The 72,089-nt window shown below is 37.2% G+C and overlaps 1 protein-coding gene, 1 non-coding gene and 1 pseudogene across 2 annotated transcripts; 1 reads left to right on the top strand and 2 right to left on the bottom strand.

Annotated features, from left to right (window-relative positions):
- Positions 1-8,103: 8,103 nt before the first annotated feature.
- LOC129780760 (U4 spliceosomal RNA) lies at positions 8,104-8,239 on the bottom strand. The gene has a single exon (XR_008744022.1). It is a non-coding gene; the product is annotated as a U4 spliceosomal RNA (small nuclear RNA).
- A 17,571-nt stretch (positions 8,240-25,810) lies between these two features.
- Positions 25,811-26,299, top strand: LOC129780302 (uncharacterized; annotated as a pseudogene).
- A 20,696-nt stretch (positions 26,300-46,995) lies between these two features.
- On the bottom strand, positions 46,996-48,152 carry LOC129777458 (uncharacterized). The gene is made up of 4 exons (XM_055783727.1): positions 48,019-48,152; positions 47,851-47,961; positions 47,510-47,790; positions 46,996-47,450 (listed from the first exon to the last, which is right to left on the bottom strand). Exons 3-4 carry the CDS (start codon positions 47,664-47,666, stop codon positions 47,032-47,034), a joined length of 576 nt encoding a protein of 191 aa, XP_055639702.1. The 5' UTR covers positions 47,667-47,790; positions 47,851-47,961; positions 48,019-48,152; the 3' UTR covers positions 46,996-47,031.
- Positions 48,153-72,089: the final 23,937 nt, after the last annotated feature.

Raw genomic sequence — 72,089 nt, 5'->3', positions numbered from 1 at the left:
TTAAGTAGATGAATCGTTATCAGAAAAAAAAACCCTGTAGTGTCTTCTAGTTTGTAGACCCGTATTTTTATTTTTTTTATTAGGATTCCCATTTCCTTTTCATGGTGGTCCGAAAAATCATTTTTTTCCAGTTTTCCCGAAAATGACTTTTATCAAAACTCATAACTTTTGAACCATTGAACCGATTCAGATGATCGACATATCACATTGAACCCAATAAGATTGACTTTTGTTAAACAATATTGAACTTGCGATTTTAAATTGCGATAAAAATTGATTTTATTTTCGTAATCATTGATTGTAGTGGTTTTTTATTGTTTTCATGGCTTTGGACTAGAAAGCGCTATATTTTTTTATATTTTTTCTTGAAAGTCGATGATTTTTTACATAGCATATCTCAATATCAAAGATGCATTTTTTTTCATTCTTGAGATATGAGATATAATAGAAATATATTTCAATAAAATAGCTCAATGCCTTCATTCTATTATGTAGACCATCTAAATCGACTTAGTGGTTCAGAAGTTATTAATTTTTGAAGAAAAATATTTTTGGAAAAAGAGGAAAAAGTTTATTTTTTGGACCACCCTAAAATGGAAATGGTCACCCTAACCAAAAAATTAAAAAATACGGGTCTAATGTTTCACGATAAAGAACAAAATGACCACTTTTGACGAAAATCTAAGAACCACTATATCGGTTTGGCATGGAAAGGCTGCGTACATACATACATACATACTATATCTTAAGGGGGTATTCTAGTGCAGAGACACAAATTTCGGACGTTTTTTTCGAGTTCCGTGAAAATAAAACAAAGGATATTGTTACTATCCATTATATCATTATTTGTTTATCTATCTTTTAACAATAAATCGAAAATTGAACGGAGTAAAAATGTTGATAACTAGAATAGTTAAGAGCTGATGAAGTGAGAGGGTTCAAAAAAAAAGTTATGCCATGGCGTACACCATTCCATTCGTTTTCATGAAATAAAGCTAACATTAATAACTATTTGCACTGTGAACGATTTTCCATGATTTGCATACCAATCGAATCGGAAATTCTCTAAGATTTGTTTGATTTGCTATACATTACATATCGCTGATCTCTAAACGGTTTAAATTCATGAAAACTGGAAGAACTTCCTTTTTTCCCATACATTTGTTCTGCAGAACATTTCTCAACAAATCGGAAAGATGTTTGCATCAATTGATAGGAAATATTTCCACGCGTCTATCACAATTAATAAAATATTATTCTTCATGAGATGAACAATTGAATTACTGTGAAATGTCAAGTTTTATCTAAACGCCCTAACTGCCAGGTTTTGATTGGCCCGATTTACGGTTTCCCCAACACAGACTTCAAAATCGATGTACTTGTGGGAATCCGCTTTGCAAATATACATGCGAGTCAGAGATATTTTTGTTCCCTCCGAGCTGTGTTCCCCTAACACGCATTTCAAAATCAATGTGCCTGGGGGAATCCACTTTTCAAATACATGCAAGTCATGGGTATTTTTTGGTGTTAAGTACTTTTGTACTCGCTTGTCGTTGTGCAGACCGGAATATGTTTCCCTAAAACGTACTTTTAAACTGAGATACCTGGGAAAATCGTTCATTTCAAATACCAAAGGGGAATGAATTTCGCGGTTCGAGAACTACGTAAACATGAGATGTGCAATAAATTCAGAGGAAAATGTAAAATACAATGATCGTTTGACAATTTTTTCGTTCACATATTTTGATAGTCCTAGGCATCATATCAAACTTAAAAGGACGTTCATCAATTACAAAAATCTATTACAAATCTATTACAAAAAATTCGATGCATTCTAAAATATTATTCGAAGTGGTAAACAAGTAGATTGCATAATATAATTGCGCAGTTCTACGTCGAAAATGTGCGGTCGTGTGCTAGATACATACAATTGTTTCAAATTCGATTAGTTCAAAAATTGCTTGTGGGGCAAAGATGCGCAGTGGCTGTGGGGCAAAAGTTCTGCACCAAAGTTCTGCTCTGAAAAAATATATAAAATGTTTTCAACCAAATTTTTAACGGGACCCACAAGAAGAAAACTGTTTTGAAGAAATTCACACCAGAAATGCTCAAATGGCCCGACAGAGGCTTCGGAAGGGAGGCTCGAAGCGTCGGATTGAGGCAGACCTCGATATTTTTGAATCAGCTCTAAGGAAGAGGCTCATATCAGTGAGTGATTTATGATTTGAATCCTTTTTTGTAGACATTTCTACTTCTGCTGGGATGTGCCAGCAAGCATCTAGGGCGGTTCAGACAAGTATTTACGAGTAAGCAGTCTGAGGATCTGGCGGACCACTGCAGAGCACTGGACAAAGCTTTCTATGGTATCATCCTCAAAGATTTACGGCACATGGCGTTCGATTTTTCGGAAACCAACAACCTCCAGCACGAATTCAACCAAGTTGCAAAACTGGCAGGAAGAGATTGGGATTCTAGCATCATGAGGAACCATCGTCTGTTTCTTCGAACCCCACAACAGCGCAACGAAGCAACAGCGCTCCAAGGTAAAGCGTCGAATCCTCAGAACCGGCATCCAAGATGAGGAAGAAAATTAAACAATTGCTTAAAAATAATTCTAAATGAATTACAAATCAAAAATGTTTTTATTTTCACCATGCATTCAATTCAATAACGGTTATGTTTCGTTCAAGTTTATGTTTTCACAATGAACATCAAATAAATATTGTTTTTTTTCCAACAATAAGTTTCAAATAATTCAAGTGAACTATGTATTTATGAACTTAATCAATATTAATAAAAATGATTTGGTGTCCGTTCCTCGCGATTTAACTCAAGAACGGAGCAACGGATTTAAACAGTCAGTATCAGGATTGGTGCGTCTTAGTCTGAAAATAATACCGCGAGTATAGATTATGTACATTAAAATAATTTCTTTGAAAACTTGAGTGTTCGAAATGATTTATGTCAATATATCAATTGTGGGTGGGACGAAGTTCGCCGGGTCTGCTAATTTGTTAAGAAAAAAAATTCTGTTTCAAATGTCGGACATTTTCAGATATCTTATATCGTCAGTCTCCTCCCTTCCAAAAATATCCACGTGGTATGTGCGACCATAACACCCACTCATCTCCACGCATATCACATCATACAGCACCCCCCTCCTCCCCACTAGATGGTGCCTACACATTCTGCTTCTTCCGCTGGTATTGATAAAGCATTTATTTTTGTTACAAGTTACCTCAGAAGTACAATAACCCACTATGGAGCAAAAGTACGCATTGGCCATTTAGTATTAAAAAAGGTTTTTGTCTAACTACAAACAAAACTCGAGAAATTCTTGTACTACGTTTCGAAGGTAATATATATAGTTACAATTTGGTAAGCTGAATTTGGTAAGCAAACTGGATTTTATTTGCTTTTATTTCAAGAGTTATTGGACGACAACAGTTAGGTGCGCACCTTTGCCCCGCACTACTCTACAGGTTTAAGACTGGGTAGGAAAGCTGGCTCAACAGATGATCCAGTTGGCCACCTAGTAGGGCCAAATCAGAAAAAAAGTTGGAATGTGAAGACGCAAAAATTCTATCGACATTCATAAACACTTATAAATTTCAGTTTTTATTAAAATTTTCCGCTTTTGACAACTTTTTTCTGTTATATGGCGGTTCAAATATTTTAGAATAACAGTAACAAATTCACTTCAAGAGAAGTGAGTTTTTCTTTGCCAGTAGAACCGAAGGTCTATAATAAACTTATTATGGAATTTCCTTCAAAATGATAACAGACTATTGAACAAAACTATGCATATTTGATCAAAACTTGATCATGTAAGAATTACGTATCTCTTTTTTCCCTTCCTAAAGTACATCCTCATTGAGAATCGGTTTAAAATTATAGTTTGCCCTCTAACAAATCCCGAGCGTATCACAGTTGGGCTAATCTAAGCATTTAAGGTACCATAAATCCATAAGTTCATCCCTGCGAACGCAAAACCATGGTAAAAGCCCATCACGACTGTCCCCGGTAGAACCTCGAGTCTCCGCATTCAATCACACATTCCTGTGGCGCTGGCTGATCGAGTGAGAAAGGATGCGAGTGAACCCGCGCTACCTCGAAGGCGTTGGTTGGTGGAGACGCAACAATCGCCCTGAGATTGTCGTTTACGTGAAGTGATTTTCTGACGAGCTTCTTGAGTCATAAAGGGCGATAATGGAAGGTAATTAATGTGTGTGCTGCTCGGGTCCCCAGCAATGCGGTTCGTCATTAGAGGGATCAGTGGGGCTTATAAACTCATCATTAAATCAATTATAATTGCGCTCGGTCTGCGCTAGCCTAGGGATTCCATTGCGCACTGCGAATCCCCAGTGGCCCAGTGGACTTTTCCTCTTGGGAGGCAACGGTCTCCGATCCAGCCAACTGCTGGAAGCTGCTGGCGATTGTTGATAATGACCATATATTATATCATTATCGTGATTGATAATTGCGAAAATATCTCTCTTTCCTGTTCTCTGGTCCGGGGTAATTTTGTTCGTCTCGAGCGGTTTGGAATGAAATGATTACGGAAATTTCCCCTAGAGTCAGTTTCCACATTTAGAGTCTAGATCATCAACTTGATTGACAACCAAATTCGCGTAATTCAGCAAATGGCGGCAAGGCCAAATTAAAGGGTGTTTGTACGGATGTGCTATGCCAATATGGCATCCGAACAGCACCTTCTAATCAAGCCGTGGAAAACCGCATGCATTTCACGAATTTAATTCCGTGAAATGAAAACAAACAAAAATGGCTCTCGGAACTGTCGGCTTCGTAATTAGAAGGCTTGTCTTCAAAGGCTTAAATCCACATCGGTAGAATTCAACTTTGATCATTTCAATTTAATACCCATTATTTTAGGAAGAATTGAATTTTTTCCACCCTTTTCAAAGAGCTGAAAAAGCATCAGGATTTCCGTTTACTTTCGTTCACATCATCGCCATGATCGGTACCTTACGCTATAAAGTACATCGATCATAATTAACAAGCCTCGCCAGGCTCAACCCATTTGAAATGCAGCGTTTATCAGGTATGAAAATGCAGCGTCTTGTCGCTTCCAAAGTTTACGACACAAATTTTTTTTCCCCACTGGTAGCAGGTTCCAAACTGCAACTGTTTTCGGGAAACACCATTTTTACCGCTTGCGGTTAATAAATATTCATCGAAAGTGTTTTGGGACGAAACGAGAGAAAAAAAAGTGGCAATATAGAAAACCGAAAATTGAACCTGTCAGGCAAATTTATTTCCTCCGGCGAAGTGAGAACTCGTCCGCCACATGGGCCTCAATGCCACCTTTCGATCCTCGACCATTGCTAATTGCCATTGTTTGGGCCCCGGGCGGGAAGTGTTTGGCTGTGACCTTTTCTTTCTCTGCCTCCAATTTATTATCCTTCGAATGTATGTCTTCCCGAACCGGTTGCTCTTCCAGGCGATTGCAAAATCTCCGAGGAAGAAATGCGACAAGCATGAAATCCTGAAATTGGGAGTCAGTCACTGGCCAGGGCCGAGAGAGAAGGTCGAGCCGTTAAATCCTTCTTCCTTCTTTGGATTTGGCTTTCCTTTTTTGTTTTGGATTTTGTCTCGGATGGATGGCTTTCCTTTCCGTCTATCAGTCTCAGTCGGCCTCAGTCACTTGTTATCCAATTTGGACGTATCCGTTTCGGATCATTTAGGTGGAATTTTCAGTGCCGTGTATGGGTCTCGAGTTTTCGGTTCAATCTGTTACGCCCAGGATCATGGACCGTTCTTGAGACACACTCTCCGGTGTGAAGGAGGTTGGTAAAAAGTGTAAATATTTTCCATGGAATCGATTCCTTCGTTTCGTCACGGCGGCTGGCAGGGTGCGTCTGTTGCCAAAACAAGACAATATTTTGACTTTTTAATCGGATTCGGACCGGCTTCGAAGCCAGGGACGAGGGTAAATAATTTCTCTTGTAAGGTGCAAAGATTTCGATTCTGTTCGTTGCCTGACATGAAGTCCGTCCGTAGGTAATGCGATGAAGCGATTTTGGTCATTTTACTAGCACAAAACCTAGCCATTAGTAGGGATTGAAAAGTTAATTCTCCGGAAACCATTTAAAATCTTGACCAGTCTTGGAAAAAGGAAATATGTTTACATATTTTCATAATCCAATTGCAACAATGTTAACGTTGGTTTCTTACTCCATGTTTCATTACTCCTTACTCCATGGTTGGTTTCTTACACATCCATGGAATGAGCCAAGGTGGTAATGCAAGAAAAGTTGATTAGCATCAGCACAGATGAGGCAGGAGTACAACCAAGGTTGTCATATGTTCTAGTTATAACGAAACATTGGAAAACACTATCCTGCGATGTGAGACATTGCTTCTCGTTTTCCATCATCATACTTTGTCGAAAATGGCTTCATTATGGTTACAAACAACGCGAAACCGAAGGAACCAATTGAAAATCAACGAACGCGGAGATTCAAGGCTTTTACTAATCAATATTGAACCGTATTTTGATATTTTGGTAGTTGTGGATAGATTGGATTACGATTTGAATGTTTTTATAGGTTGTAAGTAATTTGTATTGATAATCATTTATACACTTGATATTTACTAAATTTTATCTCTATTTATTTTGTTGCATTGATGAGAAAATAATTTTTCTTCTGTATTATAGTGACTTTCAATACTTTTGACTGTACATATTGCCTTTTCTCGGGCATTTTCAAGGTGAACAGCACTAAACGCAGAGAAACTTTATTTCTGGTACGCGTGAAGGACACCATGAACAAACTGCAGCGCGCCAAGCGGTTGCCATAGTAATCATTTGTGCAAACCAACTTCCGAATTTTTTTTTATTTTTATATTGAATACTTTTTCGAAGAATTTAATTGAGTTAATATAACCGAGAATAGATTTAATTATTCAAACATTCTTAAATGCACCCGCTTTGCTCTCTATAACGAAGTAATATTTAGATCCTGAAGAGACTTTGCGAAGAAGGTTATGATCATTTGAAATTTTATCATAAAACACTCAAAATACAGTACAAATTGATAAAAAGACGGGACAATAAAGAATGCTCGAAAAAACGGTACTGTCCCGTTCAAAACGGTACGTTTGATCAGCCTAGTTATAATCCAATAAAAGGTCTGAATACGTACAGCGATGCTTCTGAATCCGGACATCATTACATTCAATATCATGCCAAAACCATAACATTTTTTGCATGCTGAATTAATGTAACTGATAGTTAGTATTGTGTCAATTTAGATTAGTGTCAAACATTGTATCTAGCTGTTAACAAAAAATTATCAAAAATCAAAAATCAACGTGAATTTCACAAACTCATGTCCGGAATAAAAAGAACATTCAGAAAATGATTTTAAATCCGGAAAGTCAAAAGTTGACGATTCAATTTTTCATTGAAGGAGTTGCATAAGAGTATGTTAGAAGCCTTAGTATGGAGTAAGTAGTGTGGAGCAAAGACTTTCGATCCAGGAAACCGCAAAACTCTTCGGTATACAAGATGGGGTCGATTATATTACCCGTTTGTATGTGCGAGGGTATTTGCAAAATTGTTATTAAAATTGAATCATTATCAACTCATACCATCAACGTTTCATTCAGCTTCATCGCTTTCGTTTCGTTTTACAAATGTTGAAATAAGCAATAAGCTGTTATTCTCAGAAGATTCGTCTCAAGATATTTTTGTATGATGATTTTTGTCTGTCTGATTACGTTTCGAGAACACCTAAATGGTCTGACCTGAATCTCGAGTCTAAAAAGTTTGCATTCAGATAATTTTGATTTTCTTCTAAGTAGTTAAAACGACCTCTCCAGCGGTATCGTCATTATCCAGTTACTTTTTTGATGCAGCCATATGCGAAAATACCTCGAACATATAAAAGCCCAACGAACTTCTCCACCAAGCTTAACAGTTGTTGAGTCTCAAAATTAGTGAATGTGTCGCCGATCATAATAACTTCGATTTGTGGTGAAGTATGTGTACCCCCTCTCAGACTAGAATCCCTAAAGACAATTCTAAATTTGTTCTCAATCTCCATGAAAATAAATGATTACTGACTGCATGTAACTCTTACTCTTACTCGGACTCGGAACCTTCCAAATTCCTCGTAGAAAACATGATACACTATTAAAAAGGATTTTTTTCAACTAACAATAATTGCACCTCGGTAAAACCTCATTGGTTACGATATCGCCACTGCGCAAATCTAAATAGGATATTTATTTCAAACGATAAAATTTAATAATCGTCCGAAACGATTTCATTTCAGTCTCATCAATGCCCTAGAGTAATGAAGAAAGAGGTTTGATGACTAGTAAATACTACTTGTCTGATAATTTTCTAGCTTTTAGTACAACATCTGTATTATTATTATGATTAATCCCAATGAAGAAGTTGAACCTTAAATGTGTGTTTTACTTATTTTATTTTTTTTAGTTTTTAGTACATTATCTGTATCGTTAGTATATTTCTCTACAATAAAACCATCGAACAATTTCTTTAAAATTTTAGATTTGCCTTTTTCATAAATAACCGTGTTCTACTAGTCAATCTCTTTCGTTTGGCACCCATATTGATGAGGTTTCGAAAAAAATGTCGCCATTTTGTAGTAGCGGTCATTTTGGATTTCCATTTTTCATGAATAGCTACTACTAGTCAATCCCTGTCGTTTGATACCCATATTGATAGGATTAAAAATATATATATATTTGGCGCCATCTTGTAGTGGTATCTTGTGAAAATACAATAAATAATTTAATTAATAAAACAACTTTTGCACCAAACGCGTTTCCATTTAGTCCCGCTACTTATGACGCACCCCTTAAGAGGTTCTACAATAATTAATAAATTATTTCTCTCGAAGAATTGCAACGAAAATACGTGTCTTAAGGGTCCGGATTTCGTTGCATTACTATACCAATTGATTATCTGGTGATTGATTAGAAGATAGCTCAAATGAGGGACGCGTTGACACCAATGGAATGTGGATTTTTCAATCCTTGAAAATATGTTAATCTTTAAAAATATCCTATAAAACTACTGTAAATCATGAAATAGAATTTTATTTTTGAAATATGAAATATGAAATGTTTTGAAACATTTGAATACCCGATTTGACATAGGTGCGCTAAACTAGAGCATTAAAAAAGTGGACAAACCAAGATCGTATTTTCGACTGGACAAATCAACATCATTTACTTTATCACGACTTGGAAGAAGAGATAAAACAAAGGTGACATTTACAGGGATCCGTATTGTACCAGTACTGATCTCAGCAACTCGTATAGTTCCACACTCTCTCACGCAGTCTTTGGAGGAGCAGCTTGTGATTCTACAGAAAGCGGCGATTCTTGGAACATGTAAAATAGTGCGCAGATTCTTGAATCCCCACAATTGGAATACGACGATTATATGGACAGTAGTATAAACAAAAAAAAAAGAAATTATACCACAGAGCCTAATCTACCTTTGGCATCCAAGATTACCGGGGGGAGGTGAAAATTACAGCCCAATACTGAGAAGTGCCATAACTGTATAATAATAATAATTGTTTCAATCAACAGAAGCGCTAAATAGTCTTCTACAGTGTGTTAGCGACTTTAGTTCCGATGTGCGGATGGAACTCGGAATCGAAAAGTGTAAGGCAGTACAGCTCGACCGTGGACGGTTGGTGGAGACTGGAGGATTCCGCATTAACGAGAGTGAAGTGATTCAAGATTTGGTGGAAGGCGAATCCTATAAGTAACTGGGATTTCTGCAACTGAAAGGGATTTGTCACACAAAAATCAAGAAGGAACTCTCAATTCTTGATCAGAATCAATCAGGTTTTGAAAACAAACTGCGGCGGCAAAAAAAATCAAAGCCGCCAATACGTTTGCCGTTACTTTACTCACGTACAGTTTCGGGGTGCTGAAGTGGACGAAAACTGATTTAGAAACAATAGAAAGAACAATGAGAGTGACATTCACAAAGCACCGCATGTACCATCCAAAGTCGTCCATAGAAAGATTCACCTTGCCAAGTATTGAAGGAGGAAGAGGTGTCACTAACATTAGAGCATTTTGCAGTTCCCAGATCCAGCAATTGCGGAGTTACTTCGTGGAAAGACAGAACCGTCAAGGTATCTATCGCGCTGTCTGTGAAGCGGACCGTGGATTCAGTTCTCTGCATCTGGCGCAGGAACAGTACGAACTTAGCTGCAATTTGCAGACCATAGAAGAAAAACAGGAAGTGGGTTATATCTATGGTATAACCGCAAGGGTGACGTAGGACTATCGTTGATTTAGAGATCATTTGTTTGAAATTGAATATGAATTCATTCTGAATGAATGAATATTTGGAGAACTTCGAAAACGAGAGCGTTACGTTGGAGGCACAAGGTTTTATGCATCCAATATTGAATACGGAAATATCCTACTGATGGGGAAGAATAATCTTCAGAAGCTATCCTGTTAATTGCGATTGATTGAAAAATCACAAAACCAAATGTATTTGGTCACAGTGTTACATGGATAGAAAACATTAAAATAAACTCTTTCACATGAATGTATTTTTAAATTCCCAGAGGAACTGGCAGATTATTTTCAGTAACGATTAGATATTTCCACATTTTCCTCGATGCTGGAAGCCCACCAGTGGTTTATGCTAACTCGATAACCATCTGTTAATAGCAGTTGATTGAAACATATTTGGTCACAGTGTTACATGGATAGAAAACATTCAAATAAACTCTTTCACATGAATGTATTTTTAAATTCCCAGAGGAACTGGCAGATTATTTTCCGGATCTTTCTCGATGCTGAATGGCATCCAAACGGAAAGAATTCCGCGCGTGTATGTGTGTGTGTGTGTAGCGGCTGCTTCGAGATCTTCCCGGGGAACCGTTTGTGGCATCACTCTCCTCCTGATGGATTCCCTTCTGGCCTAAGGTGCACAAACAGGCTCTTGGTGACACCGTTTATCCGCGCTTTCATGATAAACGAAGAGCTTCACCACAACAGCGACAACATGCTCCAATCGCTGTTTAATTAGAACTGAGTGGATTTCCGAGCGGCGCTCGCTTATATACCGATTGGTGATTTCAATAGCCTGTTTTGAAAGCAAATTTAAGACTATTGAAACATGTTTTTGGATCAGAAAGTAACAAGTATAGAACGCGTAGACATTTTATCTTTCGAATGAAGTGTTTATCATACCATTTCGTTCAGTTGTTTAGGAGCTATTAACACTCAAAATCTCGGTCTCCGGCGTAACGCTTTTGTTTTCGAAACTTTGATTTTACACCCCGGTATAGAAATAAAAGACGTAGTCCTACGTCTAAAATAACATCATGGAAGCAAAAGGAACTTCATGGGACGCACCCCCATCGCTTAGAGCAAGCGCAAATCAACAAAACATTATCGAACACGTGGCTGGTGCGAGGTGAACTCTTTCCTGAGACAGAAGGGTTTATGGTAGCTAGCCAGGACCGGATAATAGCGAACAAAAACTACCGGAAGAACATCTTGCACGAAAACGAAACGCAATAAAGTAGGAGAGACGATTGAACACGTCATAGCCGGCTGTGGAGCACTAGCCGAATCAGCTTATCTCAATCGTCACAACTCGGTTGCCAAGATTGTTCATAAACAGCTAGCATCAAACGCAACTTGGTAAATCAGTTGGTACCCTACTACAAGTATATTCCGGATCCGGTTTTGGAAAATAGCTGCTATAAGTTGTACTGGGAGCATTACGGATGTCCGAATACCAGCTAATCGACCTGATATTGTGGTCTACGATAAAAATAAGAAAGAAGTGCTGATAATAGACATTACAGTACCGTTAGACCACAATCTACAATCTACGTTTGCTGCCAAGATAACCAAGTATCACGACTTGGCAGAAGAACTAAAACAAATGTGGCATTTGAAAGGCATCCGTATTATACCAGTAGTGATCTCTGCTACTGGTTTAGTTTCCCACTCTCTCACGCAGTCATTGGAGGAGCTGCAAGTAACAGAGCAGCTTGCGGTTATGCAGAGAGCGGTGATTCTTGGAACATTTAACATAGTGCGACGGTTCCTGAATCACCACAATTAGAACACGATGATTGTGCAGACACTATTATAAAGAAAAAAAATAGAAAAAAATGATACCACAGAGCCTAATCTCCCTTTGGCATTCAAGAAGCCCGGGGGTAGGTGAATATTCCAGCTCAATACTGAGAAGTGCCATAACTCTATAATAATAATAATAATAATAATCAGTTGGTACCCGGCTACAAGTATATTCCGGATCCGGTTTTGGAAAATAGCTGCTACAAGTTGTACTGGGATCGCGAGATCATTACGGATGTCCGAATACCAGCTAATCGACCTGATATTGTGGTCTACGATAAAAATAAGAAGGAAGTGTTGATAATAGACATTGCAATACCGTTAGACCACAATCTACAATCTACGTTTGCCAAGATAACCAAGTATCACGACTTGGCAGAAAAACTAAGACAAATGTGGCGTTTACCGGGCATCCGCATTATACCAGTGGTAATCTCAGCAACTGGTTTAGTTCCCCACTCTCTCACGCAGTTTTTGGAGGAGCTGCAAGTAGCAGAGCAGTTTGCGGTTCTGCAGAAAGCGGTGATTCTTGGAACTAGTAATATAGTGCGATGGTTCCTGAATCACCTGGCAGTTTTTGTCTAGAGAATATAGATCTTCCACAAAGTTGTTTTTGGCCCTTTCAGTCTAAATTGCATTAGGGTGACCATGGAAAAACGTTTTTTTGTGCTCTAACTTCGATATTTCAAATTGTACATCACCATTGTCTTCGAACGACTTTTAGAGCATACCAAGACAAACATTTTGCGATACAGAATTTGTCAATACCCTAGTTCTACTTAAAGTTATTGATATTTATTTAACCAAAAACTCATGATTTCAAATTTAATTTACTCAAATACAAAAAATAACACAGTTTTGAAAATTTCACATTGCGTAGAGTCAAATATACCCTTTCAAATGGCGCCAATAAACATTCTTCATGTTTGCCCCAGCAAGAAAGGCAAATAAATTAAGAGGGCGTATTTTTGAGGAAGAAATATTAGATATGGTTAAGTTAAGATATGGATAAAATATGCATCGCAAAATGTTTGTTTTAGTAAGCTCTAAAAATCTTCTGAAGAGAGATTGTATGTAGAATTTAAAATTTAAATTTATATTGACCCAAACGCAACTTAGAAAAAAATGCTTTATCGGTTATTTCAAGAGATAGAAAAAAAAATTGTTCCACAAAGTTGCTTAAAATAACTGGTACTACGATATTATAGAACTATATTTACCTCTATCTATACAGATAAGAAAGTTATATTTTCTATTTCATTGAAAATTTTGGTCACCCCATTATTGACAACATAAAAATGAACGCTCTATCATATGTAACAACTTTGTAGAAGACAGTTCCTGTTTAGAGAATAATTGACGAGCATGAGATGCAAATTTCCACTTTAGTGCGCTTCCTGGACCATTGTGCAAAGGTTCGAGGGAAGAAAAAAAGCTACTTTGGAAATTTTCCATATTTCAGATATATGTGCTTATAAAAAGCCCCAGTCTTAATTCAATTTATGTACATGCAAACTGAAAATTAAAAAATCTTTCTCTAAACGCGTGATATATGAACAGCCCATAGCTTATGTTCGTATGATGATAGCAAAACATGCGAAGGAAATATATTAGAAATCAGTTTTGAAAGTATTGTCAGTAGCTTGTAATAAATTCAATTGAAGCCAATAACGCATATATGACATATATTTCATATATTTCAAACTATCTAGGGGTAGTGGGGGCAAATTGGTCACTGGAGGCATAGTGGTCACATGCTTGTTTAATAGTATAACTATCGACTATAGATGTCGTATTGATAGTCACCTTCACCTTATGTTTGAAGAATTTAATGACTTTTGAGTTACCCTGTATTTAAGTGGAGCTGTTGTATGTCAAAATATAAATAAAAACAGAAATTTCTCTCTCGATAGCCATTCGGCCGTAGTTCTTTGCGCATGGTATCTAAGGAATTTCCCATGAAATTTAGTTTATTCTATCTGAAGCGGTATGTGGACGCTGGACCACCCCCCCCCCCCTACTATCTTCCCCACTATGCGCACACTTCCCCAAATTGCGCTTCAAAGGGTGTGTCACATCAAATTGCATCACGGAAAAAACGCTGTACAAATTCGCCCAGTAGACCGATCCTTTTGAAAATTTTAGACAGTAAAATAAAAACTATTATACAACTTTTGGCATTTTCTTTTTATTCATACTTCGAGCCCAAGCCTGTATGCTCGCACCTTCCTCTTTACCCCGTCCATAAGGTTCTGTACAACGTCAGGTTGTAGTTTTTTTGAACAGAAATCCATTTTCTCTTGAAGTCCGCCTCCGATTTGACAACTTTTGGGTTCTTCCGGAGGGCCTGCTTCATAATCGCCCAATATTTCTCTATTGGGCGAAGCTCCGGCGCGTTGGGCGGGTTCATTTCCTTTGGCACGAAGGTGACCCCGTTGGCTTCGTTCCACTCCAACACGTCCTTTGAATAGTGGCACGAAGCGAGATCCGGCCAGAAGATGGTCGGGCCCTCGTGCCCTCGTGCACTATTGAAGGTAGTAAGCGCTTCTATAGGCACTCCTTAAGGTAAACCTGCCCGTTTACCGTGCCGGTCATCACGAAGGGGGCGCTCCACTTTCCGCAAGAGCAGATCGCTTGCCACACCATGTACTTTTTGGCAAACTTGGATAGTTTCTGCTTGCGAATCTCCTCCGGAACGCTGAATTTGTCCTCTGCGGAGAAGAACAACAGGCCCGGCAGCTGACGAAAGTCCGCTTTGACGTAGGTTTCTTCGTCCATTATCAGGCAATGCGGCTTCGTCAGCATTTCGGTGTACAGCTTCCGGGCTCGCGTCTTCCCCACCATGTTTTGCCTTTCGTCGCGGTTAGGAGCCTTCTGAACCTTGTATGTACGCAGGTCCTCCCGCTGCTTGGTCCGCTGGACGAATGAACTTGACAAATTCAGCTTATTGGCGACATCCCGGACCGAACTTCTCGGATCACGTCTAAACTGCTTAACTACGCGCTTGTGATCTTTTTCACTGATGGAGCATCCATTTTGTTCTTCACCTTCCGGTCGATGGTTCTCGAAGTATCGTTTTAGTACTCTGCTGACCGTGGATTGGACGATTCCCAGCATCTTACCGATGTCCCGATGAGACAAATCCGGATTCTCGGAATGAGTGCACAGGATTAATTCACGACGCTCTTTTTCGTTCGACGACATTTTTCCAAATTTACGAAAAATTGACAGTGAAGCATGGCCAACGTGATCTATACACTCTTATCTGATTATAAGCGAAAGCTGAAGATATAATTCCTAAAAATTAAATTTCTACAGCGTTTTCTCCGTGATGCAATTTGATGTGACACACCCTTTACTGACTGATTGATTGATTGATTGATTCGACCAGAACTCACGTAATATAAATTTTCAGGCAGAGTGGTGTAATGGAGTGATAAGGTTCATGTATATTAGAAATCAACTTGATCTGACCAGCTGAAAAAATCTAATATAATTATCTTTCACGATCTAGATATCAAGAGACAACATTATATCCTCCAGCAGCACTCTCTCAATATGTTAAACGGACGAGATTAACTGCCACATAAATCACACTTTGTCTATTGGCCAGAATGACATACACTCCCAAATATTATTAGCAAATAAAACTTTATTTAATGTTACACTAGCAAACCAAGTAGACATACAACACCTTTTTAACCCTTTGAATACGGAGGAGCGCGATAGCACTCCTCTTGTTCTATGTTATTTTTTTTTGACTTAGCACCTCTTAACGTAGGATTTCGTCTTTCGGGGACAATTTCAAAGAGGACTCCACGCGCTTTGTGCAGTAAACCATAATTTTGAATGAAATTGTTGAAATATTATTTTTCATTATTTAAAAAAAAAATTGATGTATAGATAAGGAAGTTTATGTTAGTGAATTTTATAAACCTCACTATTTATGTGTTTTTTTTTCCTAATAATACAAGTGCCAATTCCCGAGATCCAAGAGGTGATCGGTTTTGGGCCACCGGTCGGCAACCTTCCCCTACCACCCGATGAATAATTTTGGCGAATAGGAATAATTTATCTCCAAATGCTAGTAACACCACATACCATAACCATAACATTGTCAAACTCGGTTGCCCCCGTTGTCACTCAGTCTGTAATTGTTTATTTTATCAATCCATTTATAATTTTCTACGGTGGAAGAAAATAAACATTCCGATAGAAAGCTGGCTTCCCGGAGGCAATTATTGGCATCGAATGACCACCATTCATCGCCATAAGTTGACCGTGATAAATCTCAATTTCACTCGTTGCAGAAAAACCGATCAGCAAAAACTGAGTACCTCTCTCCGCCAGGTTTTCTTCGTGACCCTCGCGTCTCGGCAATGTATATCACTATCAGTTTACTTTAATACCTCCATTATTTTAATCTCCCGGCTCATTAGCATTATCTTGGTTCCCTCGTTTCTTCAGTCGTGGCTCGCTGTATCTTTTTCCCATATCAATTCAACAGAGAGAGAGAGAAAAAAAATGAACTGGATGAAAAGAGGTCCCGGCGGATCACGATCGCTATTAAAACGCATACGGAGTGCCATCATCCCGAGAGTAGCTCGATTAATGCTTTATGCTCGGGTCCTAGAAATGTAACACCGCCTCCTTAAGAAGTAGAACGAAAATAAAAACGCAGTCGAAAGTCGAAAGCCGCGGCGCAGATCGGTTGCGAGATCGTCTCGAATTGGGTGATGGCGGACGCGGAGAAGATCCGTACAAGACAAAAAGCATGCCTTTTATTTCTCCAAATAACAAGTTATCTTGTTAGTTGTCATTATACGCAGCGAAATAAAATATAATAAATTGTTCTCTTAATTCAATTTATGTATAAATATATTTTTCATCCCTCTCTTCTCCTTCGGCACTAGGAACGAACGATCCAAGGGGATGTGAAGGATGGCGATGGTGATCATATGTACAACTTCTTTTGCCCACCGTTTGGAGCGGGCAATAAAGCTCCTCGGATCCTGCGCAAACGCACTTGCGCGTTGCAAGCGTTGAGAAATCGGTCGCAATAAAAAATAAAACGGAGCATAACGATGGGGCCCAAAGCGTCCTCGGAGTTGGGTTGGGGAATCCGGACAGAAGTCCGCGAGTATACATCGCCATTCGAAGCTATGAACGAGACAGCCGTCGCAGTAGACCATGTAGTGGCCCTGTAAATATCGAGAAGTGGGTGATATGTGGCTTGCTTGGATGCTTTATTGCCGAGGCTCGAGCAAAGCAAAGCGATCGCACAACGCTTTCCGCAGTCGGATTACCGCGCGCGCGATCACATTTCGGATGACTTTGTTTTGCCCTGCAAGCTGCAAGCGGTTTTTCGCGAGGGAGAGACCAGCGCAGAATAGCTCGGGTCAGCAATGGTTCCGAAGGCGACAAGACAACAAGCAGTGATCGTTGGTGCTGTTGTTGCTCTCTTATTAAAATGGCAATGACAAAACAAAACATACATTAGTACACGCATTTATCCGGCAGCGAGCGAGTCAGCCTCGCGCGGTCGTAAATTGTCATGTTACGGATCGCGGAAAGAGCTTCTCCCATGTCGACTCAGGTACCGCACGGGAAGCTGGGAACACGGGGATATTATTTAATTATGTCTATTCGCTTGTGCCCCAGCTTAACGGACCAATTGGAGTTTATTATTTATTTCGCTGAACAGTATATCAGATTGCGCTAACTTTTTTGTTATTTCAATTTAAATTTGTTTCTAAGAAACCTCTGGAATATATCAAAATGAATATAAAATAATTTGATATATCTAGGGATACAATCTGTCCTGATTTAGAGGTCCTCTTGAGGCGTCCTGATTTATTTTTCGCTAGCTGATGCATACTTTCAAACATTCACGTTTTCTTAATAAACGAACTTTGAACGTTCTAATTGACTCTTTACAATTTCCTTTTACTAAAAAATTCCTAGTACTTCTACCAAAACTCGTCATTATAATTTTCTCGTACAATATTCACAATTCTCGTTCAAGATTCTTCAATTACTTGCAAATAACATGTGTCTCCGTTACATGGAATACATGTTTGTTATAAAAATATAATAAAATAAAGGCAGCTCAAATCGGACGATTCCTTTCTCGAGTTTTGTGCTTACCAACACATTTGGCGATCCATTTTTATGTATATAGACATCGAACATCAAAAGAACTAACAACGCTTATCACGATGTTATTGTAGAACATATGTGAATTCAATTTTCCAAATTTACCCTTCAGTGTTTCCGGAAATTTTCAATTGTCATGTTTGATTCGAATATGTTTGGTTGAAATATGTGTGATATGTTTATGGGACCCAGCTCCTTCCAAAGAAGGAACGGGTGTCATACCATCATAGGAACATTTATTGCACTATATAATCCACACATTCCAATTTTGGTTCCATTTGCTCTATTATTTCTCAAGTTATGCAGAAATTTGTGTTTTGTTTGTATGGGAGTTCCCCCCTTCCAGAGGAGGAAGGTTAAATCCATCATAAAAACCCTAAAATCTTCACATGCCAAATTTGGCTCCATTTGTCTGATTAGTTATCGAGTTATGTAGAATTTTGAGTTTCATTTGTTCGGCAGCCTCCCCCTTCGACATGAGTGTCGAATCACCATAGAAATATTTACTGTCCCCTAAAACTCTAACATACGAAATATTGTTCTATTTGCTTGATTAGTTCTCGAGCTATGCCAAATTTGGTTCCGTTTACTTGAGTTATTCTTGAGTTATACACCCCCCCCCCCTCCTTTGAGAGCGGTGGAGTGTCACATCACCATAGAAACTTTTATTGCCTCCTATCCCCTCCATATGCCAAATTTGGTTGCATCAGCTTGATTTTTTCTGCCTTCTTTTAGAGAGGGGGAGGAGTATCGAACCACTATGAAAAGGTTTCGTGGCCCCTAAAACCTGCCCATGCCAAATTTGGCTGCATTTGCCTCATTAGTTCACGAGTAATGCAGAAATTCGTGTTTCATTTGTATGGCAGACCCCCCTTAGCGAGATGGGAGGAGTGTTAAATTACCCTAGGAACGTTTCTTGCCTCCTAAAACCTCCACATTCCAAATTTGGTTCCGGTTGCTTGATTAGTTCTTGGATTATACATAAATTTGTGAAATTTTTATGGCAGCCCCACCTCAGAAAGAGTTTCGAATTATCAGAAGAGCCCCAAAAGCCCCTACATACAAATTTTCACGTGGATCGGTTCAGTAATTTCCGAGTCCACAACAATCAGAAAGACAAAAAGAAATCCATTTTTTTTATAAAGATTTCTAAAAGTGTGCCTACATAAGGTATGATCCACTCGGAATCCGGAATCACTGTTCATTTGATAGTAACGATCGTAGTAGACGTATCTGAAATATTTTGACAGTAGATTGTTTGGAAAACATGCATTGAAAATTTATGCAAGTCGGTGGCATTTTTGTATGGCAAGTAAGTTGAGTGATACGATTAATTCTAGCAAATGAAATCTTAATTTAGAACTTTAATGTTAGTTGCTTCATGAAATTTAATATCAATGACCAATCGTGTATTGTGAAAAATTTAGCACAAGTGTAAGTATAAAATTGTATATGGTAGCAGTTGTGTTAAAATGACTTAATATATTAAACGATTTATTCCAATTTTCATAAATAAAAACCAAAGTGTGTTCCCGCTCGAGAACGGGTCGTTTAGTTCGAGCTGTCTGTTTTGTTGTGTTCATTTACACCCAAGAAAAGTTTATACGGCGAAAAAAATTGGAAAAGTGAAGAAATATTGGAAAAAATAATTTCCCATATCCTCTACATATAGTATTAGGTGTTGTTAGTCCAATTAAAATTCGCATTGGGTTGAATAAACACTCAGAAAGTTAAAATTATAAAAGAAAATAACCTTTACCATTTCAAATATGTTTCCTCCATACTAAAGTAAACCCGGACTACGACATATACGATTTTGATGAAATAGGACGAAGTACGTACGTGGAGATAGATTTTGAATAGGTCCCAGGCCTGAATTTTCTTCAAAACCACTGCCATAGGAGATGTATCCAGGAAATTTGAGTTCGTTTTCACTGATAAATGTGTCAGGAAGTTCTTGATTTAGCAAGGAAATAGCACCTGTGGACAATAACCAAGGTTCTCGTCACAAACACGATAGTGGCCTCGATAATGTATAGGGAAGAGTGCCTGCAGAAATATCTTCTTTCGTTTATTAACCCTTGACAAGGCCGTGGAAACCAGACAACGAATCGACTCCAACTTCAAAGAACATAATCCTTACATGAAGAATAACACAAAAAACAATTGAAACAGTTGAAAAAATTAGTGGCAATATAGTTACCAGGATCTGTTAACCCCAAAAGCACTGCCTTGTAAATTCAATTTATCACCATTTGTTTTTATTGAAAAAACTGCATGAACTTACACAGTAGATCCTAAATAGTACGTTTACATTGAAAACCTTTCCTCTTGTTGCATTTTCAACGAATTTAAACAGAATTTTCTGCCGGCGCTCTCAAATTGTGGTTTTGTTACATAAATAAGACTCCCAAATTTATATCGTACAATTTTAGCAGCCCAAAAATCGTTAAGGCTCACAAATGTCCGGTGAAGTATTGGCCAAATTTGGCATGACAATGACAACTACGACAATGGAGTCGCACAGTCGAAAAATATTGAACATTTGTCAAGTGGAAATTGAAGAAGAGTACTCAGGTGACTCGGGATGCTGCTGCGAAAATGCAATTAAAAAAAAAGATATCATAACTTTGGAACCGATTCAGATGATAAATATATCCAATTAGCTAGTCTTTAGCTTAGTCTTTGGAGGGAATATTTTATGCTTGCAAAAAAATTTAATTTTGTTTTCGTAATTATTGATTGTATTTTTAGTAATTTTGTATTAGTTTTATTTTTATAGTTTACATGGTTTCGGGACCAATGTATATATCTTTTATATTTTTTCTTGAAAGCTGAGTTTTGTTTACTTAAGATATTTAAAAATTATCGTTTTTGATGATTTTCTAAATTTAAGATGTTTTGTTTGCTGTAGCTAATTGGACAGAATATAGGAACATGGAAATCCAACATTTTTTGTGTAATTTTTCAAAGAAGATTTATTGGCTTTAATTTGATATGTCGATCATCTGAATCTATTTATATAAAAATGGATTTCTGTCTGTCTGTCTGTCTGATTGTTATGGACTCGAAAACTACTGAACCGATCGACATGAAAATTGGTATGTAGGGGTTTTTGGGGCCGGGGAAGCTTCTCGTGATAGTTTGAGACCCCCCCCCCCTCTCTGAGGGGGGGCTGCCATACAAATGAAACACAAATTTCTGCATTGCTCGAGAATTAATCAAGCAAATGAAACCAAATTAGGCATATGGAAGTTTTAGGGTGCAATAAATGTTTTTACGGTGATCAGACACTCCATCCCTCTCTTCAAGGGGGAACTGCCATACAAATGAAAAACTAATTTCTAACACTGAAACTAATCAAGTAAATGGACCCAAATTTAGCATGCGAAGGTTTTAGGGGACACGAAACGTTTCTATGGTGAAAAGAAACTCCTCCCCTCTCTCTGAGGGGAGGTAGGAGACTGCCATACAAATGAAGCATACATTTCTGCATAATTCAAGAACTAATTAAGCAAACGGATCCAAATTTGGCATGTGGATGTTCTAGAGGGCAAGAAACATTTCTAAGTTGGTTCAACACTCTTTCTAAAAAAAAAAAGGGGGGGGGGTTTGTCATAGAAATGAAACACAAATTTCTGCATAACTCGAGAATTTATCAAAAAAGGGGGTCAAATTTGGCAAGTGAAGGTTTTAGGGGGCACGAAACATTTCTATGATGAATACACTCCTCCCCTCTCTCTAAGGGGGACGAACTCATCAAGCACAATTTGGGATGTGAGGGTTTTTTGGTACAAGAGATGTTTCTATGATGGTATGACACCCCGCCCTTCTCTGGAATGAAGAGGGGGTCCCATAAAAATGTTACACATATTTCAACCAAAAATATTCTAATCAAACATGACAATTGAAAATTTTCGGAAAAGTCTGAAGGAAAAAGGGAAAATTCGGAACAATAAATTCCCTTATGTTCTACAATTACATTGTGACAAGCGTTGTTAGTCCATTTGATGTTTGCGCTAACGAAATATCTTTCCCTGCTTCCATCTATAGCAATAAAAATGGATTGCCGAATATGTTGATAAGAGCAAAGCTCGAGGAAGGAATTGTCCGATTTAGGGCTGTCTTTATTCTATCATATTTTCTGTATAAAACATTTATTGCATGTAACGGAAAACGTGTTATTTGCAAGTGGTTGAAAAATCTTGAACGAGAATTGTGTCAAAAAATAGTCTGATATTATAATGATGAGTTTTGGTAGAAGTACTAGGAATTTTAAAGTAAAGGGTAAATTCAACGGGGTCGATTAGAAGATCAATCAAAGAACAGTTCTGTGATTTGACCCATGAACTTGCGCTTAGTAAAAACGTGAATGTTTGAAGGTATTGATAAGTTTAAGTTTTGTATAAGTTTTGTGCGGGATGAAGTTTGCCGGGTCAGCTAATCGAAAATAAAAAATACCGGTTTCAATATTTTGCGATAAGGAACAATAGCACTAGTTTTCTCAAAAATCTCAGAACCACTATAAAGGTTTGGCCTGGAATGGCTGTATAGCAGTTCCAATCAGACAAAGACATAACGGAATTCTCTAAATGCTCTATAATTTGTTCTTCGACATCTTACTCCTAGATTTTCTAATTCCGATTACAAATTGAAAAAATTTCTGGCCTTCAATTGAAATCCGATCGAAATTCTCGCTTAGCTGCGAGATAAGTATTCAGTCAATCAATCACCTTTTTGATGAGTTGTGCAATGTTAGAATTTTCGTCTCTTCCTTTTTTTTTCTTCCTCTCTCTCTATCTCTCTCTCTCTCTCTCTCTCTTTCGTTTTTTCTCTCAAATCGGCGAACATTTCGATCATTTTTCTCATCTCATTTTTAGTTTACAACACAGTACGGGTCGGACTCGATTGTCCGGAGACTCGAATATCCGGAATTTTCGACTCGATTATCCGAAGAACAGGTCGGACTCGATTATATGTGATTCGATTGTATGCAATTTTGGACTCGATTACAGTTTGGAAAAAAAAAATAAACTTAAAATATGACTTATTTCCATAATAAATGTAACCTTTCGATGTTAAGGTGTAATTTAACTGGCTATTACATGTACAGTGGGGTAAAAATGGTGATTTTTGAATATTTTACTTGAATTTTCACCAAGAATTGTTTATATCGAGATTGCAGCCAAATTAAGAACGATAGAAATTAGAACAAAATGTAGAGTGGTTAAAAAGCTATAATTTAATTGATGAAAACAATCTAGTTTAATATAATTTTTTAGGATGAAATTAATAATAACACTTTAAAAATTATTAACTTTTATGTTTTTCACTTCCAAAATGTTATTAATATTCAATAATTTAGATGTTCCACTACTATATCCTGTACAAAATTTTCTCATCTATCAAATGAACGCAACAGAATGGTCTTCTGTAGCGTACTTTGTAATCTGGAGCCAGTTTGAGGCAACAGAGTCCGAAACAAAAAAAAAGTTCTATAACTCTGTCATTGTTGAAATACATATGCGTAGAAGGATTTGTTTCATCAAATATGATTATCTATCACCTTCTGAGAGAATCTGGATAAATTTATTTTTTTCATGTGAGAAAGGTGTTTTCTGACTTTAAGGGGATGAATCAAAAATCAAATTCCTCTTTTATATTCAAAAAACAAAAAAATACATGCAAAAAAAAAGAACGAAAATAATATTTTTTTGACTCGATTATGTACAGGATTCGATTATATACAGTGAAAAGAAATCAGAAACTGTATATAATCGAGTCCGCGCTGTATTTTATTTTTGATTTTCGTAAATTTTGAATAATTTGTATAATAATTCCATATTGAATAAAAATAATTTGATACAATGATAGGCAGAATACAGTTATTTATGAAAAATGAAAATCCAAGATGGCGGCCACTACAAAATGGCGCATTACATATTTTCTCAGAACCCCATCAATATGGGAATCAAATGAAACGGGTTGACTAGTAGAACACAGTTATTTATGAAAAATGTAAACCCAAAATGGCCGCCACACAAGATGGTGCCAAATATATCACAACCCCATCAATATGGGTAATAAATGAAAGGGCTTGACTGGTAGAACACAGTAGACCATGAAAAATCCAAATACAAGATGATCGCATTTTCCAAATAAACAATTCCTTATTAATGGTTCCATTCAGCTTGCCTGTTTGTATGTATGTTTGAGTGTTTTGTAGGATTGTCCCACATTAATAGAATTGACCCCGTTCCTGTTGACTGATTGATCTGAAATTTGGAACATACATTTAATTCTACTGTCATTATAAAACTGCGTATTGCATGATCTTGAAAAATTCAATTTGACCATCGAAAAAAAAAATGGCTGAATGACTTGACTTGGAGAACACGAAACATAAATTCTAAAAGGTCGCCGTCACTAAATGATCGACTATATACTTTTTGCAATCCCCTCAATATCGGTATCAAATGAAATGATTTGACTAACACGTTTCAAATAAGCACACATTACTTGGTCACGGCCCAGACCGAGAAGGATATAGATCTTCTTTATGCTGGAAAGTGTTTTCTAGGAGTAAAATCAGAAAACGCTTTCCAACTTCAATTTGTAATGAGATGTAATAGTATCACGCTTCTCCGCAACAGCATCATTAGCTATGTGGATAACGTGATCGTGTCAAACAGTCTTGCATTCCAGCCGGATTTGATTCGATTCCCGTTGACGTCGTTTGGACTTTTTTTTTGGTGCAATCCCAAAAAAGATGAAAAAATAAAAAATAAATAGATGTCTGCTTCCATACAAACATTTTAAAGCATTGGGGGACAGATGACAGTATTTGCTCATTTGACGCTACAAGGCATGAAAAGACATGCATCCTTATTCTCATTTACGGCCGTATCCGTATATTGATTCGTCGGATACGATACGTCGTCAAAGAAAAAGCTATCCTCATTTACGGCCGTATTTCTGTGTACTAGATTCGCTAGATTCATTTTGGTAAACTACATTATCGACATCGATGACAGATGTTTTTCCTTTCTTTCAATTTCAGTTGTGGCACACCAAATGTTTCGTGTACCAATAGTATACATGGAAAAGCAAAATCGCATTTAATGAACGAGTATTTGCTGCTTCACATGTGTGTTCAGTGTATCCGGCAGTTCCAGAATGGAATCTTCTACGAGCTCTACGAGGACACAATTACTGTGAGAAGTATCTCCACATCTTGTTTGCGCCATACTGCAACAAATGCAATGATTTCGTGATCGATCGAGTCATTATAGCGATGGCCGCTAACTGGCACCCGGAGTGTTTAACTAGTAAGCAATACAACATTCCGCTGGCTGATTCCGGTTCTCTACGGTATCGAAATCGTGCACTCTGTCTTGACTGCACCTGAAAGAAGAAGGAAGTTGGATTTGGGAATCATATCTGCAAGAAGTGTCAGTAAGTATAGATTTGAGTTCACATCGATGGTGCTTGTTCTAATCATGAACTTCTGTTGACAGTGGTATGATTGATGAGAATCCATTACGTTTCCGTGGCGAAGTTGATCATGGGTATCATTTCAATTGTACCTCTTGGAGTTGATCTGGACTCATCGGGCAGAGAAGTTGAGAATCCACTAATAGTGATCGATGAAAAGATATCCACGTTAAACCACCGACAGCAACTCGAAAGCGGAATTCTTCTAGTACGGGGAGTCGGTGACTGCTTAGCTCCGATATGGCGAGATTATCTGAACAAAACGATGGAAAGGATAGTTTATGTGGTAGATACATCCAATCTGTGCCAAATATCAGCAGCCGGTAATAGGTACTTCTCATTTTGTAACGATATAGCTAAACGAATACCTCGTTTTAGGAGCTTTACTGTATTCTATGCTTGCCGAACCAAGGTTGCAAGAGACCAATAGAAGAAATTTCTATTGATTTTGTCGAGGATGGACTTAGCATATCGTCCAATGAGAAACGAGGCGCTGTTGATATTGCAGATGGAGAAATAATGATTTTGTATATGTTCACAATCAAAATAAAATATTTCCTAAGCAATTGACGTGTATTAAGCTACATAAATATTCATAACAGCAACAGATGGTAGCAGGTGTGCTCACGAGAGAAATTTGTTTATTGGATTATTTATGATGTTACCAGAATGTGGTACCAACGGTTGTATCAGTAGGAAGGCCGTCATGATTGTAGTCATCATGGCGGAAATGTATCGTAATGTTCCGTCGCTTCCCGGGAAGACCATTTGTGATCAGAACGAAATGAGCTCTTTGATCGTTGAATGTGGTCGACGGAGTCACACTTTCCAGTAAGCTCCACCCAGTCAAGTTGACACCTTTTTTCGGACCAATGATTGAAAACTGAACGCATCCATCCATAGTTGATATTTCCACTCAATTGTTTAATACTTTGCTTACCCAGTGTAACAGAAGTGTTCGTTATTGGTGCTACTCCTGGAAGCCAGTAGTTGCTAGAATATTATACTGTAGAAAAAAATATGTTGTGAAAGCACAATATACACTTACTCAAATCTTAACTGATGCATCATAGAGTACAGAGGAACAGCACAGAAAAGTTCCTATGTGTCATGTGTGTTAACCATTCATTTGTGTCCATCAATCGCATAGGTCTCGCTTGTTCAGGGTTTGCGACGCCACGAATCATCCGATGAGCATTCCTGTCCATTTCGCGAAACAAGAATCCTGAATCAGGGTTTCCTTAGCTAACCTAACTCGTCACAGTAGTTCCGCACCATGTATGCTGGGAAAAAATAACAGTATAATAAGTGCTCAATGCTTCTCGACCACCTCATATATAACGTCACATAGTGCCTTTGGACGGTAGGGTCCTTCGTGCTATCATCACGATATGGAAATCCCTCTTGGGTGAATCACGCACTCAGCATGATACTTAAACGGATAATCAGTTCGTATGCCTTCTTCATCAATCCCACCAATGATAATATGAAACTGCCATCCAGTAGTATACAAAAACCAGCAACACCTACAATATGTATTCGGGATTTTGGTGACTCCGATTTGACCGGTTTTTATATGAAGTGTTTCATGATATGATATGGTAAAACTGTGTTGCCCAGAGCATTGTAAATATCTGGAAATATAAATGCACCGCCAGCTATCGGCGGTGGTCTTCTATTTCTATTGTACCTATTGCAATCGTTCATATAACGTTATTGTTTCAGCACCTTGTTTGTGCTAAATGTGAGAAGCTTTCTTTGGGATATCGTCACTACGAAAAACGTGGGTTCGCTTTTTTGCTAAACACATTATCATCAATGTTTGGGAACTAATTCTTGATTTGAAAATTAAGAAATACATAGTCAGCGATCCCAAACGTTAACTCCAACCCACTTGTTAGGTTTCTGTCCCGGTTTGACATCATTCACATAATCAACGGTTACACCGAGTGTCTTCTGGTTCCTATTCGCTGATCGAAGAAGGAACGTATTGCAGGGACTGTTCACGTATGCGTAATCCGTACAGCTGCTGTTGGATCCGGCCGTCTTTCAATTTTAACTCTCTTTCGTTGCTAATGTGCAACCATTCCGTGCGTAACTGTTCGATCGGATTCGTTTCCACCTTCTGCTTGCCGAATTCACGCCGCATTGAGGAGCTCAGTTTATCGTTGCACATACCGATTCCAAAAGGGAATTCTGCGAGCGACAAAAATGACCGATAAGGAAATACATACTCAGCGGTGTCAAACATTTACTCCAACCCATTTTTTAGGAGCTCGTCGGAAAAACCGAGCTCAATTCAAAACAGAACAGAAGTGTAAAAATGTAAACATCTGATATGATGTCGATAATGTAGTTTATGCAAATAAGTACACCAATAATTAGATCTAGTACGACTGTAAATTGAAAATACGACGGATGGCTCGTACGAAAACAAGGATGGGATTTGCGTACGTATCCTATTCGTTCGAAAACTATGATAAGGGTGATGGTTTCTGCCGAAAATGAAATGCTTTCTAGCAAAGTTAGGGTGGGTTGTACTGACAGAAAAATAAGTTAGCATCGTTGTCAAACTAAAGTATACATTCATGCGCGTCTGAATTGGCAGAACCTGTATAATAAATCTTGTTCCGAAATTATTCATAAACAATTTAACGTGTTTGCGGCCAGCTTCGCCAAAAACGCTATCGTCGTTCAGCACATTGTCACAACATAAACCCCATCAACAACGACCGATCCAAGCAAACCGAAACGCTCAATTACACCAATCAAGCATCCAGATATTGCATGCAGATATCCGTTACTGCAAAAACCGCCTACTGCGATTTGCCGACCGTAATGTAATAATTATGACAAACAAGTTTATTATTTAAACAGCGTTATAATACGTTCTCGTGTGCATAAGTCAGTTATCGTGTGTGACAAGGTAGAAAAAGGAAGGAAGGAAGGAAGGAAGGGAACGCAGCACCCATCCATCGATTATCACCCTACATACATACTATTGTAAGTGCGATCTATCCGACCCCAGCAAATCTTCCGCAGGATTCACCAAATGCTCACAATTGCGAACGCCATTATTATCTTCATCAGCAGACGCCGGAGCAAGCTGAGCCGAGGGAAACGAAAACACACAGCTGCCGAGCGGCGGCAAACTTATGATCCAACCAAAACCCGTCGGTCGGCCGCGTGCGCTCTGAGCAAACATAAAACCATCACCCTCGGCATTGGAGCGAAAGAGATGACTCCCGTCGTTTCACGTTCAGAGAATCGATGCTATGTAACCCAGCAAAAACCGTTGATTCTGTAGCATGGGAAACGCCTTTCCCCGATGAGTTCCTCCATCTCGTTTCGACATTGCGGATTGAAATAGCGCCATCCTGTTCGTACAGATGCTATAATATGTTCCAGAGAGCGAAGAATTTCACAAAAACGAAATTCCCCTCCACCTTATATACACACAAAAATGCGCTCTCTGCCATAAAATCTCTCTCCTTCGCTTATATGCCTCTCATTGCTTTGCGACGATTGGCCTACTTCGAGGGATGCATCCGCCGGCTGCGGAGCAAACGAGAAAACAACAGAGACACTCCATATAGACTACCTCGTCCTTCTCGCTCACGCCGAGCGCATCTCGAGCCGAGCTCTTGTGTGGCTATAAATGAACAATTTTATGAATCCGTCGCACATTTTATTGGCAATTTATTCGCCTCAATTGCGAACTTTTAGCGGTCCTCTTGCATTTGCGTTCAATAATCCGAAATGACGATTCCTGTTTTCGGGCAAACACAGCCGCCCTGATTGCACTCGTTTCGTTATCTCCTCCGACGTCATTTGCTCATCCGATCCGGTTCCTCTCGTTTGCATAAGCGAACTGGAAGCCGCCACCAACAGGCACCAGCGAATGATAATTTGAATTTATTGTCCGCCCGATAGTGGAATGAATATTTTATTGATCGAATTAATTTCTTTTTTGAAAAACAATCTTTATCGATAAAAAACTGTCAGGGAAGCAATCTCACTTCTTTAACGCTCTATTTGTTGTCTCTCTTCAGCTACCGAGTTTTTTTTTTGGTTCCTTTACGGTGTCGTTCTTACATAACGACTCCCAAATTTTTCACGAAAGTCATTGCTGTCGGAATAATTGACGATGCCGTCGAAAGTATAGGCTTTCAGCAGAACAGGAAAATCATCAAACTATATCGAATCGCGAATACCATCATTCTCAATCACTGTGATTCTCTGTACAAAGGAGGACCGATGAAAAAAAAAATTAGGAACCACCTAATTTAGAGGTATCACGATGCCGTACAAAATTAACCTATTCCGATTTCAATCTGAGTGTCTTTTGTTGGTCTTGTTTTGGATACCGAGCTGTTCTTCTTGTTTTTTTTTATTTTTTTGCTTGCTTCCTTTCAGTCGATGGTGAAATTGCCCGAAGAGGCCTAGTATAGCCTGTATTAGCAGTATTGTAATATTATTTTTTTTTCTTCGTTCGACGATGTGTGAATGGTGATGATGTTATATTTTTTTGCTTCATTTGATTCACTGATTGGATTCGCTGGGTTTTTGTCTACTCGTGTGGTTTCGACTTCACCCTATACGGTTTGATGAATTAATTTCGGAATTGATGGCGTGCTAAGTTGTGATTGTGATCGGTTTTGCTGGGTATCTTCTTGGGGACGATATCGAATGGATTCGGTGAAGGTTTCTGCAGCGCCGAGTTATAAAAGTGAATGAGTATTTCTAGAATTTTCATTTCAAGGCTATGAAGTTCATCTTCTGGATTTTTATACGACCTTTTTCATGAAAATGAAAAAACTTTGCTTGTTTAGGAAATAAAAACGTTCGATGTATTTTTTTTTTTTGCATTTTCAAACTTCAATCATCTTCATTTACAGTTTTCTTGCCAGTAGAATTCTGATTCTGCTATTTTGACTCCAGTGTGTCTCCACAGCATACTTGATGGTTTTGTTATAGTTTGTACGTGCCATGGCACCAATCTTGCTCGTGGTGGTCAAGTATGCCGTGGAAACACAGTGGAATAAAAATCGTGGTTTTTGAATATTCTAACTGAAGGATCATTAGATTCAAATAATATTGAAGCGAAATGAGAAAAATAGGAACAAAGGTCAAAAAATGAATTATAGAGCAGTTAGATCTTTAATTTGGTTGATAGAAACAATCAAGTTTTTCATGCATTTTTGGGATAAAATAGTAGGAACACCTAAGAAAAAAAAAACATATTTTGAGACTTTTACTTCCAAAATTTTGCTTACTTCCACTAATTTAAATGTTCGCAACCAGTACCAAAATTTCTCACCTTTCTTGTTCCTAATAGGTTACTCTTAAGGCAAACAGATATATTCATATGCGTAGAAGTGGTTTTTTTTATCAAATTTAATTTAATTTATCAAATTCACTATCGCCTGGTCAGTTACCTAACACCCGTCTATTGCAGATGATTGTTTTCTCAACCATATATTGGAAATATTCAAACCCCATTTGGCATTAAGAATAACTGAACTTTTGAAGAGTTTGATAGGATCATCAACATTTGACGCGGTTTGAAAATTGCAACGAAATCATTAGCAATGTATCAGCAACTAGAATGGCTTTTTATAACTTTTCAACTTATACATTGGATAGGGAAAATAAAACTTCGAAACTATCGGATTGAATTCATTAGATTAATGAACATCAATTGTGCAAAAATAACAAAAATCAAAAACTCGTTTATGAAAAAAAAGCACACAAACACACACACAGCACACAAACTTCGGAAACCTGATAGAAGACCGTAATCGCAAAATCAATAGTTTTTTGCTTCATAGAACGATACGAAGGGCGTAAGCAAAGGTTTGGCAAATAACGTCTTTCGTATAGTGTCATGGATCACAAGCGGGTAATTATGCAAAAGATTCATTCAGAAGGCCATAAATTGAGCACAGCTATCTTCATTGAATTGGGTTTAGAAGGCACCAAGCTGCAACGAAAAGCAGAATTCGGCAGCAAAATATTTCAAATAATGTCATCAAAAACTACTTCCTCCACTAAAGGGTGTGTCACATCAAATTGCATCACGGAAAAAACGCTGTAGAAATTTAATTTTTAGGAATTATATCTTCAGCTTTCGCTTATAATCAGAAAAGAGTGTATAGATCACGTTGGCCATGCTTCACTGTCAATTTTTCGTAAATTTGGAAAAATGTCGTCGAACGAAAAAGAGCGTCGTGAATTAATCCTGTACACTCATTTCGAGAATCCGGAGTTGTCACATCGGGTCATCGGTAAGATGCTGGGAATCGTCCAATCCACGGTCAGCAGAGTACTAAAACGATACTTCGAGAACCTAACCATCGACCGGAAGGTGAAGAACGGCAAAAATGGATGCTCCGTCAGTGAAAAAGCGCGTAGTTTAGCAGTTTAGACTCGATCCGAGAAGTTCGGTCCGGGATGTCGCCAATAAGCTGAATTTGTCAAGTTCATTCGTCCAGCGGACCAAGCAGCGGGAGGGCCTGCGTACATACAAGGTTCAGAAGGCTCCTAACCGCGACGAAAGGTAAAACATGGTGGGGAAGACGCGAGCCCGGAAGCTGTACACCGAAATGCTGACGAAACCGCATTGCCTGGTAATGGACGAAGAAACCTACGTCAAAGCGGACTTTCGTCAGCTGCCGGGCCTGTTGTTCTTCTCCGCAGAGGACAAATTCAGCGTTCCGGAGGAGATTCGCAAGCAGAAACTATCCAAGTTTGCAAAAAGGAAATGGTGTGGCAAGCGATCTGCTCTTGCGGAAAGCGGAGCGCCCCCTTCGTGATGACCGGCACGGTAAACGGGCAGGTTTACCTTAAGGAGTGCCTACAGAAGCGCTTACTACCACTATTAAAGCAGCACGAGGGCCCGACCATCTTCTGGCCGGATCTCGCTTCGTGCCACTATTCAAAGGACGTGTTGGAGTGGTACGAAGCCAACGGGGTCACCTTCGTGCCAAAGGAAATGAACCCGCCTAACGCGCCGGAGCTTCGCCCAATAGAGAAATATTGGGCGATTATGAAGCAGGTCCTCCGGAAGAACCCAAAAGTTGTCGGAGGCGGACTTCAAGAGAAAATGGATTTCTGTTCAAAAAAAACTACAACCTGACGATGTACAGAACCTTATGGACAGGGTAAAGAAGAAGGTGCGGAACATACGGGCTTGGGCTCGAATAGTTTTAATAGTTTTTATTTTACTGTCTAAAATTTTCAAAAGGATCGGTCTACTAGGCGAATTTCTACAGCGTTTTTTCCGTGATGCAATTTGATGTGACACACCCTTTAATCTGCCCGTGTATGTATAGGAGTCATAAACGATAAAATGAACAAAATCGACTTCTTCGCTGTTACGCATTCTACACAACGTAAGATATATGCTCAACATGCAAAAAACACATTTTTTGTTCAAAAACATTGGAGCAATTCTGAAAAAACCTTTTCGAAAAATCACGGTTTGTGCGCATAACAGACGTAGTTTCAAACAGCTTTCATACATCGTTCGAAATCTACAATAACCAGTATTATGTGCTATAAGCTAAATCAATATCGGAAACGGTCTACACCACGAGAAAATATGGCTGCAGTCTATTGTGGTCTACAGAGGTACCTTGAAGATACCTGACTTCAGGTACAATCTAGGCATAACGTAAACAAGTTAATTATATTTTACCCATAACATCCGGTTGAATCAACGAGGTGTATGGGAAAAGGGAGGAATTCAGCCCCCCCCGAGAGATGGGGGAGGAGTATCTAACCACCATAGAATCATTTATTGCACTCTAAAACCTCCATATGCCTAATTTGGTTGCATTTGCTTGATTAACTCTCGAATAATGTAGAAATTTGTGTTTCATTTGTATGGAAGCCACTCCTTAGAGAGGAAGGGGAGGGTCTCAAATTATCATGAAAACCTTCCCCGGCCCCAAAAACCTCTACAATTGTCGATCGGTTGGTCGGAAACCTCTAATTTTCATGTCGATCAGTTCAGTAGTTTACGAGTGCATGAGAATCAGACAGACAGACAGAAATCCATTTATATATACAGTGGAACCTCGATTATCCCCGAATGCAAGTTCCCTAGTAATTCTATAAACCTTCCGGAAATTTGTCAGTGAGTGGTAGAGCCTTGCTCTTTTGTTTTGATCATGGCTTTCACATTATCTGATCATTGATCTACACGACCTTACAGAGGGATAGTTCAATAATTTCTGTATTGATTAAACATAGTTTTCATGCTAAAATATCTTTTTTCCAGTTTGCACCTCATTCTTAGCCCTTTATTGCATTATCCGCGGTTTTCGTTATACGCGGTGTTCTAGCCCGACTATTTCGCGGAAAATCGGGGTTCTACTGTACATGGATTGGAATGGATGAGAGCAAAACTCGAGGAAGGAATTGTCCGTTTTAGGGCTGTCTTTATGCTATCATAGTTTCTGTATCAAACATTTATTCCATGTAACGGAGAAAAATGTTGAACGAGAATTTTATTATGTTATAATCTGATAATATAATGACGAGTTTTCGTAGGAGTACTTTATTTTATAGTAAAAGGTAATTTTAAAGGATCGATTAGAAGATCAATAAATGAACAGTTCTGCAATTGGACCCATGAACGCGCGCTTAGTAAGAAAACGTGAATGTTTGAAGGTATTGATAACAAAAAACTAAATTTTGAGCGGGACGAAGTTTACCGGGTCAGCTAGTTGACTATAAAAAAGACAATAAATAAGAAATATTTTTTTTCATTACCTCTTTCATTACTTTGTGGCTAAAAATGATTGTTAACGTACAAAAATGCGAAGTTTTGAAAGTTCATAAAAAATCGATATTCTACTAAGTTCCAGTTCCACAAATTTTCTTCATGACATCTATTTTATATGAAAAAATTAAAAAAAAAAAAGTTGATGGGTCTTAGCCAATGACGGGATCTTGACATAGGACTGTGATTATTTGTAGTAATTGCATTCGAATTGAGTTTCTTGATTGTTCTAAGTCTGTTTTTCTCTTTTGATACATCAAATGGAAACCCTAAAAACCGTTTCCTGTATGAACTAGTATCCTATACGGGTCAGATGAGATAACGTGATAGAATCCGAAACCACATTCTGTTCAAAATGTACACAAAAATATCACTAAAACCATTACTACCCATTTCTTCTGTTTATTCAATAATGCAGAATAAGACAAGGAGTCGTCATTTATCATTTCTAAACATAGTTTCAAATAGATAAGATCTACATAAATTTAAACCTAAGTCAAATAAATCTACGACTACAGAAATGTATTATGGATAAAAATATCATTCTCTTCTTCTTTGCCATGTTGTTCGAAACATTGTTTACTTGACTTGATGTTACACTTGAGTCAAAAAATTCTCAAATGCTGTGGAAAACTCATATCAAAAATACAAGTTTTTAAAATCTGCATTTTTCATTTGGAATTGCACATATGTAACAGCTTTGTCGAAGACAGTTTTTTTTTCGCCTGAAGGAGCTTTCTGGACTTCCCGCTTAAAAAGTTTAAGGTAACCCTCACGACTGCTCGCAACTTGCAAGCCAAACGTCGGAGGTAAATCCTTGATCGTCAACTGCGGTGTAATGTCATCCGGAAAGTTAAAGCTGATCACAACTTCTTGGATTGTGATTTGGCAAAAAAAATGTATTCTGACCGTTGTACCGGCTGACCGGCGAATCCATCTCCGGGAATACTACAAGCAGTGTTGCCACATTTTAATCTATACCAGAGGGGGTTAAAAATCTTTCTAATCTGTAGGGTAGGGTGGGACTAGTTGGCCATTTTTGAATAAATTTGGTTATAACTTTGTAGTATGAAGTTTTGCGTTAGAATGTTATGTACCACAATGAAGCTTACCTTTTACCCTTTCATTGAAAAATAACCAGAGGATCAATTATTTGACATTTTTCTTTTATTTTTTTTTTATTTTTTTTATCTGTATTATAGTGATTTTCAACTCATTTGGCTGGTTCGTCACTTTTTACTTCCATTTTCGGAAGAATGTCGGGAGTGAGAATTGAACTCGTGACTTTTAGCGTGAGAGGCATGGATGTTACCACTACGCCAGATCGCCTCCACATTTTTCTTTTATTTAACGTCTATGTATTTCAGAATAAATTGACCAACTAACCCCACACACGGGGTAAATTGGTCAGTAATAGGCATGTTATTTTTGTGCAAATAATAAGCGTTTTTCCATTGGAAGTTTCCTTCATTTTAAATAAATTAATTAAATCAGAACAAAAACAGTTAACTAATATCATGTAGCAAGTAATAAAACAAATTAATGAAAATTTCAAATTATCATCGTTGAAATGATGATGATGTTGGATTAAATAGGCTTTAAACTTTTCAGTTCATTCGCCTCTAAAGATCGTTGAAAATTAATCAGACAATCTTTTCTAGCGATTTCGTCTCTCTTCCACTTTTTGGCGAACCACAGATGCCAGGTTTGAAGACATGTCTTCATTTTGAAGATATTTGATTTTGTGAAGACATTTTGAAGACATTATGAAGTATGTGAAGAAATTTCAGTATAATAGCGTACGTGGATTTTTAAAAGATATTATTTCCATGAAATTCTAACTATTGGCCGAAAATATCGTCAAAAAAGTAGGGCTTTAGTCTCAGCGATCGAAACGGTCCGAATACATATTCTCTCTAGAAGACATTAGATCATTTGCGCTCGAAAATTCGACTGATTTTGACATTTTTTTTTATCTCATTTATTTATTTATTAGGCTCATTAGCATTTTAGCTGTAACAGAGCCGGGTTGTAATCGTGTACATGTACATATGTTTATGTTTCTATAAATTGTAAATTACATGGTAGTTAGTAGTAGCCATTAAGGCGTTAAGTTTTCTGTTCCATTACATTATGGTAAATTACACAGTAGTAGCCATTTAGACGTAAGGGTATTTTTTCTGTTCATCCATTGTTCAGCAGACCGGACAGCGGAGACAGTTGATATTGATCATTGTTGAGTTATTTATAGAACAGCAGCCCGATGTGTCTTGCAGAGCAGAGCAGTTGTATGATGATGATGGTTGCGTGGACGTAGTTATTCTATAACAACACAAAGATGGTCAATTGAGGGCCCTGAGTTTGAACTCATGATCGATCGCTTGGTAAGCGAACGCGTAACCAAGTGGCTACGAAGACCCCCGATTTTGACATTGAATTTCTATTATTTTGGCCCTACTGTACAATAGATTAACGTAGATCTTTCAAACGACCACTTCACAAATCGAAGGTCTTCCGGTTACATGCCTTTTCCAAAATTTCAAAGCTAAAATAAACAAATAGAGTTATCACAGTTCCGTTTTTGTGTGAAGAACTTTCCTCCGATATTATGATGAAGACATTTTCTCGTACCATGTCAAGACTTTTGAAAAAAAATCACCTGGCATCCCTGCGACGCACAACCGCTTGCATTTGTGTTGATGACATTTGTAACGCTCGCCCCAAAGTATATAGAAATAGCCTCCAGGTATGCTACTTTACTCAATGCATTATTGCGAGTTCTGATATTCAATGTAAGCGTTTATTATATTTAATGAAAATTTTACAACAAAAAAATATAAATATTAAAATTATATTGCAAGTGGTTTGTGTGGTGGTTGTCTCGTTTCAAATACACTGGGTTTAGCAGTAAAACATATGCCTTCTATACAAATAAAACAAATAGCTTGCGTAATGAAACACAGCATACCTGAAAATTTTATATGCGTTGCTCTCAAACGATCAATTTGTGTGACCAACTAGCCCCTCTATATATGAAAAATCTATATATGAATTCATGAAAATTCAACAAAAATAATTTTAAAAGCGATGTCTATTAACATCTAAAGCTAATACGTACAATAAAGCTTTGTTTTACGTTTGAGACTCTTTGAGATTTAAGATTTTTTTCATGGATATTAACCAGTTTTAGAACACATTTCATAATGTGCAAACCGTGAATGATTTTTGGCGAAATCGGAACCATGTCCGTATTTTTTAACCTACTTAATAAAAAGTTTTTCCGATTTGCTTTTTTTTTTGTATCAGAAATTCGCTATTTTTCATCCATAGATCGCTAATTTTTTGGACGCTCAGATTCCAAGATATCGTCACTGACCAACTTACCCATATGACCAACTAGCCCCGCCCTACCCTACTTTTTTTCCCAAAAATCTTTATCATCGAAAATATTCGTTGTAGAGAAAAAAAAAACAATTTTGAGAATGACAAAATATCCTTTATTTATTACGAATTCTACATTTACATTTGCAAGTCATTCGTGTGTTTGATGATGCTGATAAAGGGTGTGTCACATCAAATTGCATCACGGAAAAAATAATGTAGAAATTTAATTTTTTAGGAATTATATCTTCAGCTTTCGCTTATAATCAGAAAAGAGTGTATAGATCACGTTGGCCATGCTTCACTGTCAATTTTTCGTAAATTTGGAAAAATGTCGTCGAACGAAAAAGAGCGTCGTGAATTAATCCTGTGCACTCATTTCGAGAATCCGGAGTTGTCACATCGGGACATCGGTAAGATGCTGGGAATCGTCCAATCCACGGTCAGCAGAGTACTAAAACGATACTTCGAGAACCTAACCATCGACCGGAAGGTGAAGAACGGCAAAAATGGATGCTCCGTCAGTGAAAAAGATCACAAGCGCGTAGTTAAGCAGTTTAGACGTGATCCGAGAAGTTCGGACCGGGATGTCGCCAATAAGCTGAATTTGTCAAGTTCATTCGTCCAGCGGACCAAGCAGCGGGAGGGCTTGCGTACATACAAGGTTCAGAAGGCTCCTAACCGCGACGAAAGGCAAAACATGGTGGGGAAGACGCGAGCCCGGAAGCTGTACACCGAAATGCTGACGAAGCCGCATTGCCTGGTAATGGACGACGAAACCTACGTCAAAGCGGACTTTCGTCAGCTGCCGGGCCTGTTGTTCTTCTACGCAGAGGACAAATTCAGCGTTCCGGAGGAGATTCGCAAGCAGAAACTATCCAAGTTTGCCAAAAAGTACATGGTGTGGAAAGCGATCTGCTCTTGCGGAAAGCGGAGTGCCCCCTTCGCGATGACCGGCACGATAAACGGGCAGGTTTACCTTAAGGAGTGCCTACAGAAGCGCTTACTACCACTATTGAAGCAGCACGAGGGCCCGACCATCTTCTGGCCGGATCTCGCTTCGTGCCACTATTCAAAGGACGTGTTGGAGTGGTACGAAGCCAACGGGGTCACCTTCGTGCCAAAGGAAATGAACCCGCCCAACGCGCCGGAGCTTCGCCCAATAGAGAAATATTGGGCGATCATGAAGCAGGCCCTCCGGAAGAACCCAAAAGTTGTCAAATCGGAGGCGGACTTGAAGATAAAATGGATTTCTGTTCAAAAAAAAACTTCAACCTGACGTTGTACAGAACCTTATGGACGGGGTAAAGAGGATGGTGCGAGCATACGGGCTTGGGCTCGAAGTATGAATAAAAAGAAAATGCCAAAAGTTGTTTAATAGTTTTTATTTTACTGTCTAAAATTTTCAAAAGGATCGGTCTACTGGCGAATTTCTACAGCGTTTTTTCCGTGATGCAATTTGATGTGACACACCCTTTACATAGTTCTTCTGAATCCAGATTGCATACTGTCATTTATTAAAATTTTCGAGCTGTGATGTTTGATCAAATCTTTTGATCTCAAGATAGCGTTCATCGTATCGTTGCTGAGCCGATTTCAAAGCTTATTTTTGTTCTGATTATATTCAGAAAAAAACGCTCAACAGTTGCCATAGTTGAGGCATAGTAAGAACGTTAAAACAAGACATCAAAGTGCCGATATGCGAACGAACCGTCAATTCTTTTTAGCCACCCAATTTTTACCCATCAACGCTACACATGTTCGTTTTCTGAAACTGTAATTTCCTCATGGAGTAATTTTATCTTTACAGTACGGAATTAATTCTCTACAACTTGTACATTTCCATTGTAGAATCCTGGAAACGCTTCTAACACTACGCTAATGCTTGTCAAATTGGAAAAGATTATGGAATTTATCATTTACGCAGCCTTGAGCTTCGAATCATCAAAATCGAATCTTTTTTTCTTCTGCTTAACACTCCTATACTCGCGCATTGGTCTGTCAGACCGAGAAATCAATAATTCGTTCATTTCTCAGAAAATATCTACACTACGACTTTGCGTTTCTCTCTAGCTTCGTTATTTGTCGTTCGTCATTGTTTAGCGTATCGCATGTGTTGGTACAAAGGGGACGTATGTCGCTTTTTTAACACTTTCGGTCTGACACACCGACGCGAGTATAGGAGTAACTTTTTTGGACAAGTGGCTTTTTTCATTTTCTAGAATATTGTTGAATGAAATGTTTAAATTAATGTTAGTGGCGTGGAATATTTATTGAATATAATGCATAAGATCATTACCGGACTATTCTTATTTGATTTCAGTCCCTTTTGTAACTGGACTGAACGGATCCAAATATTAACTATTGGTCGTTAGATTCATACGTTCAAAAGCAAAATATAAATTCAGGGTCCTCAATTGACCATGTTTCTGTTGTTATAGAATAATTACGTCCACGAAACCATCATCAGCTATATGGAGATCGATCCACGGTGGAACAAAGATCGATTCATCCATACAACTGCTCTGCTCTGCAAGAAACATCGGGCTGCTGTTCTATAAATAACCCAACAATGATCAATATCAACTGTCTCCGCTGTCCGGTCTGCTGAACAATGGAAGAACAGATAGAATACCCTTACGCCGAAATGACTACTAGAGTGTAATTTACCAAAATGTAATGGAACAGAAAACCTAACGCCTAAATGTCTACTACTTCTACTGTGTAATTTACAATTTATAGAAACATAAACATATGTACATGTACACGATAAAAACCCGGCTCTGTTACAGATAAAATGCTAATGAGCCTGATAAATAAATAAATGGGATAAAAAAAAAATATATAAATATTTGACTTTCGTATAGTTATTCGCTAAATATAATGGTCATACATATGCACACTTGTGAAAGAATTTCACTTGTGGAAGAATTAGAAACAGTAAACTATAAACTAATCGGTGGCTTATGGTAATTTTCAACATTTACAGTTTCGGGGATATTATTTTATAATGAACAATACCAACAAGAAAAGGAAGTTCCTAGAAATCCTTTTATATCATCTTTTTATACCCTATCTATAAAAAGGCATTAAAATAATCTTCGATTAAAGACCCGATAAAATAAAAGACTTCGAAAAAAGAACACGCAACAACTGCATGAAATTAAAAAAATATGTTTGTTTCGAGCATGCAGTTATGCTGTGTTCTGATTCTTACTCCAATGAAACCACAATCGATTGATACGTTTTTATGTTATTTTATAGCTCTTTATACTTCCATGAATTATATTCCGTTGCTTACTTTTAATTAATAACAGTGAAAAATTCGAATTTCGTTATTTGTGTTGGAGTATCAAAAATTACTCTGTTTTGAGGAGGCTGAATTAGATAACTATTAAAACATAATGAAGACGAAGAAAACGTATGTTTTGGAGTTTTTTCATTTGGTTATACCCTCTTCTTAAAATAAATGCCAATAAAGCCTGAAAAATACACAATGGCAACATTACAGAGAAGTTCAATTTTCGGTCTGTGACACCGTGCGCGAGTATACGTGTTATGATTTTGCACGCGAGTACAGGAGGGTTAACCAGCTTCACGAAAAAACTACGACAAATATCCTTTGCAATGATCTACCTTTCGCTATCCATTGTACTGATAATTTCTTCTGTTGCTATTCCAATCTCCAAATTCTTGTCGCATTTTTCATATTTAATATCATTGGACATTGGAACAACGTGAGATTTCTTGCAGATATTAGTGAGAATGATCAAATGAAATCTTTCAGCTCTTCATGTAGCATCGTGAGTTCAGGTTTTTCAGTCTGGTACAAACGATTCAATCTGATGATCTGGGGCAAAACATACATCGCACCGTCCGACGTACCAAAAATAACGAAAAAATCTGTACCATTCCAGATAAATCTGTACGTGTGGCAACACTGGCTACAAGTGCAAGTGGATAACCCAACCGAAGTCTGGAAAAACAAGCAGTGGCCAGGATTCGGACTCGTAGACTGTACGACCAGTTGCCGACGAAACGCAATGGATTTGTCTTGATTGACGATGAAACGTATCCAAAAGCCGATTTTAACCAAATCCTGGAGCTCAAGTTCAACGAGGCTCCTGCGCGCGGAAAGCTACCTAGCAGAAAAAGATTTATTTTCGTAGATAAGTTCGCGAAAAAATTAATGATTTGGCTAGGGATCTGTTCCTCTGCCAAGAAAAAAGGCGTTTTTGTGACGGGTAAGACCAGTAATTCGAACGTATACAAAATAGAGGCCCTCAAAAAACGGATTCAAAGTATCATTGAAGTGTTACTAGGTAAACTTGAACAACATGAGCAACTAATGGTCGAGCGTTGTCGTGCTATAAAATCACCTTATCATATCTTTGCTTTGCTTTATATCTTATCATATATTTCCCATCCATTCTCCACTTGAATGCGAAAGTTGTTTCGCCTAGTTCCAATAACTCACAATATCCTACATCGGGTTGGTTTCACCTAATACGCAGCATAAGCTTCCAATCATGGATGTTTGGCTTGGTAGTACATGTTGGGTGATGATTTCGATAACCCCACGATTTTTCTCACCTTGGAACATAGTAACGGATTCACTTCTACAACCCCAGTAGTAATCCGATGCAAAAATTTCTCTAATGTTTAAAGTTTGGAAGTTGTCCTCACCCAAATCAATGGCGGTCGACGTCTTTCGTATGGAACTCACTTTACTTGCTTTCGCATTATGATACTTTTAGGTTTCATTGCATTTTCACACATTTTTGCCTTCCCGGGATGTTCTTTGTCTTTGACACTTAAATCTGCACTTCCGAAACGGTGAAACCATCTGCAAAAAGTACTTTCAGTAACAGTCGCAGGTATCAATACTCATTCAGCTAAAACGAAATGTCTTAAATACGATGTAAGGTATTCGAGTTCGCAATCTCGGAATATATTGACATTTGGATTGTTAGCGTCGAGCCTTATCATGATTCCAGATTCTATGTATCAGAGCTCTACTTTTGATATATTTGATAGCAACTGATTCACTACCAAGACTTTTTTTTTTATCCCTTTTGTTTATTTTAGGCTCATTAGCATTTTAGCTGTAACAGAGCCGAATTTTAATCGTGTACATGTTACATATGTATCATATCTATAATTAGCACATTACACAGTTGCCATTGTTTCGGCGTTAGAGTATTCCCTTCTATACCATTGCAAATGGTACACATTTACACAGTAGCCATTTAGGCGTAAGAGTTTTCTATCTGTTCTTCCATTATCCAGTTAAGACTGGACAGCGGAGACAGTCGTTGATCCATTGTTGAGTTATTTGTAGAACAGCAGCCCGATGTTTCTTACCAAGACTTTACGCTATGTCTTTTTAGGTCTATGGACTGTTTTTTCCTGCGTCTGAATTGAACCCTGTATTATAAGAATACATTATCCGCCTTATTTTTTGATCCCTTGTTTTCTCACAATCGAGAATACATGAGTGACTTAAACAGTACACATTTTTTAGTCGTTATTTTCACACCGAATGACGTCTGATAAAACGCTAGATAATTGCTTCCATCTCCAGTAACTGCGTATAATTGAAGCTTCAATTTCGAAACGGAATTAGAAACGGAATCATTCGTAGCTAGGCGCTGCACAAATGCGTGAAACGCTGAACTTCGTAACAGTCGTAATAATTGTGTGTGCACAAAACACTCCACCGTAAATCATTAAATGAAACTCTATAATTACCCACTTATGATTACAACGCTATGTGTAAACGGTGCAAAGGCGTTGTAGGATTCCATTGTTCGAACGGCGTAACGGAGCGATGTTGATCAATCGAAATCCAAGGGGTTATTCGGAAATTGTTTACAAGAAACTTGAACCACACATAAATACGAAGCGATTGTGTGGAAATTAACGGAATTGATTTGTGAAACTGGCACTGGAAAATTACGTTAACAACCCGGAAGGCCGAAGCCAGTTTCCACACCCATTCGAATTGAATTCGCCAATTAGACAGCTATGTTACCAGCATCAAAACACATTCGTTTGATCGGGAGCAGCCCAAGACAAACATTGAAAATGAAACGCACAATATCTTGTTACTGGAGGAAAAATTTCCATCGTTAACAAACGGCTCATCCAAGCAGCTGCTGCTCTGTTGCGAGATGGTTTCTCGTTGTTTATTTGCCCTTTATCTTCGAGCGCGAAATTATCGCCTCGAGCCCGAAAGGAACTCTTCTATAGAGAGAAATCATGACAGGCACACATTCATACGAAGGGAAGAAGAGGGCAAAGGTTCATCCGAGTTAAATAATGATTAAATTATTTCTTTATTATTTCATTTTCACATTATTGTAGGCAACGTATACGCCACACCTCGTTGCCACGGTGTTCCTCCTCTACGGGCCCCAATCGGATTATTAATAATGGAGAAGAATAATCCTTTCACAAGGTGCGCTGAGGAAGCATAAAATAATAGCTTTCAGATAACATTAAAACATTTTCCCCCTTTTCGAGCCGCTCGATGCTCGATGGGGATGTTCAGTGCTGTGCGTTTGTTAGTGGGGTTTGCTCTTTCTGTCCGACTTCATGCGACGATGATGATCGTGAAGATGATGATCGTGAAGATGATGACGATATATGAAGCTCTGGCTTCAGCCGGGTTCTGGGCGGCTGGCGTGATGCAAGCGGAATGTACCGATATTGTTCTGTCTGGGTAGGAGTCCGAATACTATCTAAATAACTCTTTCCGGCTTGATTAGCTACGGCTCCGTCGAAACAGATCAACTAAGCCAAATTCATTTTTCCAATGATTGAAAAAATGGTGAGTTTGAATCATGACATCATCGAAAAAATATTACAAAATTTGTCGTAGAGCTTTGGATTTGTAATTATCTATAAAAATTCTTATAATATAATTATGCTAAAAACTATCATTCAATTACTTCCTAGCCCAATTTAGACATTGAAGAAATTATTTTAACTATTTTAATGGCATTACCCATTATCGGTGATGAATATACCTATATACAGGGCGGACTCGATTATATACAGTTTCGGATTTATTTTCACTGTATATAATCGAGTCCTGTATATAATGGAGTCAAAAAAAAAAAATTTCTACCATTTTTTAAGCATATATTTTTCGTTATTTGAATATGAAAGAAGAATTTAATTTTTGAATCATCCCCTTAAAGTCATAAAACACGTTTCTCATATAAAAAATCCGAATTCATTCGGGAGGTGATAGAGGATCACATTTTATGAAAAAAAATCTTCTACGCATATGTTCGAATTTCAACAATGACAGAGTTATAGAACTTTTTGTTTGCTTCGGACCCTGTTGCCTTAAACTGGTGCTACATTGAAAAATACACTACAGAACACGATTCCATTGCTTGCATTACTTCCATCGAAAAGAAGAGAAAATTTAGAACAGGATATAGTTGTGAAACATGTAGATAAGTGGATTTAAGTAACATTTTGGAAGTGAAAAACTTCAAAGTTAGTAATTTTTAGTGTGTAATTTTTATTTTTATCCTAAAAACACATATTGAACTTGATTGTTTCTATAAATTAAATTAAAGCTCTCTAACCGCTCTACATTGTGTTGTTTAACACTCAACTTCTATCTACCGTTCTGAATCATATTTGGGACACTTTGTTCTAATATCTTGAAAGGCTTATACACTGATGATATAGCTGTAAAATTAATATCACAATTGCTTCTTTAGAGTAATCCCTTGGTTTCACTATCATTTCATATGAGAATTACATTTGAATTATAATATAATCGGCAAAAATCTATCAACACTACTCACTATCGTTTGTGTTTGACGTTTACTTATCGTGAGCACGTAAACTTTACCCGTTCATAAATATTTAAACTTCTCCCGTGTTTCATCAGTTCTGATCAAGATGCTAAACTATAGGTGTTTCGTTCTTGACACTTTCATGACAATACCTGAGACGAGTAGCGAGACGAAGCTTTCTGAATTATTTACTTTTCGTTTGGTTGTGTGGTTATGGTTTCATATCAACTCGCTGAGGAAAACAACTGAAGGAAGAAATAAACAAATATATATTCGTGAAAAATAGTGTACTATAGCTGCAATAAGGTATTTATATTATATATTATAACCGCTCCATGTAATGTAATTAAACATACACATACTCTTTACAGATACACAGGTCGAAGGCCACTGATCATTTAACAAGAGCCAAAGGTTGTACCGCTCATGGCAACTCTACACGAGCTGAAGATTGTACCGTCCAGTGACCATTCTACCCTGGATTCCTCGAGTCAAGAGAGACGCACCACGATTGATATGAGGTACAGACTAGGGGGGCGTCGCTGATCAATGGTCAGTTATACTCCAATAGGAAGTATCCCGTGTCGGCCACACATACATAGTACAAGAGACTGCAACATCCCAATTATGAGATCTATGTAATACTAACCTCGAGCCAACCGCGAGTAATCGGTTACATATTACTAACACAGTTGTAAGACAAAAATTGTTAAAATATTGGACTCCCGGCCCCGTCAAGCTACGTGCCTTAATAAAATATATATTTTGGGAAAAAAAAATTATATATTATTCAATATTTTTGGGGGACAGTGAGGATTTGATGAGCTTGTGAATGTGATAAAAGTGCTATAAGTCTAAGAAATCTGTTGTCCAACTCCTCCACAGATAATCGTTCATCTCGCGGTTCTCTATCATGCCAAAATTATATTGTGAATATTTTATTTACTTCAGATGCCGTATTATTGTGCAGTAAAAGGATGTGGAAACAAGGTTCTCATAACGAAAAATAACCCGGACATTGTTTACCACACTTTTCTCCGAGATGGAGATAAAAATCAAAAATCAAATCATATGCTCACGTCATTTCCATAGAAGCAGTTACGATGACCGACATCAAATGCGCCATGAACTTAATGGTACGAGGAAATATAGGATGTTGAATTCCAAAGTTAAACCTTTTTTCTGCCTTATATGTATCAGCCATTCCATGTCTAACCGATATAGTGGTTCTCCGATTTTCGTGGAAAGTGGTAGATTTGTTCTTTATTGTAAAATATTAGACCCGTCTTTTCTTGTTTTTTTTATTAGGGCTGTGTGGTATACGTTGCAAATCGTGAATATTGTCACCGGATTAAGGGGATTGTAGTGATGTAGAACGTTGAACTTTTGACTAGTCTGAAATCGATCCACCGCCGCAACAATAAGAAATTTCTCACCGTGCAATTTTTCGAAATGACTGGTATACTCATCGGCAGTGCGGAAATACTCTCGGCATACAAAGCAGCAGCGCAAAGAGAGGTCCAAATTGTGTTTCAGCATACGTTCCACCGTAGTCACATAACGAATTTCCGATAGAAGTCGATTCGCCGCTACCATCTCTTTAATTTCCTTCAAAACTTTGTCGTTTTGTAAAATTGCATCCAGCATACGCAGGAATTTGTTTTGCTTTTTGGAAGTTAACTCTGAAAAATCAACAAATATAATCATTCTTTAGCGGAATAAATATATCAAACCGACCTACCAGCGTGATTGTTCTGTTCTTGCTGCTCCAGTAGGTTTCGCAACCGCTCCATGTTCAATTTAAAATGATTTGGTCGATTACCATTGGCATGCTGTTGGATTGGCTCATTACGTGTTATCAAATTGTGGTTCATCAGCACCCAGCCCAACTCGTCCATTTTGACACGAGTGTTGCGGCGCAGTTTTATTTTTCGCGTAGTTTCCGTTTGATGATGCCTCCGTCCTTGATCAGATTGTGCCGATAAATTCGTACCACGTACGATTCTATTTCATGCTTTTGCCCTGGTGATAAAACAAAAAAAAATTAACACTCACTTTTAAATGCTCAATAAAACCACATACGAAAAACGCTGCTTGCTTGGAAAGAAAAGCATTGATTGCGCGGCTAGAAGGTAAAATATACTCAAAACATCCTTCTGCACTGTTTTTAATTCGACCGCTGATTGTAGATATCTGAAAAAGTAGAAGCAATTATGAGAAATTGTTATACGAAAAAATCCAGAAAATTACCTGCCTACAGTGAAGCGCGAGCAGCTATTTTGCCTACGAATGCATTTGTCACCAAAAGATATGATTTGCTTTGTAAACAAATTTGTTTTTTCACGAGCAATGGCCGAACAGCAATTTTGACATTGCGGTCCACCTATAGTATAACGCCTTGGTTCTGATCATCGTTAACAGTTTACTGTGATTGCTTGGTAAGTGTTTCGCAGTTGACTGTAAAATATAATCAAGTGTAATAGAATTTTCGTCCAAGAAATTACAAAATGAAGTGTCCGAAATTTGATTTAGTGTCCGAAGTTTGATTCTTATTCTCTTCATTTGAAAATAATTTTATTCGATGACTTTTTTATGTTTTCAATTAAATAGGTACCAAAGTAGAAAGCATAAAAGCATATTGAACTAATTTATTAAAAATACCAACCAAATAATACCTGTGCAAAAAGTTTAGATTTGTTCTCTGTATCATATGCCTTAAGCGTCCGAAATATGATTCAGAACGGTATCTTAATTTCCCTGCAATATCGATATAAACAATTCCTGGTAAAAATTCAAGCAAAATCTTCAAAAATCACCATTGACCCCACTATACATATAAAAGCCACTTAAATTTCACCTTAACGTTGAAAGGTAATATTTGTTCGCGAATAAGTCATATTTGAAAAAAAAAATATTTTTTTTCAAACTTTATATAATCGAGTCCGGCCTGTATCGCCAATCGTGTCCACCCTGCTGTACAGATTTACAGAAAAGTTACACTATATACAATACACAAAATTTTCCTTTCTCTACAACAGCATTTTAAGCGAGCGATTCACACAGCCCACGAAAACGATTCGATGTCGTTCGCTCCCGAAAACACAACACATAGCATAAGTTGTGATAATGTTCGTTCTTATGGCAAGACAACCTTGTCAAATTAACCCGAAAAAGTATCAACATGCTCTCCGCTGTCTAGAGTAACATTGAATTACTAAATGATGATGATGTTGGATTAAAGAGGCTTTAAACTTTTCAGTTCATTCGCCTCTAAAGAATTACTAAAATCGCTAAACACGGTTTTTATACTTGTTGCTCGGGCTCAATTAATCAGCGCTTGCTTCTTTCAGGCGACGAAACTGAGGGAGCGACAATTAGACCAATCAAAACATGAGATTTAGCGCCGCAGAAAAACAAACCAAACGCCTATTTTATTACACGGTATCGTATTAGTATTGAATCAGCAACTGAAAACGACAGATTGCTTAGATAGTATTTATAAAATACTTAGCATTTTTTTGTTGTTCGATAGTGAGTTTCATGAAATATATAATTTTATTCATTGCTCTACATTGTTAGAGAGCGCCAAATCGATTAACGCAAATATCTCTCGTATTTCCAACATGAAATGGCAAAAAGCGTTGAAAAATTGGACAATTTCCACCATGCGACCGATTTTCCGTTATTTAATTTGCACATCAACATTTTCCCGAAAGACGTAATCCTACGTCAACAATGTTAAATCCGCTAGCTAACCAGCGAGGAGGTAGTAGCTGTCCACCGCGCAAATCATTCAATCCGAGAAAATGAGGAAAAATGAGAAAAGTAACATATAAATACAAACTCCGCTGCAAAGCGCTCAGTAATTTTCTAACAATGAAATCCATCTACTAAAAGAAAGAAGAACCCGCATTTTTACACAAAAGTTTCTGCTGTGAATTTGTAATTTCAAGCGTCCAGAAGCACGTTTTCACCGGAGAACCGTTCACGTGTTATGGATTCAATACACACCGTAATGCAATTAGTTCGTGTTCGTTTGAGGAACCTCATAAATTTTCATGCCGAGTGGTGGAGAGTGCTTTTCTATTTTTGCATCACACGCGCACATTTATGTTGTTTCATGCGTTGCTAAAGTCAGATTGAAGGGAGTGTGAATTTGGAAACAAAATATTATCCCATCATTTACAATTCATCAATCATCCAGCTAGCAACTCGATGACAGCAGCGGCTCGATGAAAAGATGGGATGTACCGTGTCGGTTTTCGTTTTTCCAGCGTCCGCATACCGCTTCATTCCCCGTTTTTCGAAAAATTTTGTAGCTCAACTTATTGTCGTTCAAGATAACAAACGGCTTCTATTGTAAACATTTAAAATACTACATTTTTAGAAAAATAGAAAAATAGATGCAAAATCGTACTTTTTTTTGGCTTGGTGGTCACTCACACATATCAATCTGAATGGGAGAGATTTAACCTTTTTTTCTCCCAAAGTTGTTATTGAAATAGTAGGTACATGTATCAAATGAGCTTGGCTCATTCATCTAGAGCCATAATTTAATTTACTCACACGTATAAAAACGTAGCAAGAAACACATAACGTTTCGCATAATGAGGCTTGATTTAGTTGGTGTGGCATATTTTTCCAGGGACAAAAGAGACCACTTCAACAGCAAAAAGCAATAAGGTCTTTCTTTAGTAATCTTTAGTAAACAGAACATTATAAGTCATTATCCACCACTGACCACTTTGCTTCCAAACTTCAATGTAATTTCTATGGCAGTTTAACGCTGGAATTAAACAAAATATCTGCAGTGTGTTTGTGTCCAGAAGATGAGATGCATTACGTCATTGGCAATAGGGATACAATTTTTGATATACAGTGACAGTGAAACTCGAATTCGCACCCCGCCATGCAGATCTTTTTTCACTACTTTTGAAAGTCGAAAACAAGCTTGATATTATTATTGCTATGAGAGCTGTGTTCTTCGGTTGAAAACTGAAGTTATTGTAGTTCTTGTTGTTCTGTGTTGGGTGCGGGATAAAATAATTTATGGAGTATTTCTTTGGAATTTTATGTTTAGAAGCGTTGAAGATTTAAGTTTGCTAAGTGATATTTAATTTTAGAGGCGTTCTAGATGGCGAGCGATCAACAGTACTGAGGCTGACAAATTTTTAAAACAATTGTTGCTTCGCTGCTTCGGAAATGGCGGCGGTCAGTGTGAGTATTTAGTTCCCTTACATTACATCTGCACTATACAGAAATATGAATAGAAGCAACAGAAACAGAAAGAACTTCTGTATTTTCTTCTTTCTTCTTATTCTCGGTCATTTCTCGACTGATCGCAAAGATCTTTGCGTCGATGAAAAATATTAGAAAATATTTCTTTGCACTCATAAGAATAAAGTAAATTACACATATAGAAACAAATCATTGAATGTTTGTAAAATAAAAAGCTCATTTGACAAAAGGTCAAAAATGACAGGTTCGAGGAAAAGATAATAAAAATAACTTTGTTTAAAAAAAAATATTGTCAGTTCTAAGATCAAATGGGTTAAAAAGTACAAAAACCAAATCTGGATACCGTACCACTAACGACATAACACCATGCCTCTTTTTTCGGATCCTTCAACAAGTTCCTGCCATCACTGGAATCGGCAAAAACACTAAAACGTAAATGATGATCTTATGAGATCGTTGCTGATATCTTAGGAACGAATGAAATTTCTATAAAATAGAAAAAGAAAGTAGATCGTTGCTGTTAATCCCCCATCGTTTTATTGAAAATCGTCTTCCTCACGAGTTCATTTGAGGTTCTAAGAGGTTCGTTTGTTTGTTTACATAAAGCTCACAAAAATTGGAGAGAGGGAATGAGTTTTCAAATTCAACCGGTAAATCAGTAACTTTTATTATCCTTAGACTCTTTGCAATGGTAATCAATTCCAACGATTCAATTGTACACCACTTTTTTTGCATTTCAGCTTATCCGTATATAAGAGAGTCTTTACGAAAGTACAGAAAAAGTAATAAAGAGGTGTCAAATCACAATTTACGGATCCCAAAAAAAGAGAGAAAATTCGCTCACCAAACTCGCACTTTCAATTGGTTTATTATTTCGGTGAGTAGCACCGTCTTTTTGAAACCACATATCGGCCAGATAAAAATTCTTGTATGTGGTACAAAAAGTCTGAAATTATCGACAGGATTCCATTCACAGTAATTGACATCACTGCGCTGTGGCTAGAATGGGTTGCTCACTAGGACGATTGTGACAATCATAAAATTGTTTAAGTCTGCGAAACACTGTTCTGATAACGAATTGTGATAATTTAATTCAATAATTTGTAAACATTCTCTGGTGGAAGTCTTTCCATGATGATATGACAGTACAAAACCCAGCAATCACAGCAGTGGAACTCCATACAATTCACTGACTTAAAAGTGTCCACATTTTCATCGCTTGTTTACGTGAAGAATATAATTTTTGCAGGCACACTTGATTTGAGAGTGTATGGATTTCTAGCTGTCTTGACGCAAGGTCTTTAATGAAGAATTCCCTTCTTTAACTATTCAGTGCAATTTTATCAAAATTTTAAAGAGAAATTAAAAAAGAAATGTTTTTTTTCTAACATTTTTTTGAGGTGATTATTAAAAATTCATGATTACCTTTGCTTTATTATTTACCCCCCATTATTTTTTTATTTTCCTGCTTTTCGTTCTTTGACCTATCATTTTGACAATTCAATTTGAAAGGTTTAAAATTGCGACAAGATAGAAATTTGGTGTGAAAGAGCGAATTGTGGAAAATTGTCTAGGCTTTATAATTAAAGTTTTTCTGTAGTATTTAATTGCTGAGTTCGTTTGAATGACCGATTGAATTTGATTCATAGAAGAATAAGAAGAATAAGAAGAAGAAATCTTACTTACTTAATCAGCAAAAGGCCCCAGTGGCATGTGCTGTACACAAAAGTCGTCTCCATTCACATGAATTTTATATTTTTTCCAACTCTTAACTTTCAAACTTATTTCAAGGATCAACATATCATATCTTTCTATTAATCTGCAAACATGCCTAGTAGTAATTTAAAAAAAAACCAAACTCATAAACGCCAAAAAGAGTCTTTGATTGTATATTTTTTATATATTTTGACGTAGAACTACGTCTTTCAGGAAGGGTGCCAAATCAAAGAACAGGTCACGTTTTTATGTTTTTATGAACAGGTCACGTTTTTATGTTATTTTTAAAGTTAACGTTAATAACTATTTTCACTGTGACGAATTCTCATGATTTACATACCAATCGAATCGGAAATTCTCTAAGATTTGTTTGATATGTTATACATTACAATTCGCTAATTTCTAAACGGTTTAAATTTATGAAAACTTCAAGAACGTCCTTTTTTCCCATACATTTGTTCTGCCGAATTCTATGCTAGCCCTAACCGTATTTCGAATACTTATAACTCGAACATTTCTTAACAGATCGGAAAGATGTTTGCATCAATTGATAGGAAATATTTCTATGCGTCTATCACAATTAATAAAATGTTATTTTCATTAGATGAACAATTGAATAACTGTAAAATGTCAAGCGTTATCTAAACACCCTAACTGCCATGTTTTGATTGGCCCGATTTACGGTTTCTCCAACACAGACTTCAAAATCGATGTACCTGTGGAAATCCACTTTCCAAATACACATGCAAGTCGGGGGTATTTTTGTTCCCACCGAGCTGTGTTTCCCTAACACGGACTTCAAAATCAATGTGCCTAGGGGAATCCGCTTTGTCAAACATGCAAGTCGGGGGTATTTGTTGGTGTTGAGTACTTTTTGTGCAATCATTTTAGAGCGAAATGTAAAATACAATGATCGTTTGACAATTCTTCCGTTCACATATTTTGGTAGTCCTAGGCATCATATCAAATGTTAAAGGTCATTCATTTAATTTATAATGTAATTTGAAGAACAATCTATTAAAAAATAACAACAAATGAACAAGTGGATTGCATAATATAATTGCATAGTGCTACGTCGAAAATATGCTGTCGTGTCCTAGACACAACCCTTTACATTTTTTTACAGTTTTACAGTACACATTCGCTTATTGGTGCTTTTTAGTTGGAGTGATTTTTAATTGGCGGTTCGCTAGTTGAAGCACGCGCCAATCGCTGTCATCCGTCATAATTGTATGTCAGTTTTACTGTGTTGTTCCAATGCCATTTTTATCGAAGGGTCTTTGGATGTTACACTCAAAAAATTGAGGCACAGTATTGCAAAAGTTTGATATAGTGGTTTTCAGATTTTCGTGAAAATTGGTAACATATTTTAGTTATGGTAAAACATTGAACCTGTATTATTATTTTTTGAGTGATTCGATTTTTTCGCTTTTCCCAAAAATGAATTCACAAAATCTTTTTTGGAAAAATATCAAACTTGCAAGAAATTTGAATTTTGTTTTCGTAATTATTGATTGTATCCATTTTTTATTGTAATGGTTTCGGGGACCAACGGCGCTATAATTTTCTCTATTTTTTCTTGAAAACTGAGGATTATTTACACATTTACATTTTTTACTCAAAATCAGATGTGTTCATTTTTCTTTTTTGAGTTATAATTTCAACTGAGATGATCGATATATCAAATTAAAGCCAATGAGCTAGATTTTTTTTGGAAAAATACTGCACTTGCGAAAAAAATGAATTTTGTTTTCGTGATTAATAATTGTATCTACTTTCTATAGTTTACATGGTTTCGGGACCAAGGGCGCTATAGTTTTTTATTTTTTTTCTGAGAATTTTAAATTAACACATTAAAAAATCAGAGATGTGTTCTTTTTCGTTCTTGAGTTATGGTTTTTCAAAGTTAACATGTTATCACGATCATCTTACGCGACTAGACTGTATACAGGTATATGCGAATAGAATTCCCCTTTTTTGCTAGTGTGAAATTATTTACTTCAATCATCTATGTCGATTATCTGAATGAACCGATCAAAAGTTATGAATTTTTGAAAAACGTAATTTTTGGAAAAAAGGAGAAAAATTATTGTTTGAACCATCGGTAAAATTTTAAAAATCATAATTTAAAAACGAAAAAGAACACATTTTTGGATATGTTATCTAAAAAATCCTCAACTTTCGAGAAATTTTTTTTAAAAAATATAGCGTCCTAGGACAATGAAAACTATAATACAAATACGATCAATAATTATGAAAACGACATTATTTTTTTGCAAGTGTAGTATTTTTTCAAAAAAGACTAGCTAACTGGCTATTTTGATATGTCGATCATCTGAATCTGTTTAGTAGTTCAAAAGATATGATTTTTTGAAAAAGTTATTTTTGGAAAAAAGGGGAAAAACTTGATTTTTCGAACCACCCTAAAATGGAATGGAATCTAATATTTTGCGATAAGGAACAAAACTACCAATTTACACGAAAATCTGAGAACCACTATATCGGTTTGGTATGCAATATATATATAACACTAAAAAAATTATAGTTTGGTGTTAATTTCCCCGGCAACTAAAAAGCTGATTACTAGAAACTAATTGATGTTAACGTTCCATTACCTCGTAAATTCTAGATACAATACCAACAGAGGGTATTTAAAAAAATAAAAATGGCTTTTTACGGGGTATGTTCGAAACTGAAAAAAAATAAATTTATTCAGAAATCATATGTTTATGTTGTTTTTTAAGCGTACATATATTATTTAGTCATCTAATTATTGTATCATTCAATTTATACCGATGAGAATGCTTTAAAATATTCCAACTGATGCTCTTACCACATTTCAATTTTTTAATCCAATGTCCAGTTTCTATGGCTTCATTCGTAAATTATCATTGGTGGAATACGATCATAAATGTTGTTATGATTATGATTACAATACTTATGGGTTTATTTTGATAATGCAAATATTAACGACACTATACATGAACCGATAAAAATGCATTATAATATTTGTCCACAGTACTTTCAGCGTCTATGTAAGGTACACCGGGGCAAGTTGGAACGATTTTTTCGAAGTTCAACTTGAAAGTTATCTTAAAAAGTCACTAAAACACTAAATTGAAATCTGTTTGCAGCATATACAAGGTATAACAGATGACTTTCAATAAAAAATAGGGATTCACACTGGATGCTTCGAAAAATAAGAATTTTGAAAATGTTCAGTTTTCATATGCATTATTTCCCGTTGTCTCGTAGAGCGGGGTAAGTTGAAACGCGGAATTATCATGAGTTTAATGTGCAGTTTTGCTTCTCGAACTATCTACAACTGATTTATAAAACACTAAATTGAAAGAATTTCATATAAACATTTGGAAAAAAGGGTTTTTGTACACGTGAGATGTGGGGGAGTATTCTAATACACACAAAATGGACACACCATACTAGGAATTAATATACGAAACAATAACCTCAAGAATACTGTTTTAGACGGTCATGTCAGAGTAGTGTCACTCGAAACGGCCGCAATATTCAAATATTACGTAAAGTACTCAAAAAGGGAGGAGGGGATGGCTTGTCGAAAATTGTTTAGGAATAAATCCTACTAAATCTAAATATTTTTATGCAAATGACGATTTGTTTCATGTTGTGTAGGGAAGAAGGAGTATAGAATAGTAAAAAATTGCGTTACGTAGTATTTGAGCGACCCCTAGTTGCAAAACTAACAAATTTTACTGGTATTATTTCTGTGTGTTCAGAAATTATGTAGATCATACTGAGGGACGAAATATAAATGATTCATATTTTTTAAATTTATTATCATTCATGCATACAGCAATCATCGACAAATAACGTCCGGCATCTGCAGTAGTGTTTTAAAAATAGTTGATTTTCACTGGTTTCAACTTACCCCAGGGTCGGAAAAAACATGGGGTGAGTTCAAATGCTCAGAGCTGTAAGGAAAAAGATTTTTCAGTTTAGTTTTCAAAACCACTACACTTGATTATCCCTATTTGATTACCTGACGTGCGATTCTGGCGGTATTTTTGAAAAATCAGTGTTTTGGGACCGATTCAGTCAGCATGCAAAAATGTTTGTTTTGATTTCACGGATCAAGTAAGAGTAAACAAAGGCGCGGATTGCGTTAATGTATTCCAATATTCTGGTAATGGCTGTCATAAGGTGGGCTGAAAGGTATTGTTTACTTTATATATTTTTATCGCGTCAATCCATCATTCCTAGTGGAAGTTATAATTTCCGTTTTAACTTACCCCGAATTTCAACATGCCCCGGTGTACCTTATATATTTTATTCAATTTTCAGTGCGTAATTTCTATCCCATTCGCCGTGTTTATCATGATTATGCTAACATTAATAACATTATATATGAACCTTCCATCTTCTATATGACGTCTCCCACCGTTTTAGAGACATCTTAACATTATGTTCAATTTTTAGAGCGTAAACCATCTGTCAATTTTTTCACTGTTTACATTTTTTTGCCACAAATCGTTGCCACTTTTTTCTCTCATGTTCCACTTCTCTTCTCTGCAGCAATTCTTACTTTGACACATGTCACGAACCAAGCAAGAGATGTCACAAATAAAAATTTCAAAAATGATCCTCAAAAAAATCACCCTTTAGATTCAAAACACTGTGCGTCGTTCCAATTAATTCACAATGCTCCAATCGAGTTAATCGTTAAAATCATTCCAATTTGCTTTGAAAACCCCGCCATTGGGTGATCTTTAATTTCACTTGTAAAATTGAGCCGAAACGACTAGGAGAAATAGAGAAACAAAAAGAAGGCCGGCGAAACGATCCGATTGACTCTAGTTCCGTAGCAACCATTTTCTTTCCGAGCCGACCATGTGATTTCCTTTAGGAGATTAACAACTATGACGGCTGCGGTGATGATGATGATGAGCGGGCACACTGGTGATGGAACTTTGTAATTAATTTCGAAACTGAATCACCACTGAATCGTCCACCGTGGGGCGGCTCACGGTAGTGAACCAATTGTGGCATCCAATTACGGAGCCATGATGCGCGGAATCGCAACGTTGCGCCCAGTGAGCGGTAAGTTAATTGTGCGTGCGCATTTCACGTATTACACACAAACGGAAGCGGCCGCAGCGGTGGCGGTGGCGGCGGCTTAAGCAACTCGAAGACTACATCAAACGTAACGCATGTTTTTTTTTTGGGATTTGAGAAGCGTTGCTGCTAAGAGGTGTTGGGCGGCCACCAGCAAACCACGCTCCATTGTTCCGCCCTAATGAATGAGCATGTCTTATTGAAAAATTAGCGGATAATCTAAAATTGCTCTCGCAGTGTTAGTAATGGAATGGAAACTTATTTGTGCTCGCATTGGGTTCCTCCAATTTATCATAATGTAACTGCAAACAAAAAGTGGTTTCTGGTCGGCGGACCCGAAGCTAACGGTGTTAATTGAACTCTGTGTTCGCGATTTATCTTTTGGATTGTTTCGCCGGAACAAAAAACACAGGAAATAGATTGGTAACATAGGAAGCTTTATTAGCGATGTATCGCTGTGTAAATTGAATCGAAAAATAATGCTGACGTAGACAGCGGTTTATTTCGATTTGATTTAGGTGGAAATGATTATATAGGTTCATAGAACGAACAAAAATTTCACCGGTTCATTCCGAAATTGACAGACAATGTTCAGTTGTTAATCTATCCATGATGAGATGACAAATCAAACTAACACAAAACAAATGTCAGTTGAAGATGCACATATCAAACATATTTGAATGCATCGTCATATCATGTAGTAGTTAATAAATCAAATTCCTCATCTCAACAACAGAATGCAGTTGAAATTTTGGTATACAATAGAAGCTCGTTTTTCGTTACACGCGGTGACCTTGCCCGACCATTCCGAGGTTAATCGGGGTTCTACTGTACTGCCAAAATTTCAACCGCGTGAAAAGTCCACTTAAAATGAAAGGAATATAAATTAATTTTCAGAACTCTTCTTTCTCGATAATTCTGGTAACAGAAACATGTTGGGATGAAAGCGTTAGAAGTAAGGAAGTCTTCGGAAATTATTTTAATGTCTTCAGAGATGTCTTCACAAATCTCATTAAAAAATCGGGAGGTGGCGTCCTCATTGTTATTAATTCATTAATAAATTCAGAACATATTCCAACAACAGAATTCGACGAGTTTGAGCGAGTGTGCTGCCGTTCTACACATAGTTGTCCTATGTTTTTGACTTTTTGACGGTTTTCACTGTTCTTCATAAAACGACGTTTTTATGCCTTATCTTCCAGAAAACCACAAAAAACATATTGCTTGTTCGCAGCTTTTCAAAAAACAACATCAAGCTCAATTGTCCCATGTTGATATTCTAGGCACAACTGTCGCACCATGAATTTTTTGTGGATCCATAATAAACAAATCGGTTCACGACGAAGAATTGTATATCATTGTATGAAGAATTTCAGCGGGGCTAATGCACTCATTTTTGGTTTGGAAGAACAAACTAATTCACAAAAAAATTAAGAAAAAAAAGTTTAACAGAACACGTGTACACCTTATTAGCGAATTCCTAATAACAATGAGATTTACATTCTGCGAAGGTGTTGCAGATCAATCCCTTCTTCATAAAACTATGTTTCTATACACAATCTTTCTGAAAAACACCAAAAAACTTATTGTTTGTTTCCAGTATTTCAATAAACAATATCAAGTTCAATTGTCCCATTGTCCATTCTAGGCATAACTGTCCCACCATATATTTTGAAACCATAGTCAAGCTTGATTGATTCAAGTGAGGGGAACTCTTCACATTCCATTAAACTATAGTTTACTGCTTATAAAAAATCCGGTGTATTGCCAATCTGCATCTCAATTCAGCTTCTGGTAGACAAATATGCTAAAAAACTTTGCTTTTTTTGCTTTTTTCTCAGTTGTTGATTTTTAAACATGGGACAACTGTGCGTAGAACGGCAGTGTGGCTCTAATCACTTATTGTGGGAGAGATACATATATTTGCATCTGTTTACTTCCCCCTTGATCACTCTTAAATTAGTTGCGTGTTGTGATGTTGCTGAAGTTATTATATTTTATTTTGCACTAGAATCAAAAATCCACATATACGGAGATTTCAAACAACGTAATGTGGGTTTTATCACTGATATTGATAATGAATTTATCTTGCTTCCAGTTGATGATAATAAGACTCTGCAATTTATTGTTGAAAAAAATATTCGGTCTTGAATTTAATCAAACAATGTTTATGATCGACAGAAACGCTTCTTGGACTTCTTGTTGACAAATATGATCGAAGATTTCTGTGTGACTAAATCATTAACTCCACTATGAAAAAATGATGCTTTCCACACAGCTATCGAATACTCTATATTTGAAGATAACATCCAAAAACCATTTGATTATGAATTTAAGGAAGTCTCTTATTACACTAGAGCAATTAGGTTTAAGCTAAACTATATCAATTGGCAGGGTTTATTAAGAAGTGGGGAAAACTGTGACATTTTTTTACTCTATAATCAATGAAATTATAAAGGAGAAGATACCAACAACACAAAAAAAGAAACATAAATACAAATTATCCGGTTTGGTCGAATCAAAACATAAAAAATCTCAAAAATACAACAAAAACATAAGACACATAAAATTTATAAGAAGTACAAATCTGGCGCTAATCTCAAAAATTATCTGAACATTTGCGAACAGCTCAACTCAACTGTTGAAGATGCCGTTGAAGATTGCAACTCAACAACAGAGTCCAACATAAAGCATAATCCAAAAAGTTTCTTCAATTACACAAAAACAAAATTAAAAAGCAATGATTTTTCATCACACATGCACCTTGACGAAATCGTGGGGAATGACCCAGAAGATATTTGCAACATATGTAATATTTGCAACATTCTTGCAAGATTGAGATTAGGATTAGTACACCCATACCCCGCTATTCGGCCGCTCTTTATTCGGCTTTCCGTTGAACAAGCTTGGAACCGATCCGATAGAGTTTGTATGAATTTGTATTGTAATAATGGATTTGTTATACGGCTTTTTTCTTAGCGGCCCAGGAACGTATCTAGGCCGTAAAGCGAGGTATGGGTGTAGTGATTTTTTCAAGATAACATGAGAAAATTGTTGCTAGAAAAACTGTTTTCCTGTAAAAGTGCCCACCTTTTGATGTATGAGTGACTTGTTGGAAATTGTAATGTCCTTCACATATTTTTTTTGAGAATTTTAAAAAAATAATAGAATTACTGGTAAGTTTCGTTTTTTTTTTCAAAAATTAATGCTTTATTCTGCAAAAATGGTTACAAATTTAATGTTCAATGTATTGTCTATCGCTTCAAGGCAATTCAAGAATACCTTTGCGTAAATAATCGGCTGGTTTGTCGGCTAACCACGAATCGATCAAATTTTTGACTTCATCAAAATTGAAGAAGTGCTGGTCAACCAGGCCATGTGACATCGATCGAAAAAGGTAGTAATCGGGCGGAGCGATCTCTGGAGAATTCGGCGTGTGGGATAGGGCCTCCCATTTCAACATTTCCAAGTATGTTTTGACCGGATTCGCGACAAGCGGCCGAGCATTGTCGTGCTGCAAAATAACTTTATCGTGTCTTTGCTCGTATTGTGGCCGTTTTTCCTTCAGTGCACGGCTCAAACGCATCAATTGTCGTCGGTAGAGGTCCCCCGTAATAGTTTCATTCGGTTTTAGCAGCTCATAGTACACCACACCCAGCTGGTCCCACCAAATAGACAGCATAATTTTCTTGCCGTGAATATTCCGCGCGACCGTCGATGCCGATGCATGGCCGGGGTATCCATACATTGCCCGACGTGTAGGGTTGTCGAAATGAAACCACTTTTCATTGACAGTAACAATTCGATGCAAAAACCCCTTTCTTTTATGCCGTTGGAGCAGTTGTTCGCACGTGAAAAAACACCGTTCGACATCTCGTGGCTTCAATTCATACGAAACCCGATGTCCTATCTTTCGGATCATTCCCATTGCTTTTCAACCATCGGATATGGTTTGTTGAGCTACTTCAAGTGTATCTGCAATTTTTTGTTGCGTTTGTGACGGATCTTTATCGAGTAAAGCCTCCAATTCATCATCTTCAAACTTTTTTGGCGGCCAGAAACGCTCATCATCTTTCAAGTTAAAATTACCACTTTTAAACCGTGCAAACTACGTCCGACACGTTCGCTCAGTCGGAGCATGGTCACCATAAACTTTCACCAAATGACTTTACGCAATTTTTCTTAATATTGAAGTAGTGAAGTAACACTCCCCGTAAAAACACTCTCGTTGGTACGAAATTCGACATATTCGAAGTGGCAAAAAACTATGTTGTTTACGCTTCAACTTCTTGACATATACTGAAAAAGATGCGCAAAGACAGTAGCTTTCCAACGAATGTCTGGAAATTTGATCCACTGGAATAATAATCATGTTACGCTAGCTGTTGTAAAACCGAAGAATCTTATCGGTACACCTAATACATTTTTGAGAAAAATGAATTTCCAGTATAATTTTTCTTTAAACAAATTTTGGTATTTTTTTAAATAAAAATTTAAACAATTTCATACATTTCATCCTTTGACCAGAATGTTGTAGATATTCTAGGTTTTTAGTTATTTTTTAAAAAGTAGTTTAATTTTTTTTCGAATATTTCAAGTATGCCAAGTTGCTTAAATGACCAATGTCTTTACACCCACAACGTTTCACTGCAACCTGTCATGCCAACTCGAGCATGACGAGCATGAAATCCGTCCATCATTCCTCCTTAAACTTAAATGAAAAAAGGGATAAAAGTCAAGCTATTGAAATGGTTCGAATCATATTCGTCTGACGGTATGCTGATAGTAAGATTCAATGGAAAAATTATTTGTTACATCGTTAGTTTCTCAAGGCTCTCATTTAGGACCACTTTTATTAATTTTTTTATTTTTATAGAAACTTTGCCTAATTTGGCATTCGCCTCTGATTCATTTTATTTATTAATGTTCGCATGTTTCTTAAAAAGTGATAAGGCACTTATCTACGCAGATGATATGAAACTGTGTATGGAAATAAAGAATGAAGAAGACTCTCAAACATTCAAAAATGAAGCTCATATCTTTTAAACTTGCTGCACTAAGAGTTGTTCACAGCTGAACGATAGAAAAGGTAAATTGATGTTTGATCTTTTACAAGGGGCTGTCCACATACCACGTGGACAACTTTAGGGGGGGTAGAGGTTACGAAAATGTCCACGCTTGTCCACGGTAAGGGGGAAGGGGGTTTAGATAATATACACGTGGACACACAAACTATTTTTTAAAATAAAACATTCATGTTCATAGTCAAAATTGAATGACATCTGTGTTGTGTTTAAAATATTTTTGAGTACTCCGGATTCATTAATAAAAAGACTGAGCTGCCTAAGAGTGCTGACCGGTCAAGCATCCATGTTTTTTCATATGGTTAGACTTCTTCCCTGAAATGTATATTCTGAAAGAAACGCACATGAACTGGGATCGGTCGATTTATTCCGATCGGTAATAGAGGACCATGAATTTCGTCAGGATAAAAACACCCAAACACACAGGGAATGTTGGATTTTTTGTAGTATTCAAAATCGCGAATTAAGTGCGAGTTTCGATTCAGTTTTCGCTCTTGATGACAAAACTGCTTATAAAACTACCAAGGTTTTCCAAAAATTGAAACGAACAACAAATTCTTCCATGGGTGCACGGGCGGTATTTCCGAAGATGTGTTTCTTGCAGTGCAGTTTTTCTTTATTGATATCTGGTAATTTTTGTATTACGCTTCTATTGGGTTGTCTGGAAAGTCCATGACAACCAAACCGAGACACTTATCAATCCTCGATACGCGACACATTAATGGATTCGCTACAGATGTCTTAAACCTCCGTTCAGGAGCACCTGGTGAAGCATGAGTACGCTACAAAGTATAGACTAGATATTAACCCATATTCCCGATCGGATTTGATATATCGTTTTCTGAACGAGATAAACTTTTGCATTCTGCAATCAAAGGTTGCAACATTTGCACAACCCGATAGGATTTGACTCGATCAGATGAAAGAATGCAACATTGTGCTAATTTCGAATCTGAACGGATTCCGGAATAAGGGTTTATTTCATCGAAAAATATTTGAAGGAACGTATCTCAATCTTCGATTCGTTTCATAAACACAACGAAAATACATATAAAACCCACGATCCAGAACGCTTCTAGAATGCTTCTAAAACTCCACCAGCCTTACTCCCCACATGTTAAGATCCCTGTAAGAACTTCAACCAACTTTGCCCAGTTTTTGAGAAGAAGTTCTGAGAGAATGGAATTCTTAAGTTGCTTGAAGGATGTTGAAATATTGTGGAACAAAACGGTGCATCTATAATCGAATAGATGTATGTCTATAAAAATAATAAAATGCTTTTGATTTCTTCCTCAGAATCGGCACGAATTTTTCCGGACAATACTTAGCATGATTTAATAATTAAGGGTTTGTGTGGCATATAGAGTAAAAGTGCAAATAGAACTTAATTCAGAACTTGTCCCCCGTTGCTATCGTGTGAGCAAACAGCGGCAGAACGGACAATGTCTTAACACACACATCGAGCCGAACTCGTCCTCGCGCACACACACTCTCGTGAGCGACTTTCCTCCACATCTCCTCATTTCTTGGATCAACGCTCGAGAAGGTGAGTTGCACAGGGTTATACTGCCGTTCTACGCATAGTTGTCCTATATTACTTTTTGATCATTTTCACTTTTCTTCCAAAAATGTAAAAACATCGCATAATCTTCCAGAAAAACACAAAAAAAGTTATTGTTTGTCCCCAGCTCTAAAAAAACAACATTTTGCTCAATTGTCCCTAATTGTTCTCAAAGTCCCATGTTGATATTCTAAGCATAACTGTCCCACCATGTATTTTTTTGTAGATCCATAATAAATGAATCGGTTCAAGTACAAGAATTTTATGTCACGCTTTCAGCAAGGCTAATGCACTTATTTCTGGTTCGGATGAACGAACTAATTCTCAATCAAATAGAAGAAAGTTTAACAGAACACGTGTACACCTTGTTAGCGAATGCCTAATAACAATGAGATTTATATTCTGCAAAGGTGTAGCAGATCACTCCCTTCTTCATAAAACGATGTTTTTATGCATATTCTTTCGGAAAAACACAAAAAAAAACTAATTCTTTGTTACCAATATTTTAAAAACAACATCAAGTTCAATTGTCTCATGTTGATATTCTAAGCATAACTGTCCCATCATGAATTTTAAGCCCGTAATTAAGTTTGATTGATTCAAGTGAAGAGATCTTGTGAAATTGCATTAAACAATAGTTTACTAGATATAAAAAACTCGATGTATTGCTAAATTGAATTGCGTAAAGCTTCTGGTAGACAAATATGCTAGTAAACTTTGATTGCGTTCTCTCAGTTGCTGATTTTGGAACATGGGACAACTAAGCGTAGAACGGTAGTATACGTCAACGTAATTATCGATCACGATGGCATTGCAAGTGTTTTGTTTTGACTGGGTTTATTCTAGCCGCTAGGCACTACCGAACCTGTAAAAGGGAAAGTCATTGATGCTTAGACGAGAAAATATTTTGCGAACCGCGATCACGAATGTACAATATCGACATCTAGTCGCGACACCCGTGTTTTGAGACAAAATAGTTTCTATTATACAGGGTTTTCCAACTTTAAATTCCGAAAGTAAATTGCAATAAAACACACTTAGAATTCGAATTTCGATGAAACTTTTATTTCAAATTGAAGTTTGGTTTATGCCATTATGTATGAAATACAACATCATTCAAATGTCCACCTAGGGCTTCCTCGCACACCTTGATCCGGAACAGGTAATTTTCGATTACTTTTCGGCACATATGGGGCGGTAACTCGGTCATAACTTCTCGAATGTTGTCTTTCAAATGTTCAAGAGTTTGCGGAGAGTTGGCATAGACACGGTCTTTCGCATAACCCCACAAAAAAAAAGTCTAGCGGGTTCAAATCGCATGATCTGGACGGCCAATTGGCATCACCAAAACGCGAAATTATGCGTCCCTCAAATTTCGTTCGCAATATGGCCATGTTCGGTCGTGTTGTGTGGCACGTGGCGCCGTCCTGCTGAAACCACATGTCATCCGTATCCATATCTTCAATTTGTGGCAAAAAAAATCGGTTAACATGCGGCCATAGCGCTCACCATTCACAGTTACCGTCTCGCCGTCCTCATTTTCAAAGAAATACGGCCCGATGACTCCACCAGACCATAATGCGCACCAAACAGTGAATCTTTGCGGATGCAATGACCTCTCAACAATCACGTGTGGATTTTCTGAGCCTCATATACGGAAATTTTGGGTGTTCACATACCCAAACCGGGTATTTCGAGCCACCGAGCTCGAAATGTGTCTCATCGCTGAAGAAAATTTGATGCGAAAATTCAGCATTTTGCTGCTGTTGTTCGTTCACCCAATCGACGTATGCCCGACGCATTCCATGGTCACCACGCTCTAATTTTTGTACCAGTTGGACTTTATATGGATGTAGGTGCAAGTCCAAATGCAAAATTCGCCACAATGATGTGTTTGACAAGCCCAATTGCTGAGCACGCCGTGGCATCGAAACATTCGGGTCATCCTCCACACTGGCAGCAACAGCAGCAATATTTTCGGCCGAACGCACATTACGATGATGCACAGGTTTCACAATATCCGCTACGGATCCAGTTTGTTCGAATTTACGCACTACATTAGCAATTGTGTGCTCTGTAGGCCGTCCATGACGACCAAAATCCGTCCGTAAAGCTCGAAAAACAATTGCCGGTTTTTCATCATTTTTATAGTATAATTTAACAAAATTAACACGTTGTGCGATGCTAAAACGATCCATATTGTAAAATGGCAGACATTCAACTAACGATAAGACGCTTTGGTTGGCAGCTATGTCAAACGGTTGTCAGCGCAGGGCTGTATACTTTCGGAAGCCCGAAATGGAAAACCCTGTATTAGCAGACTCAAATCCAAAAATTTCTCAAATTTGGATGAAAATTTTGACTTGGTGTTATTTGAGTGCTTGAAACACCTAGTCCTGATCCCGACTTATCTAATTTAACATTCCCGCTAAAATTGATCATTATAATATAAAATAGCCAACCATGAATAGAAAGTAGAAACAAATGTAAAATGGAATTTAAGCTGAAAAAATGAATTTTCTTGAGTTTTTTCAAAAACTGAAGGAATGTCCACGTGGACAACAAGGGGAGGAGTGTAAGGAATGTCCACGCTTGTCCATGGAGGGGGGGGGTTTCTAAAATCATGCTTTTTCTGTCCACGTAGTATGTGGACAACCTCCAAGAAGAAGAACACCATTAAATAATGGTATTGAGCTAGGAAATCAACCCATAAACGTATGTCAACGAGCAAGAGACTCAGGTGTAGTCTTAGCGGATAATTTGTTAAGCTTTATTAAACATTTTAGTTACCATTTCCAGAATCCGTACACAATAAAAACAGTGTACGTTACATACGTCAGGTCAATTCTCGAATATTGTGGTATTGTATGGTCCACCTACTTTACTTCACACGGAGACAGAATTTTTTTTATCCCATTTATTTATTTATTAGGCTCATTAGCATTTTAGCTGTAACAGAGCCGGGTTTTAATCGTGTACATGTACATATGTTTATGTTTCTATAAATTTTAAATTACACTGTAGTAGTAGCCATTTAGGCGTTAGGTTTTCTGTTCCATTACATTACGGTACATTACACAGTAGTAGCCATTTAGGCGTAAGAGTATTCTTTCTGTTCTTCCATTGTTCAGCAAGACCGGACAGCGGAGACAGTTGATATTGATCATTGTTGGGTTATTTATAGAACAGCAGCCCGATGTTTCTTGCAGAGCAGAGCACTTGTATGGATGAATCGAACTTTGTTCCACCGTGGATCGATCTCCATCACTGATGATGGTCGCGTGGACGTAGTTATTCTATAACAACACAATTGAGGGTCCTGAGCTTGAACTCACGATCGATCGTTTAGTAAGCGAACGCGTAACCTAGTGGCTACGAAGACCCCCGAGACAGAATTGACAAAAAAAAATTTGGCCAGATTCTCCTCCACCGTTTGACCAGTTGCTTCGATCTACCGGCTTAAAGAGCGGCAGGGAGAGCATGTTGTAAATAACAGATAGGCTATATCTGGCGGACACGAGGTGCCTCAGGATGTTCAGCTCCTTCGCTGTGGAGTGAAGTTGACAGTATGAAAAAATCATCAAGTTGCTTGACAGTGCAAGGCTGCGAATCAACAGCCTTGTATCATTTTTGTTGTAGGCTTAATAAACGTAAAATTTAAGGAAAATTTGTTCCATTAAATTATCTTTTGTAGTTTTTTTTTAATCGCAAACCGAAAGTAGTCCATTTAGCACTAGAATCAACGAAAAATGGATTGAAATTTTCGAGCTTTCCATTCGATAATTTGAAGAAAATTATAGAATTTAAATCGTGTTTGCCAGCTCAAATGCTCTGACTGAGCGAGTGATTTTCAGGCGTGAACAAAATCTAAACCGCCGAAAAATCACACTTGAGTTCCGATACTTAGAAAAAAATAATAAGGATCAGGTTTAATTGCAATGACACATGTTAAGAGTTTCAAGTATAAATTAGACTCGCTAAACTATGATGTTCACATAACGTATATACATAACGTTTTGTTTTTTGTGTCCCGCGTTAGACCTCTGACCATCTGGTCACTTTATATTAAGTATTAATAATTTATTGATCTACGTAGATTGACGATTAATAAATAAAAGTGTTGTTAACTTGAAGTCCTACATCCCAATAAAACATTCATTATATGCGATAAGATTCACATCCTCAACTCAAACATGGAATCTGCACAACCCTACACGAGCCAGACATAATGTGCTTCTAAATGAACTTCGCGAATAAAGTGCAGGTGTTTGTTAGCTCATTTGTATGATTTGCCGGAATAATACACAAGCCGTTACTTATCAGTAAATGCGGAACAGACCACTCTTAATGGCTATGTTTATTACTAGGAGTGCACTTTTCGCTATGATTGTTAAATGAGTTGTGGACTTTCGGTTTTCAATTTACCCGGAAATTTTCCCTTTTTCTACCTTGTAGATTACAAGGAGCGTTCCGGAACAAACTGAATTCTATGAGAATAACAACATGGCATTATTACTTCAATTGGAATTGTTTTTACCGTTTATCTTTCGAACCAGCTACAATTTTTTTTATTCATAAAATCTTCCTTGATAATAAAGCGATTAGTATGGTTAATCCACAGCATTTTTTGCAATTATTGAAAATGTAACTGACCACCAACTTAATCACTACCGAATCAGTTGTTTTTAAGAGTGGTCAACTTGGCCTATATCAACTTGGTATAAAGATTTCAAGGGAATTTTCTGAATCTGCTGAACTCATTCACTATGTTACTTCGAAGCCCTATGTGTACAACTATGAAACAAGAAGATTGATTCACTATAGAATATTTTAACGCCCCGTAAATCATGCACGAAGCGAGATTTTTATTAACAGGTATCGTCCTGAAAGTCAAGGTTATCCCCTTTTGTTTCATAGTCGCATAACAAGAGCAATTCAGTCTCCTCTGATGACCCTGGGATCTGTTTTTCGCAAGGGCACACATTCCCAGTGCAATCCTCGGGCGTGCAATCCACTTCGTGTCGCCATCGTAAATCGGAAAAACATTTTTGGACAGTAGCAGCTTCGATAGTTCGCTTTCTTTTTCCCAGTCCATAAAGCAATAAACATGCATAATAGCTTTACTGCGCATAATGGTCTACCGTTCAGAGGAAAAAAGACATGAAAACGGGAACGAGATGCAAAAAAATTAAATCTCAGTATGGATGGGAAAGAGTCGAAAAACTAGCGAAACTCTTAGGTAAAAATGTTTTTCCTTAACTTCAATCGTCAATCGTTTGCTGCTGCTGCTGGATGCCATTGGCAAGAAGTTCGGAACAGGTGAAGGCCACCGAGAGGCGACCTCACGTAAGCCTATTTGGGAAAGTAATTAGGATTAATCGTCGTCGACGACGACGAAGATGACATGGACGACCCATAAAACGGAGAGTTAAATTGCTGTCACACTTCTCGAAGGACACTCTGACACACGCACCTTGCTTGTTTTTGGACGGTTTTGTTTTCATTTGTTTTTGTTTCAAGGCTTAGTTCTTCCGTTGTTTGGATTAATGGCCGCTCGAAGCGGTAGACTGCACGGACTGCATTCCGCGAATTGGGCTATTGAAGGTTGTTAAATTTTAAGGGAAATAATGCTTGAATGCTACCTACGGTTGAATGATTTTCTTCCGTCGCCACCCGTGGGAAATTAATGGAATAAGTGTGGCACTTGCATTACGGAATCGGTGGGTGGTATGTTTTTCGAACGACTACATCTGAGTTGCTTTTTGGAAAAATAAATTCAACTCAAGGCCCTGGTTTTGAAATACTAAATTTATGCATATGTGGGTTCAAGACACAAGGGCACACAATAAGGTGAAATAAATTTTTACTATTTCACACACTTTTCTTCAATTTATAAGTGTCCGTCTCTTCAAATAGATTCTCTCTTTAACAGTAGGGTTTGGCAATAAAAGCAAATAGATTTCAAATAGAAAAAAAAAACACAAATTTCAGGCCAAATTCAAAATAAAAAGTGCCATTTATGATTTGAATAAATACCATTCATAAAACCATCTGGTATTTTTTAGACTTGACATAGCCTTAACATAGCAAATGGTCTCAGTGGTCAGTTCTAGATGCAATTTGCTAATATGCTGTCCGTGCAAGAATGTGGTTTTTCACCTTTCACCTTTTTTTAAGTGAATGTCATCACAATCAATTCCATCAGTTTTTGGAAACAAAAAATACAGTTTAAATTCCAAGACAACGTCCGCTATTTACAGGGTGTGGCCCTTATCTTTTTGTAAAAGTACGGCCTGATAATACCACAATACCAAAATCCACTTGTGAAATTGTCTCACGACCACTCAATCTAGAAAAGATCCTCCCCCAAAGACACTACTTTTCAATGAAAATTAGGATTTCTTTCCCTCTCTTCCGAAATAAAATCCGCGGACTCCCAATTGATTGTTCAAAACTAAATAGACAGATACAAAAATAAATATCTGCATGCAGCTTCTAGTTGAACCCGACCCTCTTCGATTTTTTTTCGAAATTTGGTACTCATGATGGAAACTACATAAAATAACAATTTTCATTATTACACAATCAATTTAAATAACCACTGATTTTTTAAAAGGGCGTAATCAAAATCATTCATCTTTCTTTCAAAAAATCGTAACTCAAAATTAACATGTCTGATTAAAATATGATGTTTTACAAAGTTGTTATAAAATTAACTAACCTTTTAGGAAAAATTACATTTTAAATGTACTGTTAAAAAATTAATCTTTCTCAAAAATCAAATTTAATAGGAAACATTTTTATATCTTAGAAATTTTCCTAAATGGTTAAGATTTCACAAAGTATTGAAATATCAAAAATTTTTAAAAATTCATTCTCCCATTTTGGTGAGTTAACCACGGCACCACTGTATGTCAAACTTTGGTAAATTGGAAGGAAAACAAACAAAAAAAAAATTATCGAAGGGAGGGTGTTTTGCGATATAATAGTTTTTTATACTAAATTAAATTTTTGAATACGATTTCTTTCCTAAATGGTTCATTCATTTTCTAACAACTTTGTCAAACATCATATTTTAATCGGACATCTGGATTTTGAGTTACGATTTTTTTTAAAGTTTAGTATTTTTGCATACGCCCTTATAAAAAATCAGTCGTATTCAAAATTATATGATAATGAAAATTGTGATTTCGGATAGCTTCCATCGTGTGTACCAAGTTTCAATAAAATCGAAGAGGGTCGCGTCAAAATTGCTGTTTTTCGGCTGATTTGGGATGGAATTGCTCTATACTATTGCTGCACAAATTTGCAACACTAGGTTTAATGATGTTTCTTATATACCTATCTCTACGAACACACGTCAATTTGACGCGTGGACGAATACATACAACACTTAATCTATATATTAGCCATTCCATGCCAAACCGATATAGCGGTTCTCAGATTTGCGTGAAAATTGGTAGTTTTGTTCTTTATCCCCGTATTTTTTTTATTTTTTCATTAGGATGGCCATTTCCATTTTAGGGTTGTCCGAAAAATCAACTTTTTCCTCTTTTTTCCAATAATGACTTTTTTCAAAAATTCATAACTTTTGAACTAATAGTTCGATCCAGATGATCGACATATCAAAT

This window comes from Toxorhynchites rutilus, chromosome 3 (genome assembly GCF_029784135.1).
Source record: "Toxorhynchites rutilus septentrionalis strain SRP chromosome 3, ASM2978413v1, whole genome shotgun sequence".
In the NCBI taxonomy this organism is placed as follows: Eukaryota; Metazoa; Arthropoda; class Insecta; order Diptera; family Culicidae; genus Toxorhynchites; species Toxorhynchites rutilus.
This window is presented reverse-complemented; position numbering and strand designations above follow the sequence as displayed.

Bases quoted from the DNA above. Each gene is read 5' to 3' on its own strand.
- LOC129777458 (XM_055783727.1), bottom strand. From the start codon at position 47,666: ATGGACGAGTTGGGCTGGGTGCTGATGAACCACAATTTGATAACACGT. The intron at 47,451-47,509 runs GTAGGTCGGTTT...TTGATTTTTCAG, and splicing joins AGAACAGAACAATCACGCTG to AGTTAACTTCCAAAAAGCAA.